At 46.5% G+C, this 57463-nt stretch overlaps 1 protein-coding gene and 1 pseudogene across 1 annotated transcript; both read right to left on the reverse strand.

The window, feature by feature from the left end:
* Nucleotides 1-1189: 1189 nt before the first annotated feature.
* On the reverse strand, nt 1190-40290 carry LOC126086791 (major vault protein). The gene is made up of 15 exons (XM_049903471.1): nt 40202-40290; nt 21311-21447; nt 20881-21076; nt 14528-14651; nt 14284-14415; nt 13141-13235; nt 12601-12837; nt 10727-11008; nt 9376-9623; nt 9031-9228; nt 7346-7732; nt 6425-6541; nt 6130-6256; nt 2193-2381; nt 1190-1444 (listed from the first exon to the last, which is right to left on the reverse strand). The coding sequence occupies exons 2-15, from the start codon at nt 21433-21435 to the stop codon at nt 1226-1228; spliced, it is 2676 nt and encodes an 891-aa protein (XP_049759428.1). The 5' UTR covers nt 21436-21447; nt 40202-40290; the 3' UTR covers nt 1190-1225.
* On the reverse strand, nt 14663-19105 carry LOC126086792 (40S ribosomal protein S2-like; annotated as a pseudogene).
* Nucleotides 40291-57463: the final 17173 nt, after the last annotated feature.

Here is a 57463-nt window from a genome sequence, read left to right on the forward strand (position 1 = left end):
TTTTTAGAGTGTATACATAATAATTGAATAATTTTTTGATTAAAGCTTTCCAAGAAAATGGACAGAAAAAAAAAGTGAAAAGGAGCTACATCAGACAAATATAAAATTATTCCTCTAAAAGACTAATTATGTTCCCATTGCAAAGAAAAGGAAGAATGTCTAAACAAATAAAAACAGGTTCTAACATATACAAACATGAAAAAAAGAGTGAGAGTGACATTAAAGCTGATTTAATAAACAACTCGGGCCCTTGACAATTTAATCAGGACCCAGGTTTGATTACCAGCCAGTGCACCTCATCACTCAACAATCAGTGGGGGCTTGTGTGTTGCCATGATGCTGAACAGGTACAGCAGAACTTCGAGACTAAGATGGACCAGGAAGAAAGGCCTGGTGATCTACTTCTGATAATAAAAGCCAGTGAAAACCCTATGAAAGACAACAATCCAATCTGCAAGCAATCATAGGGACGGCACAGGATGGCATTTGGCTCCATTGTGCATAGGGTTGCCATGAGTAGGGGCCAACTCCACAGCAGCTAAAACAGCCAGTTGTAGGGGAGGGTGGAAAGGAGGCACTCCTCCCTCCATGCTTCCAAGGAGCCCAGATCAGAAGTCCAGAGACCTATTCCAGTTCCTAATGCCCCTTGGCAAGTTCCTTCTCCCCAGTCTGAGAGACCCACCTGAAGAGGGACAGGCACGCAGGCCAGGGGCACAGGCCAGGCAGGTACATGGTGTGACCAGCAGGTGGTGCCAAAGGGAGCCCCCAAATGTTGGGGGTGGGAAGTGGGAATGGATGACTGGTAGAGAGAGGGTTAGACTTCCAAGAGGACTTCCTGGCCAGGCTGGGCAGCAGGAAGAATTGGCAGTGAGAAGAGATGTTCCTAGTGCAGGAGTCATTCAAGAGGTGCTTGCTGGCAGGCACTATCCTCTCACCCGTGGCATTATCTTCCCCACATGAGGTCCAGGGAAGTTGACTACCTATCAAAAGGACAGGTCTGGCTTGGTGGATAAGGCCTTGGGGCCATATTTCTATCACTGTGACTTCAGGTTAGTCTTCTCCCTGCCTCAGCTTCCTCTCCACTTTACAAATAGGAGTAGTCCCTTGTAACTCATCTCAAGATTTCAGGGGTACTCCCTCCCACTAAGCTCCCTTTGCTTTAAAGAAACAGAAAAAGGCTTAAATGCCCAGAAATGTCAGTTTTATTACTCAGTGCAGTACAGAGTTAAGGCACAATGTGGGTACCCCCAAGAGCATGAGAGGCAGGAGGGCAGTGGAGAAGCAAGCTTTCTTGGGGGCTGGGCTCACCAGCCATCTTCTTGGCTGGGGGCTGAAACTCAGATCCTACCCCCAGTAAACCCAAGGCTGTGCTGAAAAGATTGATGGGAGTGGAGCCATCGGTGATGAGGGTCGATTTCAGGCCCAGGCTCTGGAGCAGTTTTACCTGGAGGAAGGGAGAAGGAGGGTGAGAAGATGGGGTCACTTCCCTCATCTCCGTGACTGCCTCTCTAGGACAGGCCCACATCCACTCTTGTCTGGCACTGCAGCTGTCTGCCACCCCATCCTCAAAGGATCAGTCAGGAAAAATGAACACCACTAGGGAAGCCTGAGGGACTACCTTTCCAACAGCTCAGCACCTCACCCCTTTGCTTGCTCTGTTGCACCAGAGTCCTTCCCATTCCTTAAATGTACCAAGTTTGTCCTCTTTGTGTCTTTTCACTTCACTTGGACTCTCTGGTGAGAAACTCTTCTCAACTCCATGAAGGGCTCAAGTGCCTCTTCTCAGAGAGGCTTTATTTAAACTAATGTGAAATGACAACCCTCTACCCATCATCTCACCACCCTGCTTGACTTCCTTTGAAGTACTTGTCATAGACTGATGCTGTCCCATCTTTTGCCATCTCTCCATGAGCTCCAGCTCAGTGCTGGGTCTAGTACAGTGCCTGGCACATAAGGGCAATGCAGTATTTTTTTTTTTTTTTTAGGGTGGCCCAGTATTTGAGCATGATGTTGGGCTCAAATGATACAGAAATCACAATACATGATTTGGGGCAGTTCAGTCACTGTCTGACCTCATCTCTCTGGCCCAACATCTTTTTAGATGTTGTGCTTGCCTTCTTGGCTCTGTCTTCTTAGTTCTAGTCTGGTCCCAAGACAAACACCCATCCCCCCATGCCTTCCCCAACTCTCACCTGCATCTCTGGCCCAGCCACAGCAAGGTCCCTGATGGTACTGGGGCCCAAGGCCTCTGTCATCTGCTTGAACTTCTTTACCTCCAACTCACCCAGCTGTTGGGCCCTGTTCACTTCCAGCTCCAGCTGGGCACGGGCATAGACTAGTTCTAGTTCCCGCACTTTCCGTACCCGCTGGAGCTCAGCCTCCTGGAAGCGAAAAAAAAAAAAAAACACAGAATTCATTGAATAATGTGGCCCTTGGAAACCATCCAGCAAGTTGCTCTAGCTGTAAGACTGACAGAACTCAGGTGAAGGGGATGGAGTTGTAAACTGGCAGTCAGGCATAAATCCTGGCTATGCCACCTTTTGGCTAGTGCATGGGGAGCCTCTTAATGTGACCCTCAGGTTCCTCATCTGTAAAATGGAGATAATGCCGACCTTGATGGGACTTCAAGCATCAAATAAGATCGTGTATCTAAAATATATGCAATACCTATTACAAAGCTGGCTAACGTTTGAGCACTTTCATGCAAAAAGGTATAATAATCCTTACCTTCGAGGAAGGTATTAAGTGAATTGATATAGGGCAGAGAACTTTGTAAAGTAGAAAGTACTTGAATAGGACTGTAGATTAGGGTGCTTACTTGGTATCCTACCTGGCTTCAGGGACCTTAGTGAAAATAGTCAAGACAGACTAAGGTGGGGAAAGCTGCTAGTACAAGGTATCAGGGCTGGAGAAGAGCCTAATGTCCAACTCGGTTGCCTATCAGTCATTTCCATGTAAAGATTTTTAGCCAATCTGCCCTTACATAGGAGCCTGAAATTTTTTCTAGGGTCCAAATGCATTCTCCATGGCTCAGAATAGAGAAGTAGACATTTATGGACACTCACAGGCTACTGGGGAGATAGCTAAGAGTTTGAAGAAGTAGACATGCTCTGGATCCTCAAAGGCTACTAGGGGAGGCAGCTAAATGTTTGGAAAACAAGATAATGCCAGAGGAAGGAGCAAGATGGCAATGTAAACAGGGGTACACTCCTGTCTCCCCACAATTAAAACAAAAAGCAGAAATTGATGGAATCCACAGTATCGGAACTCTGGAAACCAGGCAAAGGGTTAGGGAATCTCAGCGAATGCTGCATCAAAAAAGGCGACGTATAAATAGTAGGAGTGTATTGATCATACACCGTCCATACCCAATCCCCTCTTCAGTTTGGCACAGCAATCTTGTGGAAGCTACAGCAACCAGTACACAACAGTTAAAATAACAACAACCATAACAACATAAGAAGAGAAAGCCCTAGGGAAGGGGAAGAAGCTGACTTCCAGAGTTACCACAGTGTGAGTCAGATGTCCTGATTTCAACAAAAAAAATCATAAGATATACGAAGAAATAGAAAAGAATGGCCCATGCAAAAGACCAAAATAAAGTGAAGTAAACCATCCCTGAGGAAGGACAGATAATGGACTTACTAGTAAAAGACTTTAAATTAACAATGCTAAATATGCTGAAAAAGCTAAAGGAAAATATGGACAAAGAACTAAAGAAAATCAGGAAAATGATACACGAAAAAAATGAGAATTTCAGTAAAGAGAAATTTTTAAAAAGAACCCAAACAGAAAGACTGATGTTGAAACAGTAATAGAAATAAAAAATTCACTGGAGGGGCTCAGCAGCACATCTGAGCTGGCAGACAGAAGAATCGGACAATTGAGATTGTCAAGAATGAGGAGCAAAAAGAAAAAAAATGAAGAAAAGAGATCCTGAGGGACTTGTGGGACACCATCAAGATGACTAATATACGCATTATGGGAGACTACGAAGGAGTAAAGAGTAATGAACAGAATGACTATTTGAGGAAATAAAAAACTTCCCCAATTTGACAAAAGACATGAATCTACATATCCAAGGAGCTCAGCAAACTACAAGTAGGATAAACTCAAAGATACACACACTGAGACACATTATTATCAAATTCTCAAAAACCAAAGATAAAAGGAGACTCTTGAGACCAGCAAGAGAGAAGTGAATCATTACATACAAGGGATCCTCAGTAAAATTAAGTGCCCATTTCTCAGAAACCACAGAAGCCGGAAGGCAGTGGGATGACCATATTTAAGGTACTGAAAGGAAGAAAAAAAAAAACAACTGTCAATCAAGAATTCTTTATCCAGCAAAATTACCTTTCGAAAATGAGGGCAAAATTAAGACAATCCCAGATAAACAACAGCTGAAGGGGTTTGTTACATCAAGATGTGGTAAAGGGAGTCCTTGGTGTTGAAAAGAAAGGACGCTAGACAGTAACTCAAAGACAAATGACGATTAAAAAAAAAAAGGAAGACCTCCAGTAAAGGTAATTTAATGGGTAAATATCAAGGTTACTTTTATTGTATTTTTGTATTGTAACTCTACTTGTTTTGTCTTACATGATTTAAAAGAAAAATGCATAAAATAATGATAAATCTATGTCACTGGACACACAATATATAAAGATGAAATTTGTGACAAAAACAACAATTAAAGGGGGAAGAGGAACAATATAGGAACAGAGTTTTGTATGTTTTTGACGTTATCAATTTAAACTAGTTTGCTATAAATATAGCATGTTAAATGTAACTCCCATGGTAACCACAAAGATACCTAAAATATATATATATACAAAAGGAAATGAGAAGAGAAATCAAAAAAGTTCACTACAGAAAATCAAGTAAACACAAAACTAGGCAGTATTGGAGGAAATGAGAGACAAAAAAAGGTGTAAGACACACAGTAAATAAACGGCAAAATAGAAGGCCTTCCTTATAATAATTCTTTTAATGTAAATGGATTAAGCTCTCCAAACAAAAGGCAGAGATTGGCAGAATAGACAAGAAACGTGATCCAACTGTATTCTGTCTATAAGACACCCACTTTAGATCCACTTGTAGTTTGAAGGTGAAAGGATGGAAAAAAATATTCCAATGCAAACAGTAGCCAAAAGACTAAACTTGGCTATATTAATATCAGACAAAACAGATTTTAAGACAATGCCAGAGTTTGTAAGCTGAGTGCCAAAGAACATGGTGCTGACTAGGCAGAAATAATCCAAAGACGGAAAAGATCAAAGGGCTGGAATTCTTGGAGGCTTCTTGGAGGGCCTTCAAGGACTAGGAAGGAAGGCATTCTAGGTTGGGCATGAAGGATGAATACACAGACTGGGAAGAGGTAAATTTTGTTGCTAGGAGGGTCAAGGAAGCTGGAGAGCTAGCTTCATATGTGGAGTGAAGTCAAGTGGTTACAGGCTGGCTAATGTTTCATTGACAACCTTACTACCTCCCAGCTGTGTGTGAACTCGGGCAGTGTTCTCTAGCTCTTTTCAGAGCTTGCTCACACTCATCTTTGAAGTCAGCACCTCAGAAAAATCTCAGACTATCTTCATCAATAACCCACTACATCGTACACCCTTCACTGCATTTATCGTCCTCAAGTTCATCTGCCTCTTCAATCAGACTCGGCTCATTCCAGCAGCACATGGAAGTGGTACAGCACGCTGGTCAAGAGGAAAGACTCTGGAGCCAGACTTCCCAAATTTAGATCCACTTTTTTTACTGGTTGTATGACCATAGGCAAGTCATTTCACCTATGTGTGTGGGTCTTCTCTTCTGCATGACAAAGGACAGTACCTACCTCATAGGGTTGTTGTGAAGATTAAATAATACGTGTTCACAGCATTCTCAAGGTGCTTGGCACATAGAAAGCTCAATCTAAGTATGAGCAGTAAGCTCTTTGAGGGTAGGAGGTAGTCTGTCTGGTTTACCACTCTGCCTTTATAGAACTTTGGTTTCCTCCTCTGTGAACTACATGAGACTATAATGTCTCTTAGAGATTGTTACGCATATTAATGAACAGAGGTGAAGAATACCCACCCAGCTCCTGGCCCTGAGCGGGTACTCGGTAAATCCTCGCCTCTCACTCACCGTCTCAATGGCCAAGGCCTCCGCTTTCAGCTTGGCCTGCAGCACAGAGCCTTCTCCCTCAATCCGTGCCGCCTCTGCGCGAGACTCAGCCTCGGCCTTGGCAGTCCCGGTGCTCTCCACGGCTGTGCTGGAGGAGGAGGCAGCCTGGTCAGTCAGGACCCAGGAGGAAGCCCTGTCCTCCCCAGCCTTGACTTAGGCTGTAGTAGCTTTCGCCTGCCCACTTCTCCCTGACTAGCTCCTTTTCCAAGACCTTCAGCCCCCTACCAACCTTTTCTTCCTCTAGTTCTCAATGTACCTCAGAGCCTCCAGCTCCAAGAGTTCCCTGCGAGCTCTTTCAGCTTCTGACTGGTCCAAGATCTTCTGCCTCTCAAGCCGGCCTCGGGCTTCTTGCTCTAGTCTCTGAGCTTCATGCCTGGACAGGAGAGGGGACAGGTAGGATGCTAGCAGAGGATCAGACCTGGCATGTGAGCTCTAAGGGAAGGACCACCAATCTATCTGGTGTTCAGGGCAGACTCTGCCCATGGAAGGCCCTCAAAGTGCAAACGAGGGGACACTGTGGCCGCTCACTGTGAGCCAGGTGCATTCCAGACCCAGGGGAACACAGCATGATTGAGGCCCTGCTTTCACACAACTAACCTTCCAGTGGGGACAAGAATAAACAAGGATGATGTCAGACAGTAAGGTAGTAGAATGGGTGCTGTGAGAGCATGCCTGGGCAAAGAGTGCTGCTTCCCTTGGGGCAAAAAGAAAAATGCCCTCCAAGGAGGTCATCTTTGGGCTGAGGCTGAAAAAGTAGCCTGCCTTGCACAATCCTGGGGGATAGCATTCTGGGCAGAGGAAGCAGCCAATGCAAAAGACTGTAATGTGGGAACAAGCTTGCATTCAGGGGCAGAAAGACTGAAGCATCTGAGCTAGGGGAGAAGGCTAGAAGGCAGGTGGCCAGAAGGCAGGGCTGGATCTCAGGGGGCACGGAAGGTCACAGAAAGGAGCTTGGGTTTTATCATGAGCAAGGTGGGAAGCCACAAGTACAGGGGTGGCATCTGAATCACACTGAGTCTACTGCCTGTTGGGTAGAAAAAGGATCCTTTGCAGCAGGCGGACCATTAAGGGTACCGTGTGATTCAGGTCCTTGCAGTGGGATGGAGATACGGACCCTGAGAGAAGGTCTGGCCTGCAGTGGGCAATATGGGCAGCTGGGTCCCCAGGCCTCACTCACTTGGCGGCTGCCTCCTGGGAGTTGGTGGTGATCTCGATGGCCAACTGGACACTGCGTTGCAGGGCATCCCGGGTCCTCTGGTCCACGGGCTCCACAGACTGTACATCCACGCTGCTGACCACCAGTCCATTCTGGGGGAAGATGGCCTGATCCCGGGGCTGGGGCAGGGCTGTGCCACCAGGCCCCTTGGCTTCCGGGGTCTCAAAGCCAAAGACAGCAGTGCGGATGATGCGGGCCGAGTTCTTATGGAAGTCATCAAAGGTGACGGAGGCCACGGCACCTCGCACCCGGGATGCGATGGCTTTGCAGGCATCACCCACGAAGTCGGGCACTGAGAAGAGCTTGGCTGTCTCTTGGGGGTCCTTCTGGTCACTCAGTTCAAAGTGCCTGTGAGCAAAGCGGTTCAGAATAGGAGAAGCTGTTTTTCTTCAAGAAGTACCTCAACATTCACCCCTAGGCAGGGTCTCTAACGATAGAGGATGCTAACTGGTACCAGGAACAGTCCTAAGAAACTCACGTGTGTCTCACTTAATTGTCACAGCCATCCTGTGAGGTGGGGATAAGCATAAGCCCCAATTTACAGCTGAGAGAGGTGACATGACCGGCCCAAGGTCGCACAGTATGTATTCAGTCAGAAACTTGAACCCAGGCAGTCTGACTCCAGGGTCTGGGTTCCCAATTATGGGAGCCCTGGTGGCACAGTAGTTGAGGCACTCAGCTGCTAACCAAAAGGTTGGCGGTTTGAACCTACCAGCCACTCCATGGGAGAAAGAGGTGGGAGTCTGCTTCCATAAAGATTTACAGCCTTGGAAACCCTGTGGAGCAGTTCTACTCTGTCCTTATAGGGTCGCTGTGGATCAGAATCAACCCAGTGGCAGTAGGTTTGGTTCTGATTTAGTTCCTAACTACCATGCTATATAACCTGTTGCCATCAAGTTGATTCCAACTCATAGTGACCCTATAGGACAGAGCAGAACTGCCCCATAGGGTTTCCAAGGAGCAGCTGGTGGATTCGAATGGCTGAGCTTTTAATTAGCAGCCAAGCTTTGACTGGATATGTCAGCACCCCATCTGCCTTGGCCAAGAGGTGAGGAACATGTGCTTGGGAGTTGTCCAGCATTACTCCTGTAAGTGATTTATCTCCCTTAATTCTAATAGCTGACATTTGAGCTCTAACTATGTACCAGGCACTGTTCTAATTCTCATTGCACCATTTCAACAACCTGTGAAGTAGGTAATGTTGTCATCCTCATTTTACAGATTGGGAAACTGAGGAAAGCACTAAGTCACTTGGCCACGTCTGCAGTTAGTAAAGGGCAGAGCTGGGCTGCAGCTCTAGGTGCTCTTGCCCACCCCTCCCCAACACTGCCCACTCCCAGTTTATTCCCAATTAATCTTCTTATAACCTTGCAAACAAGTGTTTGGCTGAACACCTGCTGGGAGTTTGGCTTGGACTGCATCTCGCTCTTGCATCTCTAAAGTCCCCCTCCCTGTCAGTCCCCCTGGGCATCACACTGGATGGGCATACACTCCTCTTGGCCATGACATGAAGTAAGGCAATCTGCTCTCATTCTAAGCTCAGCACTGGAGGGGGCATCTCTCTTCCTCAGGGTTCATCTCTCCTCCTCAGGGTTCCCCTGGGACGGCACCCAAACCTCACCAACGTTTCCCCCCGCGCCCGTTACCAGTTGTAAGCAAGCTGAAGTTGCAGCCTGGCGTGGTCTGCGGTCTCGATGGTGATGACATCCGTAAAGAAATCAGGCCCCAGCAACAGGCAGAGAGCACGCCGGGAGTGGGGACGCTTAGGCCGCCCGGCCGAGAGGGACAGCACCGTGAACTGCTCCTCAGGTCCTAGGGACACCAGCTCAGGCCCAAAGACCACGCTGCAGAGGGAGCCTGAGTCAGACAGCTAGAGAGCTCCTGTGGCCCCGCCCACTTCCCCGCCCCTCTCCACCAAGGCCCCACCCCTTTCCCAAGGCCCCGCCCCTCTCTCCGCCTCCCCTGTGGTCCTCCACCGCGGGGACCCTCACCGAGCTTTCTTCTCTCTGTAGTCATACACCTGCACCGCAGCGTTGTGAGGGACGCGGTAGCTGACCACACGGGTTTTGTTCCGGGGGGCTGACGGTTGTTGAAGGACCTTGGCTGTCGCTTTCTCACCCCTGTCAGCCAGGGGGTCTTGCCCCTTGTTGAGCAGCTCCTCCACTCCGGGAGGCAACTCCTTCTCCCACAGGACTTCATCCTGTGTCAGCATGTAGGTGCTTCCAATCACAGCGCGCACCTTGAGAGATGGGGACAGGGCTGATGTTACCAGGGAGGGTAAAGGGAGAAAGACCCACCCAGCGGTCCTGAAGCAGGACTGTTCCAGGGAGGCCGTAGAGCATAGTGGTTAAATACAGTCTCTGCTCAAATCCCAGTTTGCCATCTGCTGTTTTTGCCATCTTCGAAAAGCTATTTCACCTCTGGCCTTCACTTTCCTCATCTGTAAAATGGACAAGATAGTGGCTACCTAACTGGGTTGAGAATGAACAACGTTCTGTATGTCTAATGGAGTCCCTGGGTGGTAAAAATGGTTAATGTGATTGGCAGCTAACAGAAAGTCTGAAGGTTTGAATCTACCCAGAGAAGCCTCAGAAGAAAGGCCTGATGTTCTACCTCTGAAAAAACCAGCCGTTGAAAAGTCTGTGGAGGATAGTTCTACTCTGACACCCATGGGCTCACCGCGAATTGGAATTGACTCAACGGCCACTGGTATATGTCTAGTGCTGGAAACAGCACTTGTCCTATAGAAAGTGCTCAATATTATTTCTCCTGCTATTTCCCTTCAAAGGCCAGCTTTGAGGGCACCACAGGGACAGATGCAATCCTAGGAAGTAGGTAGTGTATACTAATACCCCCGGGATCCTGAGCTATACTTCTGGGTTGGATTCTTAGTGGAAGAAGTTGGAAATGTGGTCCTAATCAACCCATGGCCAGGTTTTAGGGTTTATTTGGGTGAAGTAGTAAGAAGGAAGAACTCCACCAGGATATGGACATGGGGAGGAGGTAGGTTTTTACTGTTTGTAGGCCACACCCTACTTGGACCTTTATGCTGGGGGCCGGATCTACAGTGCGGACAGAGTCCCATACTTAAACCATGCTCATCCTTTCAGTTGGGGTCTCTAAACTTTGAAATTTAAGACAAAAAAAAAAAGAGAGATGGCAAATACTTCAAGGAACACCCTCATGCCTACCAACCTGCTGAGGTACTGCTGTCAGTACAGTTGAAGTCCCTTCCCTCACCTCTACCTTGTACTTGTCCACTTAAGCATCACTCTCTTTGCCCAGAGAAGTCACTGTGGTGGCTGCACAGCAGTGACAGCTGCCCACCCCCCGAGCTGTTACCCTTCCAGTCTTGACATCTTGTACATAGATGCCCTCATTCTCATCCAGAGGGATGGCCTGACGCTCTTCCACAACCTCCACCTTGGCAGATGGCACATACTCCATGGGTCCTCGGATGAGCCAGCGCTCCCCGGCCTGACGAGAGACCTTCTCCTCGTCCTCTCCTTCCTCCAGGGGCTGCAGGGCCCTCAGCAGCAGGCCCTGCTGCTCCGACAGCACATACACGTCCTGGATGCCTCGCTCCAGCTTCTCCCCTGGCTGCAGGAAGAAAGATTTCTCTCCCTGGTGGGAGAGGTGGGGTTGGAACAGCTGCCACCCAGGGTTACAGACACCTCTGATGGCACCTCCCCCAGCTCCATCCGGCCTCCTGCCTCAGGCTTGTGTTGAGGATCAAACAAAAAAACAAACCCATTGCCATCAAGTCGATTCTGACTCATACTGACCCTATAGGACAGAGTAGAACTGCCCCATAGTTTCCAAGGAGCACCTGGTGGATTCGAACTGCCGACCTTTTGGTTAGCAGCCCTAGCTCTTAACCACTGTGCCACCAGGGTTGAGGACAGGAGCCTGAAGTGACTATCTACCCCCAGCCCCACCCCATGTCACAACACAGTGGAGAGTTATCTGGGCTGTGCAGCTCTCTCAGGACATGGAGCCTTACAAGCTCAATGGTTAAGAATTCACCTTTTGTTCCTCTTCAGTTCTCCTATGTTTTGTTTTCTCAGGATGGTATAGTCCAGGGGTTGACAAGCTCTGGCCTTTGGGCCAATTCCAGCCTGCTACCTGTCTTTTATTTTTTTAATATATATATATATACTTTATTGAGATATAATTCACATACCATAAAATCTATCCTTTTAAGTGTACAAATCAGTGATTTTAGTATATACACAGCGTTATGTAACCATCATTACTATTTGATTTTAGAATGTTTTCCATCACTCCTGAAAGAAACCCAGTTCCCACTGGTAATCATTCCTCATTCTTTCTACTCCCAACCCCTGGCAACCACTAATCCACTTTCTGTCTCTATGGATTTGCCTATTCTGGACATTTCGTATAAACTGAATCATACAATATGTCACCTTTTGTGTCTGGCTTCTTCACTTAGCATAATGTTTTCTAGGCTTATCCATGTTGTATAGCAAGTATCAGTACTTCATTCCTTTTAATAGCTGAACAACATTCCATTGTATAATACACATTTTGCTTATCCATTCATCAGCTGATGGACATTTGGGTTGTTTCCACTCCCTCTGCCTCCTACTTTTATAAATAAAGGGTTATAATGACATAGCCACACCCACTCATTTACCTGTTGTCTATGGCTGCCTTTGTGCTACAATGGCAGAGTTGAATAGTTGCAATAGAAACCATAAGGCTCACAAAGCCTAAAATACCTACTACTGGCCCTTGGTCGAAAAAGTTTGCTGGCCCCTGGTGAACCAACATATAGTTCCAAGGGGGAAGAGTTGTGTGTGAGGAGAAGGCGAAAGCCAGAAATTTTTAAAAAATCAGGTATCATTGAACTCAAGGAAGTTACATGCACATACCCAGGGACAACACAGTTACCAGAAGCGAGGGATGTGTGATGGAAGGGAATGAGCTGCGGGGTCTCTGGGCTTGGAGGAAGGCCAGGAAGGCTCTCCCAGGGGAGGTGGTTGGGTGGGACATTATTTCAGGTACACATGATGACATGAGTGAAGGCCCAGAGGGAACCATGGCGAGCTTGGTGTTTCTAGAATGTGTGCCTGGGGTAGAAAGAGGGAAGGGAGAAAGTCAGAGTCTCATGCTATTCCAGGGCATTTATGCTCCCAGGGCAGGCCTCTGGGTCAAGTGGGGAAGACTTCCAGCAGAGAGGAAGAGGAGGGTACCTTGACAACACGCTTTTGGCCAAGCTGGTTCTTGCCATCTGGTCCGACCGGGTCGAGGATAACACAGTAGTTGTGGGGGCCCAGGGTGGTGATGGGCACGACCCCCAGCACCAACTCACAGACATCCGGCACATGGGCCTCTGTGTCCTGCACTGTCACCAGCCATTCCTCCCCAGTGCGGCGGGTCACTCCCCTCAAGTCCCGGAAGTTCTGCCGAGCCCTGAGGTGCAAGGCCGTCTGTAGAGCGAAGACATTGTGGGTGTCTGGGTAAACCTACCTCCAACTTCCTCAGTGGATCTTGGAATGAGCAGCAACTCCACCCAGTGGCCACTAAATGCTCCCAGGTCTGAGTGACAATTTCTACCAACCCAGGAGGCCTTTTTAGCCTTCTCAGGTGACCCAGAATACTCCTCAGGTGATCTAACCTTTTTTTTTTTTTAGTGGCCCTAGAAATATGAATTCTTTTCTACTCTCACATTCTGCCACTCTGAGTGCTCCCTATGTGGAGGCCCCTTAACTCACCACCCTCAGAGCACAAACCTTTTCCGTGAGGATCACAGCATCCACCAAATCCAGAACCTCTTCAAACACTGCTGGTAGGTATGCACCCACTGACCGGACCAGCCATTCTTCTCCTGAGCCAAGGACAGAGAGGTGAGGGTCAAAGGTCACTCAGCCTGTTCCCCAGCTGCCCCTTCCCACAGCCTGGCCAACAGGGGACGAGCAGGGCTTTGTAGGTGACAATGCCACTGCAACTGGGCTCAAGGGCCTGACAGGAGACCTTGTATTGGCTCCTTTCTAACCCAGCCCGGGAGAATAGAAAAGCCCTTCCAAGATGACCAAGTTGCTGGTATGCCAACCCTGCTGTGCTTCTCTAACTGCCAAAATCCACCTTCTTCCTGCCCATCTTGGCCCTACAATGGGCAGCAGATTTAATTTACTGAATAAGCAGAGTGCCTTGGTGCAAGTCCCCAGCCTCGCCCTTTCTGGCCCTATACCCAGGGGAAGTGCCTCAGTTTTATCATATGGAAAATGGGAATAGTAGTATCTCAATTGGACATGTTATCAGGAGGAACCAGTCCCTGGAGAAGGACGTCACGTTTGGTAAGGTAGAGGGTCACCAAAAAAGAAGACCCTCAACAAGATAGATTTTACACAGTAGCTGAAATAATGGGCTTAAACACAGCAATGATTGTGAGGATGGCTCAGGACCAGGCAGTGTTTTGTACAAAGGATTGCTATGAGTCAGAAGCAACTCGATGGCACCTAACAACAACAGTATCTCAAGGCTGTCTGAGGATTAAATAAAGTAATATTTGTAAATCATTTAGAATCATACCTGGCACAGGCTAAGGGCTGGGTTTGTTAATTGTATCTGAATACCTGTTTTGTTGATCTAGAACCAGACAAGAAGGGGCCATTGCCCCTAGATCATGGTGAAGAAGGAAAAAAAACCCATGTCAACATGATTATGATCACAGGGTCAGGGCTGGGATAGAGGCAGCATGAAACAGGAGGTGGGGAAGCAGCAGCAGTCCCCAATGGCTTTCAAGAGATACTGGGGAAGCACTTTCTCCCGGGCTACAAGTAGCTTTCCCCTGACCTTCCCCTACTTCTTCTGCAGCTGAGGCAGTCAGAGGCACTGCCTGCCCACCCACCATCACAGTCCCTCTATAACTCCACCTGTCACCCTCTCCCTGCCATCCCGGTCCCGGCACTCCTTGCGGGCCCTCAGCCGCAGGGCCTGGTTCTGCCTGATGACTGTGGCCTGAATGATCTCCACGACCTCCACCTCCTTCTGGGGGATGTATGTGCCTGGGAAGGGAAGATGAAGTGGAGATTAAAGGTCAGAAGATATCAGGGCTAATGTGGGAGGACAGGAAGCCCCTGACCCCAACTGGGGCTCCACAGAAGGAAGTCAACTTACCAGGTCCTTCGAATAGCCACTCGTCTCCTGCCACCACCTTGTCTCCGCTCTCATCCTCAAAATCCAGCAATGCCTTAAGATGCAGGGCAGTGTTGGGCAGAACCACCTGCAGCGGGGTGATGCCCTAGTGGGAGAAAGAGGTTCATGAGCAGCTCTCTTGGGACTCCAGGGGTCAAACCTGATACCTTGGAGGTCAGAGTCCACGGCATCAACCTTTACATGTCCCAAAATAAGACCCTGGGTGGAATGTGTAAGGTATGGGCGATCCCAAAGCCACCTGGTCTGAAGAACTAAGCGATGGCATCCACAGAGCTAAAGGGTGCCGTTGCTGATGAACCAAAGTTACCAGTGGTTAAGTATGGTTGCCATTGAGTTGATTCCGACTCAAAGCGATCCTACAGGACAGAGTAGAACTGCCCCATAGGGTTTCCAAGGAGCGGCTGGTGGATTCAAACTGCTGACCTTTTGTTTAGCAGCCAAACTCCTAACCACAGCACCACCAGGCTCCTTAGAAATGGTTTAGAGCTAGTAATTGACTAGGAGGGAAACTGGGTAGAGAGCTTGGTGGGAGATGTAGGAGAAACATCATGAAGCTGCCTAAATAAATACTTCACAGTCTAGTGTAAGAAGGCAGTCCTTCGGACCAGCCCAACAGCTATTCTCTTCCCCATTCCTCTCCCTGAAAACTTTGCCTCAGAACAAGCCACCCCCCATGCCTGATGTTTGTCAGCAGGGTTAAAAAGATACAATTCCAGGCTAGGTGCCAAAGTGTCTTGCTACCTCCTGCTTCAGATGGTCAGGTGGGAAAATCTATATGTGCTCCACGTAGTGAGTCACATAGGCTTTAAGATATAAAAATGGCTAGGGGAGAGACTTGGAATCCCTCACCTATTGCACACATGTAGCAGATTTCCATACCACCAACTACTCTACCTAGCCAGGGAGGACTCACTTAAGGAAGACCCTTTGAGTCCCTCACCTATGGTACAAAGTGAGATATGCATAAAAGAGTCATCATCTCTGCCCACACATCCTTTTTTTTTTTTTAAACAGGCTGAATTCACTTTATTTTTCTTGTATAAAAACCACTATGAGGTGGCCACAGCTGGAGCTTGGGTCCTCTGCACGGAGACTCTGGTGTGAGTCTTTACCAGGTGGTCAGTGAATTCCTGGTAGGGAAACTTAGTGAACACAGTCTCTTTCCAGAGGTCAGGGGTGAGAGAGCTGTAGGTCTTGGAGATGGCATCAAAGGTGGCCTTAGCGAAATTGCCCAGGGTGGCAATGCAGCCCTTGGCTGAGATGTAGCAGTCATCGATACTAGCCATCATCAACAGTTTCTTGGGCACAGGGGCTGAGACCATGCCAGTGCCCCTGGGTGCAGGGATGAGGCGCACCAGCACAGAGCCACAGCAGCCAGTCACCTTGCAGGGAACAGTATGGGGCTTGTTGATCTTGTTCCCCCAGTAGCCTCGCTGCACAGGGACAATGGAGAGCTTGGCCAGAATGATGGCCCCACGGATGGCGGTGGCTACTTCCTTGGAACACTTCACACCTAGGCCAACATGGCCATTGTAGTTCCCAATGGCAACAAATGCCTTGAACCTGGTCCGTTGGCCAGCATGTGTCTGCTTATGCACAGGCATGATTTTCAAAACCTCATCCTTGAGGGCCATCCCCAAGAAGAAGTCAATGATCTCAGACTCCTTGATGGGCAGGGAGAAGAGACAGATCTCCTCCAGGGACTTGATCTTCATATCCTTGACCAGGCGGCCCAGCTTGGTGACGGGAAGCCACTCCTTCGGCTTTGCCTCCACGAGCTCCGCGGCCCCGGCCCCAGCCCGCAGGCCACTGCCAAAGCCTCCGCGGAAACCGCCACGCGTTCCCATCCCTGGGCGCCCGGGGCCTCCAGGCCCTCCCTCTGCACCGGCGTCATCCACCATTTGGCATTTTCTCAGAGAAAAAGCCCACACATCCTTTTTGAGTCAAGGGGGGACCGACTCAAAAATCGATCTGCATTTATTCTGGTGTGCTGTCTGCTTCTTTTTTAAGTAATAAAAGCTACCTTCCTGTGCTAACACTCTGGGACTGTCTTGTGTGTTCAGGCTCTGATCAGATGGATGGGATATTCATGGAGGGATCGCTATCAATGGTGTCCTCTTCGTAATGGCCTGGATATTTAGGACCCTGGGACCACCAGAGAGGCAACATGTGAGTACATCATACCAGTGTACATTGTGACTATCTAGGAAGTATAATGATGCAGGAAGGTATTAACTGACATAACAGGTAAATTTTAAGCATTGGCTTTACCTCAAGGTTGTGTAGTGGGCAAAAGATGGCCATTGTACTCCAGTCATCACCTCTCTTTCTGCTAGGTAGAAGAGGATCTGGCAAAAAGTACTCAAGCTTTTTAAAAGTTTAATTTCTAGAAATATTTCTACAAACAGGACTTCATTTGATCTTTGACAATATTCTGAGGGAGGCAAGGAAGCAAGGAAATGGAGGCTCATAGAGGTCAAGGGACATGACCAAGGTCACACAGCTAGCAGGGAAGAGAATCAAGACTTGAACTGAAGTTTTCAGTGAAGGCTGTCTGCCCCTCTTTACCTTGATGCTCTTTACTCTGGCTACATTGGCTCTGAGGTAGAGAAGGAGATGAAGTAACTCTACCCATTGACCATGAACTGAGCCAGGAGAGAGGCAGAGCTACAGGCTCACTGCTCAGGCAAGCCTTCTCTGTACACCTTCTATGTGCATGGCACTCTGTCAGTTATGGTAGGGGCAAGAGATACCCCCTGTCATCCTGGAGTTTAAGTTCCATCAGGGTGATAAGACATAGACCACCTTCTCCAAGAAGAGTACAGGCAGTGTCAAGGGAGAGAAGCTCTGCAGAAGTTAGGATGAAGGAAAAGGTAGGGAAGGTCCTCAGAAGGTGGTGTTTGAACTGGGGCTCAAACACACAGCTGGCTTTTGAGACACATGTGTGGAGGAAGGGGAAGAGAGGTGAGTATTTTGGGAAAAGTGTAGTCCAACATGTTTTTCACCTCCTGCATCTACTCTATCATCACTGCCTGTCTGTTCCATTGCAAATATCCCAGATCTACTTTGGTCTATACCTGCCATCACTGTGGTCTGAGTCATCAACATGTTTTCCTGGTTGATGGACTTATCTTCCTAAGTGGTGTCCTTGCTGCCACCTTAGTCTCCTTCTAGCCCATTCCCCACACTGTTTAAAGCTTCTAGCTTGGGTGACTGGGTGCACAATAGGTGACCAAGTAAGACTGAGAAAATGGGCAAAGGGACCTGAGGGTAAGGGAAAGTGGTAGGTTTTGATGTCCAGTATGAGGTAGCGGTAGAACTGCTTCATAGGGTTTCAAAGGCTGTAAATCTTTATGGAAGCAGACTGTCACATCTTTCTCCCATGGAACAGCTAGTAAGTTTGAACCACCAACCTTTTGGTTAGCAGCCAAGCACTTAACCGTTGCGCCACCAGAGCCTGGTCCTATGCTATCCTCATAATCGTTGATATGTTTGAACTCACTGTTCCAGCCACCATGTCAGTCCACCTTATTGAGGGCCTCCCTCTTTTTTCCTGACCCTTTACTTTACCAAGCATGATATCCTTCTCTAGTAACTGGTTCCTCCTGATAACGTGTCCAAAGTAAGCAAAATGAAGTCTCATCATCCTCACTTCTAAGGAGCATTCTGGGTGTACTTCTTCTGAGGCAGATTTGTTCGTTCTTCTGGAAATCCATGGCAAATTCAGTATTCTTCATCAACACCATAATTTGAATGTGTCGATTCTTCTTCAGTCTTCCTTTATTATCCAGCTTTCACGTGTACATGAGGCAACTGAAAATAGCATGGCTTAGGTCAGGGGCACCTTAGTCATCAAAGTGACATCTTTGATTTTTAAAACTTTAAAGAGGTCTTTTGCAGTACATATGCCCAATGCATTACGTCATTTGATTTCTTGACTGCTGCTTCCATGGACATTGATTGTTGATCCAAGAAGAATGAAATCTTTGACAACTTCAATTTCTTCACCACTTATCATGATGCTGTTTATTGGACCAATTATAAGGATTTTAATTTCTTTAAGTTCAGGTGGAATCCATACTGAAGTCTATATAGTCTTTTACCCTCATCGGTAAGTGCTTAAAGTCCTCCTCACTTTCAGCAAGCAAATTTGTGTCACACAATTAAACACAATATGATTTATATGTACCAACGTGCAGAAATTAATTCCAAATATACTGGCAAACAAAGGTACAGAGCATGATAGCCTTTTGTAAATAGATTATAATGAACTGGTCAAGGAAAAGGCATAGTAGAGGAGAAGTTACAGACAAAAAGGAAACAAAAACGGTAGATGGGGAAAAGGTCTCAAGAGACAAAGTGGGATAGGCCAGATTACTGAGGCCACCTGGATACAGGGGAACCTTCTCCTCCAACAGGTAGAAGGGAGATGAGGGTAGGTAAGGGGATGGGACACAGACCTAGGTATTGCCAGATGACCTCAATTTTTAAATAAATGGGTAACCAAGTTCTTCAAGAGTAGAAGAAAATAGGAAGAAAGTAGAAAATGATAAGTATTTAGAAGCATACAGAAAAAATGAAAAGGTAGCTAGAAAGGAAGAGAACTGGTGGACATGGCTTAGGTTGGAAGGAACCCATTAATCCATTAGCTATTTATAATACTGTCATCGTGGTGGCATCCTTCCACAGGCTATGCTTTTTCTAACAGGAACATTTTTCCTGAGTATGAGAATGGAACGGGTAGGTGGGATGTAACACTGATCCAGGACCAGAGTATCAAGGGTTTAGTAGTAGAGATAGTTTGCGAGAAGTGTGAAACTAATAAAGTCTTGTCAGAATAGCAAAAAAAGACCAGGAAGAGAATCTAGAGATGGAAGAGAAGACAACAGAGAAGTGACAAGGAAGGGAGGGAGTTGATGGGAAGGAAGAGGATGGAGTTTAGATCTCAGAGGTGGGGCAGGTAGGAGAGTAACCAAGTCCAGAGTGGACATGGTACTGAGCAAGGGGTGAAGCAGAACAGAACTTGTGAGGGTCCTCGGAGTTTGGGTCAATAAGGCCAAGCTATTGGCAGGGCCATCTGCAAGGATATTAGTAAGGGTTCTAGGAGGACGTAAGAATAGGTGGGGGTGGAAGGGAGGTCTGAGCTAGGGGCCCACTGAGCCAGTGATGGTGGGAAAGGAAATGATGGTGCTGGCAGAGCTGAATGCCTTGAAGGAGGAGTGTTGACTCAAGGGTAAAAAAAGAATGGGGTCTTAGTGGCATTATGCTCCAAGGAGGGAGAGGCCTTGACCTCCTGGTCTGGAGCTCCCAGTGTTTGAGAGAATGAGCTGCCACCATGGGCAGGGGCCACTGGGGAAACCCAAATCCTTGAGGAAGCAGAAGCTGAAACAAGGCAGGGATAAGGAAAGCTTTTACTCTCAGTCCTGGGGAGCTTTTAAATACTGATGCCTGGAATAGCCCTCATCCCACCCAGAGGTTGACTTAACTGGTCTAGGGTAAGGCCAGGACATGAATTTATGTTTTAACTTTTAATTTGGACAGTTTCAAATTTACAGAAAAGTTGCAAAATAGTACAGAAAATTCCCATACATGCTTCCACCAGATTCTCTAAGGGGTAACATTTTAATCACATTGTTTACACCGCCTCTCCACACACACACTATCCCCCTCAAGCTGTCTGCATCTAAGTGGCCACGAATATTTTAGAAAGCTCCCCTGGTCGTGCTATTATGCACCCAGGATCAGTAACCACCACGAGTTAGTAGAGGAACCCAGAGTGAAAAAGTATAAAATGGTAAGAAGATAAGCGGAAGAGAACAGTTCAGGACATGGGGGTGGGATGTCCCCTTGCTCCTGGCCCAGGGCCTGAGGGCAGCATGGACAAGGCCTGGGTGGGATACAGGCCTCCAATGCGCTCCCTTGGAACCGGTCATCTGAGCCTGGACCTTCACTTGTCCATTATTGCCTTGTCACTGCCCAACAGTATCTGGCACTGTGAATGAAATTCACAAGTCATTTAGTGCCACAACAGGTTGGGAGCTTCAAGCAGCCTCTGAGCCTAAATAGACTGGGTGATCAGATGGGCCAACAGTTCACAAAGGAGGGTCCATCTGTTGTGGATGTATATGGAGGAGGGGGTGATTGGGGGAGGTTGGTGAAGAGGGGATGAGTCAATTCTGCCCCTGCTGAGAGTCAGCAACTATCCCCTCCCAGCCCTTACCACTGCCCCAGGTATTTTTCCCCTTAGTAGTGTGAAGCCCTAGGACAGGGTGGCAGGACAGAGAGAGTAGGCATACGGGAGGCAAGCCAGGTACCTTTTCCAGTATCTCCCCCGGATATAAGGGGAAGGGGTCCTGGGCCAGCCGGATCTCCAGGTCAGCATGGCGAAGCCGTACTTGTCCTGTGACGTCAAACAGCACTGAACCCTCGGCATCCCGGGACACAGGATTGGCCACTGTGCAGTAGTGGCGTGGGGGGACAGTCACCATGGGCACAGGGGCAAACAGTACCCTGTTGGAGTGTAAGAAGAGGGATGAGGACCCAGGCAGGGCCTCCTCTACCTCCTGGAGGAGGCAGTGAATGGGAGAGAAACCTGCCTACCTATTCCCACAGGAATCCTCCTGTCACCTGAGGGAGGGCTACTCCTGCTTAGAAGCAGGAATAAGGGAACTGAGACCATGACAGCCAGCCTAATGGGCCCTCCTCAGCCCCAAGGGCTCCACACACAGCGAACCCCACACTAACCTCTCATTGTCCTGCCGGATGTAGGTCTTTGGCCCGACCTCCACACGGGACACGTTGCTGTTCTGGTCCAGGACATGGATGTAGTGGTATGGGGGGATGCGGATGATGGACTCTTCTGTTGCCATGGTGATCAAGGGCTGGTCAGAGTACAGCACGGAGAATTACAGACAGGGAAAGGACACAGGATGAGCACATGGAATGAGCCAAGGAGGAAGGAGTCTGAGGAGCAACTGTGGATGAAGGAAAGGACCTCCAGCTCCAACCATTCCACACTTCAGCACAGCAAATGCTTGCTGCCTTTCTTCATCGGACACAGCATAACACACCCATCGAGGCCTCATTCTTGCCAAGAACTGCCCGATGTGTTAACCATTGAAGCTCAAAGTTCTTTGTTGACTCCCCTCCCTTCCAGCCACTAACATCACCCTCCTCGAAGCCCCAGGCCCCACAGAATGTCAGGGAGTTGGAAGAGTTGGTCTTTCTATGGATCTTCAGCACAAAGGGAAAACACTCTGAACAGCTCGCTGGCTCTTGGAAGCAGGCAGCCATTATTCCAGGAGATGCTGAGGGCCTCAACTGTATTCAAATGTTACCCATAAATACACCCCAGAGCCAAAGAATATTTGCATGATCTTTACCTGCACCCCTAACCTTCCATGTGCTTTAAACAATTCTGGGGTAACTGTTAAGACTTGGTTCTCCTCTCATAGAGGAAACCCGTGACAGAACTGATACTCCCAGGGAGTTAGCTGGACTGGAAATCCACAAGTCCTTCTAGCCTTTTCCTCACCAGTTTCCTTTCTGGTCTGTAGCCACCCTTGGCAGGAATAGGGGTGGGTAGGAAGATGAAAGGAGGTAAAAGAGTATTGTATTTCACCCACCCCCATCTGATCCGGGTGGTTGACTGAAACCCCATCGCACTGCCAGCACCTTTGGACTTTGGACATGTTGTAGCTCAAAGGGAACCAAGTTTACTGGAGACTTAGAGCCTTGTCCTCTTAGACATTAGCAGACATTTTTGAAGCTAGCACCAGAAAGCAAATGGAAACCCTAGTGGTGTAGTGGTTAAGAGCTACAGCTGCAAACCAAAGGGTCACCAGTTTGAATCCACCAGGCACTTCTTGGAAACCCTATGGGGCAGTTCTACTCTGTCCTATAGGGTCGCTATGAGTTGGAGTTGACTTGATGGCAATGGGTTTACCAGAGAGCAACAGCGCCTCTTTAACTCAACCACTTACCCAGCTTCCAACCTGGGTGAGGAATGGGAAGTGAAAAAGAAAAGGGGGTGGCTTGGCGTAGGAAAAATAGGCAAAGCCGAAAAAACCCAAACCTGTTGCATTGAGTCGATTTCAACTCATAGTGACACCATAGCACTGACTACAGCTGCCCTATAGGATTTCCAAGGAATGCCTGGTGGGTTTGAACTGCCGACCTTTTGGTTAGCAACCATAGCTCTTAACCACTATGCCACCAGGGTTTCCAAAAATAGGCGGGACCTGTGAAACTATAGAATCGAGGCCAGAAGTGGCCCAAGAGAAGAGTTTTACACAGTACAGTGTAGTGGGTTTCTCTTATATAGGGCTTTTCTTGCCTAGATTTGTAGTTCTGCCAAAAATTATTGGTTGGGCCAAAGCCCGCCCCATGATTAGTCTATTTGATGAACTTTGCAGGGATTGGTGAGTCTACTATGCAAACAGAGTGTGTAAAACCACCCATAGGATTAAGTGACCTTTCGGGAATTGGTTGATACTAGGCAAATTAAATGACTATGGCCTACCAAGGGGATTGGTCAGTTCGTGATCTGGTAGGAGGGCCATGACTTGAAATTGACAGGAAGTAGGCTTACATAAGGGCCAAATGCACAGACGTTAAGGGGGACTTCACTACGATCAAAAAGAGACTATAGCAGAGTGCATCCTTTGGACTCAGGGTCTCTGCGCTGAGAACCTCCTAAACACGGGAGAGAGAGAGGTATAACACTGAAGACGGGGCAAGACAGCACGTGATGTCTCAGCAGCATGAACGGTAGCAGGACGAGCGACGGGAATCAGGAGACCAGCAACGATGGACTCACATCTCCACATGGTAAAATTGCCTGGAGCCAAGTGGCAACTGTGCTACATACGTGGGCACAAGCATTCCACTCGCTGCAGTCCCCACCATTTCCTGGTACCTTAGACCTGGGTCACTGACTCACATCTTCCGGCTAGCTCCTGTGTGCATTTAAATTTACCACCACCGCTCCAGTTTAAACTCTAAATCAGCACTGTCCGATAGAACTTTCTGCGATGAATGGAAATGTTCGAAATCTGTGTTCTTTGGACTAGGCACATGTGACTTTGGAGCCCTTGAAATGTGGCTAGTGCTACTGAAGAACTGACTTTTAAGTTTGAATTAACTTAAATATAAAGGGCCAGATGTGGCCGGTTGACCTCACATTGGACATCACAGTTCTAAATGGCTGAGACCCAGATAGGGACAATGAATTATTCAGGATCTTATGTCTGATCCCATCTTTCTAAAAGGTAGTATGGTACAGCGGTTAGGGGAATGGATTCAAAGCCAGACTGCCCGGGCTTACACTTTCTCACTTGTCCTGTTCATACCTTGAAAAGCCCTGGTTGGGCAGTGGTTAAGCACTCGGCTGCTAATCAAAAGGTCAGCAGTTCAAACCCAGCAGCCACTCAGAGGGAGAAAGATGTAGCAGTCTGCTTTCGTAAAGGTTACAGCCTGGCAGACCCTATGGGGCAGTTCTATTCTGTCCTCTAGCGTCACTATGAGTCAGAATGGACTCAACAGCAATGGGTTTGGGTTTTTTTTTAATTACTGTTTTCTTAATATCTTACTTCATTTTGAAAGAGGTTATCGTTTTGATCTGCTTTCCTGGTACACTTTCCACACCAGAGGGATGCTATTCTGCTCCTCATAAATTCATCTTGTACCTTTGTATGGGACTTGACCTTACATACTTTTCCGTTGCTCGTTTTGATGTGTAAAGCAGGGTGGCTTTTTTAGCTTCAGAGCTCCCTCTTCTGTTGCTTTCCAGTAGTGTTCAAAAACACACAGGCTCCCTTTCTAATCTCCTGGCTCCCGCCCCTCCTCCATTTGATCTGGCCCTTCTCTCGTTCCTCTCTATTTCCCTGTCAGGCTCAGTTAGGTCCCACTTCCCTAAGTTGATTCCAGTGTGGAGCCTTGTCCTGGAAGGAGTACTTTCAAGAGTTTCCAGGGACAGGAGCTGCCTGGGTCTAAGGCTTATTTGCTGAGTGATTTGAGACAAGTCCATTGACCTCCCTGCACCTCAGGTTCCTCATCTGTAAAATGGGCATGGATAATGGCATCTACCTCAGAGTTATAAGGATTAAGAAATTTGCTTTATAAAACCCTTAGAGTCTGGCTCAGGTTTTTCATGTTGAGGCAGGGAATAGCCTCTGAGGCTCAGCTTTCCTATCCAGTTAGGGGAAGTGACAACACCAGAGGCTCTCTACCCCCCTGGCATCCCAGCCTTAGGCACTCACTTGTTTACTGACGGGAGGGTGGCAAGTCTGTGACACCCCAGCTGTGGGGCTAGGAGAATAGCAAAGCAGGGGCATTGGACAGCCAAGTAGAGCCTTTTCCAGCCTTTGCCAAGTTCTCTGTGGGGATGGAAGCCTGGCCAGGAAACCAGATGGGGAAGAGGAAGGGCCAGGGCTGTAGGCAGAAGTGCAGACAAGGCTGTGAGGCTCCCCAAGGAAAATGTGAATTCTAGAAGGCCACAGAGGGCTAGGAGCAGGCTTTGGGAATAGCCTCGGTTCGCTCCTTGTTGGACGATCCTACATCGCCCAGGGCTGAGGCCTCGCCACCATCTGCCACCCCAGCTGGGCCCAGTCAGGGGGGCTGAGAGCCTCACCCAGCTCGGTGACTCAGCTGAGAGTCATTCATTTAGCTGGTAGGGCTGGGCTGGACTCCTGCCTTGTTCCAAGGCCAAGTCCTTATTGCAGTACGAGGACCCCTGTCTTCCCTCCCTCACTACCCACCTGACCTACCATGCCTAGAAGAAGGCTGTGCCTTCTTCCTGGACCACCTGCCAACTTCACCCAGAATAGGTTTTGTCTTCTTACCCTTGCCACCCCATCGTTCCATGGAGGTGAGCCCAATAGGGCCTCTCAGGGAATCCAGGCAAACCATGACTCAGCCAGTATATTCCTGACAAGTCTCAGATTTAGACTTTTGTGGTTTACCAGATGACATTGTGTATAGTTAGATCATTTTACCCCCAATATATCAGGACCCTCAAAAGACAATGGTTACAACTGTGGTAGCATTTAGAAGATCCTCCCTAGTCCTCAGGGTTGGCCCCAACTGCCCAAATCCACCCACCTACCCACCTACTCAGACCTTCCTTCAGTCTTTGCTGCTGAGACCCAATCTGGGAATGTGCCCAGCCTTGCCCAAGCACACTTCCTTCAATTGTCATGAAGCTTCTACATGAATCTCACTCTACTAGTGCTAACCACTGCCAACATTCACCCAAAGTCTTACAGAGACCAATGTCTCCCCTGCACACGAAGAAGGGAGGGGTAATGGCTGGGTAAGACAAAAAGAGAAGAGCCTGTAAGAAGCAGAAGCTAACTTTACCCTGTAGTTAACAGACCAGCCTCTTGGCTCAGAAAGTAAATCTATGCTACAGCATAAATACATATATGATGAATGAATGATTACAAGTCACTACAAAGAGATCTTCAGGGTCAACTCCAAGTGGCCAAAACAGTGAATCTTAAATAGCAAATGCCAAAGTGACCACGCCGTCTAAAGCCTTCCTACTCAGTCTGGTCTGCAGTGAGCAGCATTGGCACCATTTGGAAGCTTGTTAGAAATGCTGATGCTTGGGCCTCACCCTGTTGTTGTTGTTAGGTGCCACTGAGTCAGTTCCAACTCTATGTACAACAGAATGAAACACTGCCTGATCCTACTCCATCTTCATAACCATTGCTATGTTTCATCCCATCGCTGCAGTCACTGTCTCAATTCATCTTGTTGAGGGTCTTCCTTTCTTTCACTGACCCTCTACTTTACCAAGCATGATGTCCTTCTCCAGATACTGGTCCCTCCTGATAACCTGTCTAAAATATGTGAGACCAAGTCTTATCATCTTACCTGCTAAGGAGCATTCTGGCTGCACTTTTTCTAAGATAGATTTGTTCATTCTTCTGGCAGTCCATGGTATATTTAGTATTCTTCACCGACACCATAATTCAAATGCATCAATTCTCCTTAAAAACTAATTCTTCTGGCAGTCCATGGTATATTTAGTATTCTTCACCAACACCATAATTCAAATGCATCAATTAGGTCTTCCTTATTCATTGTCCAGTTTTACATGCATATGAGGCAACTGAAAATGCCATGGCTTGGCTCAGGCTCACTTTAGTCCTCAAAGTGACATCTTTGGTTTTCAACACTTTAAAGAGGTCTTTTGCAGCAGATTTGTCCAATGCAATACACCCTTTGATTTCTTGACTGCTGTTTCCAGAGGCATTGATTGTGGATCCAAGTAAAATGAAATCCCTGACAACTTCAGTCTTTTTTCCGATTATCATCGTGTGGCTTATTGGTCCAGTTGTCAAGATTTTTGTTTCCTTTGTGTTGAGGTGTAATCCATACTGAAGGCTGTAGTCTTGGATCTTCATCAGTAAGTGCTTCAAGTCCTCTTGGCTTTCGGCAAGCAAGGTCGTATCATCCACACATCGCAGGTTGTTAATGAGTCTTCCTCCAATCCTGATGGCACATTCTTCTTCATGTAGTCCAACTTCTCTGATTATTTGCTCAGCACGCAAAGTGAATAAGTATGGTGAAAGGATACAACCCTGACACACATCTTTTCTGATTTTAAACCACTCAGTATCTCCTTGTTCTGTTTGAATGACGGCCTTTTGGTCTATGTACAGGTTCCTCATGAGCACAATTAAGTGTTCTGGACTTCCCATTCTTTACAATGTTATCCATAATTTGTTATGATCCACACAGTCGAATGCCTTTGCATAGCCAGTAAAACACAGGTAAACATCTTTCTGGTATTCTCTACTTTCAGCTAAGATCCTTGTTCCATATCCTCTTCTGACTCTACTTGAAATCTGACAGTTCCTGGTCAATATACTGCTGCAACTGCTTTTGAGTTAACTTCAGCAAAATTTTACTTGCGTGTGATATTAATGGTAGTGTTCAGTAATTTCTACATTCTGTTGGATCACCTTTGGAATGGGCACAAATATGGATCTCTTCCAGTCAGTTGGCCAGGTAGCCCTTTTCCAAATCTCTTGGCACGGAAGAGTAAGCACCTCTACTGCTACATCCATTTGTTGAAACTTCTCAATTGGTATTTGAAGGGGAAAACAGGCTTTGTGAGGCCAAACATGGCTGCCCTCATGTTTCCGTTAGTTCATTGCTGTTTCTGTTCACTGCTGTTTTCCAAGCCTGTGTTAGGTGACCTTGCTGCGGCAGTCCTATGTAACTCGCTGGCTTGGAGTCCCCTTTGTGTTTGACCACTGTAAAACCTCTGTCCCCTCCTACTGCTGAGTTAGGTGATCTGCCCTGTCCTCCTGCCACCAAGGACCACTACCTCGGCGTATAAAGCTCCCCAATAATAAAAACTCCTTCCCCACCACACTGGAGTTGCCTGCCTCTTTCTTTGGTCTCTCAACACACTCCAATTTTGAAGGCAAATTTCAAGTCACTGGTCCATATCCAGACAATTGGAGATCCAGCCAGCAAACCAAAGAAATGGCAAGTGGGGTGAAATCCCAGGTTGGCCAGCAACCTCCATGTGGGGAGGTCTGGCCCCTACGCTTATATACAGCCCACTGTGTGAGTACAGGGATGCCCTGAAAATACCAAGTGGCACAGCATGGTTGTGGGAAAACGCACGCCTTCATATGTGTGGAAAGGAAGCTGTAGAGTAGCAGCAGCCATGGGATAGCCACAGCTCTGGGCTGTTTGGCTGGCCACCAAGGCCCAGCTAGCTGCTGAAGCACACGGAAAAGCCCTGCAGGAAGAGCTGCAGTTGGAAAGAGATGCTTGCCAATTCTGTGTGGCAACGAGTTGCATTAGAGAGCAGGATGAGCAATTACAGAGGCTTGTTTGCAGGTATGTAAAGATGGGAGACTCAGTCCCCCAGCCATTGCTCAAAGCCCTCCAACAAAGGGACCAGAGATTGTTGGAGGGGCTAAGCAGGTCTCTGCACTGAGAGCACCCTGTAACACCTAGCACAAAACAAGACTTAAAACAGCAGGAAAAAAGGAAAAAGCCCTTCTAGACAGCCTGTGTTCAGTGGCCTTGAAGAGGCCTTAGAGACCCTCTCTAAAATTCTAATAACTACTCCCGCCAAGATAAGAAAGCAGTAACTTAGTTGAAGCTGCAACAGTAAAAGCCAAAGGAAATCCGAAATCCACTGCCTTTGAGTCGATTCTGACTCATAGTGACTCTGTAGAACAGGGTAGAACTGCGCCATAGATTTTCCAAGGAGTGGCTGGTAGATTCCGATTTATAATGACCCTGTACGACAGAGTAGAACTGCCCCATAGGGTTTCCAAGCAGTGGCTGGTGGATTCAAACTGCTGACCTTTTGGTTAGCAGCGAGGTCTTAACCAGGGCCCAACAACTGTAAGGGGAAAACTAAAAGAAGAGGGCTCACCTCCATGTTACCAAACAACCGGACTGTCGTGGACTGAATTGTGTTCCCCAAAAATACGTGTATCAATTTGGCTAGGCCATGATTCCCAGTATTGTGTGATTGTCCACCATTTTGTCATTTGATGTAATTTTCCTATGTGTTGTAAAGCCTACCTCTATGATGTTAACGAGGGTGGAATAGGCAGCAGTTGTATTAGTGAGGTAGGACTCAATCTACAAGACTGGGTTGTGTCTTGAGACAATCTCTTTTGAGATATAAAAGACAAGCCAGCAGAGAGACAGGGAGACCTCACACCACCAAGAAAGCAGTGCCAGGAGCACGGTGCATCCTTAGGACCCAGGGTTCTTATGCAGAGATGCTCCTAGTCAAGGGAAAGGTTGATGAGAAGGACCTTCCTCCAGAGCTGACAGAGAAAGCCTTCCCCAGGAGCTGACACCCTGAATTTGGACTTCTAGCCTACTTTACTGTGAGGAAATAAATTTCTCATTGTTAAAGCCATCCACCTGTGGTATTTCTGCTATAGCAGCACTAGGTAACTAAGACATGGACTGAAGCCACGCTCGAACTTGGTATAGTGGAGGCATGGCTCCACAAATGAATGAGTGCTCTGCCAACTTTGCCCAGATCTTCTCACTTTCAGAAATAATTAGGACTGTGGATTAAACCTGGATCCCTCTGTCACAGGAAGGAAAGTGCCAAAGGCAAGGATTAGGGCAGTGTTCATGAGAGGTGACTGGGATGTGAAAACGTGAAGTCCGTGGGAGAACGGACCCAGTAGTGAATGGGATGTGGAATTGATAACGGAGGAGGAGTCTGACAGTGCAGAGTGGCCCCCCAGCACAGCTGCTCAGATGAAAGCTACCCAGGAACCCAGTGACCCCAGAAGTTTGGTTACTATGTCTGTGGGATATGAGGGAGACAGTATCTCTTTAAACAGAGCCAAGACTAAGAAACCTGCAAGGCTACAGTCCAAGGGCAAGGGCTCTGTGAAAGTGACAGGAAGGCAGACAGAAAGCAGAGGCAGGTGCACTTAGGGGCTGCCAGAATGGCAGTGCATGAGATATGGAAGCAATTGAATGCAGTATTGGTTAGTCTTTGGAAGGAAATGAAGCAGGAGCAACAGTACTGCCCTCTGGGTCCTATGCCCTGCTCAAGGAAGTGTCCTTTGCAGTTGGGTGAACCCCGCCCATCCCTAGGGACTCTGGTTGATACTGGGACAGCGTGCACCCTTATCTTTGGAAAACCTGAGCAGTTTCAAAGACCACCCCCTCCCTGCAATTGATGGGTACTGGGGAAGTCCATCTACTTACGCCATGAACTTCTGACCCTGCAAGTAGGATGCACTCCCCCTAGACTGCATCAAGTTTATACTTGCCCAATACTGGAATACATTCCAGGAATGGATGTCCTCATAAGACTGACTTTGACCACGTCTCTGGGAGAATTCCAACTGTAAGTGAGGGTGGTAAAAGGGGGCATGCGGCATGAAAACCAGGGGCCCCGCCCCCACCACGAAGGGTGGTAGACATCAAGCAATACAAACTTCCCAGAGGACATAAGGAAATTACTAAAACTACGTTGGAATTGAAAAGAGTTGCTATCTTCCAGGAACCCCACAGTGCTTTTAATAGCCCTGTGTGGCTTGTGAAAAAACCAGATGAGGCCTGGCATATGACCGTGGACTACAGGGAACTGAACAAAGTGACCCCTCCTATACATGCTGCAGTCCTGAGCATAACTCCTCTGTTAGAAACCCTTAGTAGAGACCTGGGCACGTATCACGCTGTGTTAGATCTGGCCAATGCTTTCTTTCGCATCCCTCTAGCCCTATCTGCCCCAAACCAGCTTGCCTTTACCTGGTTGGGGGCAGGGGAACGCGGGTGGCAGCAATGGACATTTCAAGTGTTTGCCATGGTATGGTGGCTAGAGATCTGCCTCTTTTCGCCTTCTCTGCTGCCGCCCATTGGTTTCATTACCTTGATAACATCATGCTGATGAGGCTATTTCTCTGTTACAGGCGTGTCCAGACGCCCTAATCATTCACCTACAGGGGAGAGGGTGGGCCATGAATCCCCACAAGGTGCAGGGGCCAACATCATCAGTAAAATTCCTAGGGATTGTCTGGTCACTAAGACCCGTGTGCTGCCTGAAGCCATACACGGATGGCTCTAGCCGAGGTATGCCACCAGCCTGCACGGAGGTTGCTGTGCAGGTTTCCACTGATACTACTTGGTTTGAAACCAGCTCAGGGAAAAACAGTCAATAGGCTGAATTAACGGCCACGTGGAAGTTCATCACCCATGAACCCTGGCCTTTAACTCTGTGCACAGACCGTTGGGTATGGGCCTGTGGGCTAACTATGTGGATAAGCCAGTGGCATAAAGAACAGTGGACAGTAACAGGTAAAGTCCTGTGGGGAAAAGCCTTGTGGCAGGACATCTGGAATCACCTTCAAACCCCAGATGCTGACCTAACTGTTTTTCACGTAACAGCACATTCACCCCTATAGCAACAGACCCTATAGCACGAGTTAGAATGGTGCATCCTAAGAGGGAAGCTGCCCACTAGATTCACCAGCAAAGCAGACGCCACAGTGCTTGTGTTGGTTAGAAAACAGCCAAAGAGACAGGCACAGCAGTAAAGTATAGTGATCTGGTGGGGCTGTGCAAAATTGCCCTACGGACTCACAACAATACCCAAGGCATCTGCCACACAATTCTGGGCAGACACATAAAGGAACACAGCCAATGACAGACTGGCAGGAAAATTTTATAGTGCCTCTACCCCCAGTGAAGGGGCAAAGTACGCTCTTGTTTGTGTGGGCATTGTCACCTGCTTGATGGGCATTCCCATGTAAACGAGCAAACCAGTCTGCTACAATAAAGGAGTTACAAAAACTGAGTATTGTATACGGGATACTCCAAAGGGTTAACAGTGATCGGGGATACACTTTACAGGTCACCATGTGTGCAAATAGGCAGCTGAGAACAAGACACAATGGCATTACTACCTACCCCACAACCCCCAGGTACAGACATGGTAGAAAAGAAGAACAGTGTCCTAAAACAACAAATATGAACACTTAAACAGGCAAGGCTTCCGTGGCGTGGTGGACCAAGGTGCTGCCTGAGGTTTTTTTTTTTTTTAATTAATTTTTATTGTGCTTTAAGTGAAAGGTTACGAATCAGGTCAGTCTCTCATACAAAAATTTACGTACACCTTGCCATACACTCCTAATTGCTCTCCCACCAATGAGACAGCACAGTTCTTCCCTCCACTCTCTCTCCTCGTGTCCATTCGGGTAGCTTCTAGCCCCCTCTGCCCTCTCATCCCCCCTCCAGACAGGAGATGTCAACAGTCTAATGTGTCCACTTGATCCAAGAAGCTCGTTCTTCACCAGTATCATTTTCCGTCCACTATTCCAGTCCAATCCCTGTCTGAAGATTTGGCTTTGGGAATGGTTCCTGTCTTGGGCTAACAGAAGGTCTGGGGACCATGGCCTCCAGGGTCCCTCCAGTCCCAGTCTGACCATTAAGTCTGGTCTTTTTACAAAAATTTGGGGTCTGCATCCCACTGCTCTCCTGCACCCTCAGAGTTTCTCTGTTGAGTTCCCTGTCAGGGGAGTCATTGGTTGTGGCCAGGCACCATCTAGTTCTTCTGGTCTCAGGCTGATGTAGTCTCTGGTTTATGTGGTCCTTTCTGTCTCTTAGGCTCATAATTACCTTGTGTCTTTGGTGTTCTTCATTCTTCGTTGTTCCAGGTGGGTTGAGACCAACTGATGTATCTTAGATGGCTGCTTGCTAGCGTTTAAGACCCCAGAAGCCACTTTCCAAAGTGGGATGCAGAATGTTTTCTTAATAGGTTTTATTATTCCTGTTGACTTAGATGTCCCCTGAAACCATGGTCCTCAAACCCCCGCCCCCGTGCCTGAGGTTTTGAGGTTGATAAATTCGGTCCCCATCGGGGCTTTAGCCCCATATGCCAGACTAGGACCCCCAAGTGACCCTCCAGCAATGATCCAAATAACGTCAGACTCCAGAAGCATATCCACCAAGGTTGTTGTCAGAACAAAATAGCATGGTCCTCCAGATACCCCAGGATCTGGCACCAGGAAGTGGAACCACCTATTGATACCTGTCATGGGTCACCCCACCACAGTGGATTGGTTACTTCATCCCTCTGGAGGTGGAGGAACTAACTGGCCTAACGTGGGAGCCCACCATCCTATTGCACAGAGGGCCTCTGGAGTCCCACTTCACATGGAAGGGAATGATGGCTATACGAGGGATGGAAGCGGGTCTCCTTTTCTGGCATAACAGTAAAACGGGTTACTTTACTCACAATCCCTAAAGTGACCTCCCTGGGGCAGCACGTGTGGTACACTCAGCCAGGAAAAAATGCCTAAAGCAGCTGCCATTTTCACTACCCGAGGGGAAGCCACTGGTTTGATCCCAATAGAAGGGGAAGATTTACCCCTCTTGGTACCTACTAAACACCTGTCTTTCCGACCATAGGTACAGCCTACTCTTTCTTTCCCTTCAGGGCTGCCAACCTCTTCCTAGAGTGGGCTCAGAGCTTCACCATAGTCCACATCAAAAGCAGCTGCTGGGTCTGTGGACAGCTCCCCTTCTCAAGTGCCAAAGGCATGCCTTGGAGTGTGGAGCCCCTGAGAGAAACTGATCAGCAGTCCTCTAGTTGGCATGGTGTTTTAATGGGTCTTGGTCTTTTCCTGGGTATAGGGATGGTCTGCTGTGTTCGCCTATACTGCTGGTGTGGTCCGTACCTAGAGTGACACCTCCTCTTAGGGCCCTCAGGGATGTTGCAGAAGAGGGGAAATGTGTCAGATTGTAAGAGCCAGCCTCCAGGGGTGGACTGAAGGTGAAAACAGGCTTTGTCAGGCAGACCATGGCTGCCCTCATGTTTCCATTAGTTCACTTCTGTTTATGTTCACTACTGTTTCCCAGGCCCATGTTATGTGACCTTGCTGAGGCAGTCCAATATAACTCACTGGCTTGGACCCACCTTTGTCCTTGACCACTATAAAACCTCTCCCACTCCTACTGTTGGGTGGGGAGATCTACCCTCATCCACCTGCCGCCAAGGACCACGGCCTCAGTGTGTAAAGCTCCCTGATAAGAAAAACTCCTTCACCACTATACTGGTGTTGCCTGCCTCTTTCTTTGGTCTCTCAGCACCCTCTAATTTTGGAGGCAAATTTTAAGTTACTGGTCCATGTCTGGAAACCCCGGTGGCATAGTAGTTAAGAGCTACAGCTGATAACCAAAAGGTTGGCAGTTTGGATCCACCAGGCACTTCTTGAAAACCCTATGGGGCAGTTCTACTCTGTCCTATAGGGTCTCTATGAGTTGGAATCAACTCAACGTCAACGGGTTTGGTTTTTGGTTTGGTTTGGTCCATGCCTGGACAGTATTCTGTCAATTTCTGAAGCCTTGTTTTTCACCAATGCTTTCAGTGCAATTTGGACTTCTTCCTTCAGTACCACCAGTTCTTGATCAAGTGCAACCTCCTGAAATGGTTGAATGTTGACCAATTCTTTGTGGTACGGTGACTTTGTGTATTCCTTCCATCTTCTTTTGATGCTTCCTGCATCATTCAGTATTTTGCCCATAAACCAAAAAAACCAAACCCACTGCTGTCGAGTCGATTCCGACTTATAGCGACCCTATAGGACAGAGTAGAACTGGTCCATAGAGTTTCCCAGAAGCACCTGGTGGATTCGAACTGCCGACCTTTCAGTTAGCAGCCATAGCTCTTAGCCTCTACGCTACCAGGGTTTCCATTTTGCCCATTGAATCCTTCAATATTACAACTCAAGGCTTGAATTTTTTCTTCACTTCTTTTGGCTTGAGAAATGCCAAGTATGTTTTTCTCTTTTGGTTTTTTAACTCCAGGTCTTTGCACATTTCATTATAATACTTTGTCTTCTCAAGCTGCCATTTGAAATCTTCTGTTCAGCTCTTCTACGTGATCATTTGCTTTAGCAACTCTATGTACAAAAGCAAGTTTCAGAGTCTCTTCTGACATGCATTTTGGTTTTTTCTTTCTTTTCTGCCTTTTTAATGACCTTTTTCTTTCTTCATGTATAAAGTCCTTAACGTCATCCCACAACCCATCTGGTCTTTAGCCATTAGTGTTCGATGCATCAAATGTATTCTTGAGATGGCCTCTAAATTCAGGTGAGATTATACAAGGTCTCACTTTGGCTGTAGTGGACTTGTTTTAAATTTCTTCAGCTTCAACTTCAACTTGCATGTGAGCAATTGATGGTCTCTTCTGCAGTCAGCCCCTAGCCTTGTTCTGACTGATGATATTGAGTTTCTCCGTCGTGTCTTTCTACAGATGTAGTCGATATGATTCTTGTGTATTCCATCCAGTGAGGTCCACGAGTATGGTCGCCATTTATATTGTTGAAAAAAAGGTATATGCAATGAATAAATCATTGGTCTTGCAAAATTCTATCACGCGATCTCTGGCATCGTTTCTATTGCCAAGGCCATATTTTCCAACTACCGATCCTTCGTTTCCAACTTTCACATTCCAATCAGCAGTAATTATCAATTCACCTTGATTGCATGTTTGATTAATTTCAGACTGCAGAAGTTGATAAAAGTCTTCAATTTCTTCATCTTTGGCCTTAGTGGTTGGTAGGAAAATAGTCATATTAACTGGTCTTCCTTTTAGGCATATGGATATTATCCTATCACTGACAACGTTCTATTCAGGATAGATCTTGAAATGTTCCTTTTGATGATGAATGTGACATCATTCCTCTTCAATTTGTCATTCCCAGTGTCAGGGATTGAATTGTGTCCTCCAAAAATATGTGTCAGCTTGGTTAGGCCATGATTCCCAATATTGTGTGGTTGTTCTCCATTTTGTGATTATAATTTTATGTTAAAGAGGATTAGAGTGAGATCATAACACCCTTACCCAGGTCACATCCCTGATCCAATGTAAAGGGAGTTTCCCTGGGGTGTGGCCTGCACCACCTTTTATTTTACAGGAGATAAAAGGAAAAGGAAGCCAGCAGAGAGGCAGGACCTCAGACCACCAAGAAAGCAGTGCCAGGAGCACAGCGTGTCCTTTGGACCCAGAGTTCCTGCGTGGAGAAGCTCCCAGACCGAGGGAAGATGGATGACAAGGTCCTTCCTCCAGAGCCACCAGAGAGAGAAAGCCTTTTCCTGGAGCTGATGCCCTGAATTTGGACTTGTAGCTTACTATACTGTGATAGAATAAATTTCTCTTTGTTAAAGCCATCTACTTGTGGCATTTCTGTTATAGCAGCACTAGATGACTGAGACACCGAGCATAGGAGACCATATGACTATCTGATTCAAAATAGCCAATACCAGTCCATTTCAGCTCATAATGCCTAGAGTATCAATCCTTATGCACTCCCTTTCATTTTTGATGACTTCCAATTTTCCAAGATTCATACTTTGTACATTCCATGTTCTGATTATTAATGCATGTTTACTGCTGTTTCTTCTCATTTTGAGTTGTGCCACATCAGCAAATGAGGGTCCCAAAAGCTGGACCTCATCCACGTCATTAAGGTGGGACACTACTCTGAGGAGACAGCTCTTCCCCAGTCATATTTTGAGTGTCTTCTAACCTGAGGGGCTAATTTCCTGGCACCATATCAAACAATGTTCTGCTGCTATTCAAAGGTTTCCACTGGCCAACTTTTTTAGAAGTAGATCACCAGATCCTTTTACCTATTCTATCTTAGTCTGGTAGCTCTGCTGAAACCTGTCCACCATACATGACCCTGATAGTATTTGGTGGCATAGCTTCCAGCATTACAGCAACACACAACCCACCACAGTACAACAAACTGACAGATGAGCTGCAAAATCCTAACCCTAGGGCTTCAAAATCAATCAGCACTGTAACTAGATTCCCAGTGATTTGGGCACTATCAGCAGATCTGAGCCAATGTAGCTACTCTCAACCCTGGCTGCACAGTTAGAGCCACCTGGAGATCTTTTAAAGTCACTCATCTCTGGTGGTTCTGGTTTAATTGTGTGAGGTTGGGACCAAGTGTTATTTTTAAAAGCTTTCCTGCTGACTCCAATATGCAGCCAGGGTTGACAACCAGCGGGGGCAATTTGAATCTAGCAGATTCTGTCATTGCCCGTGTGATCTTGGGCCACTTACTAGCCCCTGAACCTTACTCTCCTCAGCTGTGAAATGACAATAAAAATGACTGCCTCCTGGGGTTGAAGGAATGGAGGATGTCTCTAGTACAGTGAAGAGACTTACTGAGCAGAGGTGAGAGGAAATAAGAATGAGCTACACACAGGGAACTTCATTTATTCCCCTCCAGCTCCTCTCCCACCCCAGGTGCTGGTGAAACACGGGGCCAGCCGCCTTCTTGCCAACACAAGCCCCTTGTCCCCACCCCTGGGCTCTTGGTCCAAGCAGCATGATGTTAGAGGTGAGGCTGATAACCCAGCCCTGCCACCATCACGTCATCAACCTCAGGTTTATTAGACTGGGGCATTATCATCCACTGTCCAATCCCGAGGGAGTGGAAAAGGCATGTGAAGCTCCGGATAAACAGGGGCTCATCTTCGTGGAGCTTCCCTTCACTGGTTTTTAAGTCAAACGTTCTTTGTTTAGAGAATGTGAGTCACATGACTCAGGAAGTACAGAAAAGCTATTTTCACCAGGCAGCCTCTCAGAGGGGAAACCATGGCATCTGCTTTAGAGGACTATTAGTGGAAAGTCTGGAGAAGATGCCTCATGTAAACACTGTTTTTAGCAGCCAAGTTTTAGGAACATTTCTTCGTAAGAAAATCTTATCTGAGCTCCAGCCCAGCTGGACTACCTTGTGGGAGTAGCAGTTGCCTGGTGGGTCTCAGGTCGGGGCAGAAGAGGTGCGGGCAGGTCTGCCAGCCAAGGACTCTGCTCATCCCACTGCCCAGATGCCGACAACTAGTGGCAGCCACTGTAGTCGGAGGACTGCCGGATGACAAAGGACCAGGAACCAGGTTTCAGAATCCTAGATCAGTGTTTTCAAACCCAGCCAATCACAGGACTCTGCTGAGATCGTTAATCCTGTTCATGCTGATTCCCAGGCCTCTTCCCAGGCCCACTGGCCTCTAAAGCTCGTATTTTTGGCAAGTGTTCCCAAACAACAGTTACAACTTATTAAGAAATTAATCTGTGCCAGACATTGTGCTAAATGCCTTCAATCAACTTATTTAATCCTCATACCCATAAACGGACTGCCCTCAAGCTGATTCTGACTCATAGCGACCCTGTAAGACAGAGAACTGCCCCATGGTTTCCAAGGCTGTAAATATTTATGGAAGCAGACTGCCACATCTTCTCCTGCAGAGCAGCTGCTGGGTTCGAACCTGCTGACCTTTCAGGTAGCAGCCAAGCCCTTAACCGCTGTATCACCAGGGCTCCCTTCAATTTTCACCAGAGCTTAGGAAGTAAGGAACTTGCCCAGGACCACAATTATCATGGGGAGGAGCCAGAATTCCATCCTGAGTATTATAACCACAGAGCCACCAAGCCAGGGGGCAATTAAGCTTTTAAGCAGAAACAGCAAGAAGACTTTAACCCTTTCCTGCCTCGTGGTACATACTTCACTTGACCATGAACTTTTCCAGCCTCTGGGGCTTATTGGGAAGCTGCTTTCCCACTGATAGTGTGGGCTGCCTCAAGGCAGGGGCCTTTACGACTATTTGGAGTTGAAGAAACAGGCATGTGCCACAAATTACTGTTTTTACAGGGTATTGTATGAGGTGTCTGAATTTTGGATAGGAAAATTAGAAATTTTGAAAATTTTTATTGCTACCCATATGGACCAAAAGACCCCGGTGGGGACTCTGGGGTGTAATTAGTGGTATTTCATACATACTACTAAACGCTTAGGGTAGGCTTGTGGGAGGGAAAAGAAAAATAAAATTCATACTACCTACCAAAAACTCAGACACACTCAATGATTCAGCATGCTTCTGTTAATGAAAACACATGGTATCAACAAAAAATTCAAAGCAAAAAATAATTGACTCACCAAAGGGTTAAGTCTAAAACAATGGATTAAGGACCTGGGTGCAGCGGGGCACACCCTCAGGTAATATTGCCAACAGTATTTCAAAGGTGAACATTTTCTGCAATCTGGGTGAGTGCCCAGATCCTGCTCCCTCAAATCCAGGAGGAGCAGCATCCAACAAGGAGGTACAAGCACCCAGAATTAGCTTGGGGTCCTCAACTCAACGTGGCTGCTCTACCTGCTCATGGTTATAGAGAGCTGCCTTGCCCAAACAGCCCAGGCCAGGCCAGGCCAGGCCCCCTGTGTGCCAAGGGTGGGAATAGCCAGGAGTTTCCAGGAGAGCCACATGCCACCCCACGTGAAAGCCAGCCTTTTCTTCATAACTCAGGGGGCCACCCAGGCAGGGAGCAGAGAACGCAGAGGGCATCTGCCTCAACCAGCTCCCCTATCAAGTGCTTCACACCCAAGTGCCAGCTCTAAGATCTCCAGAACCTTGGGTTGGTGGGTCCAACTGAGCTTCCTGGTTTTTGTGCAATACTACAGCATACTTCACTTCCCCCTCCCAAGGGGAAAGAAAAGAGCCTTGCTCTCTGAACACTAAGCCCTCTGTCTGGAAATAAAGCCTACCTTAAAAAAAAAAAAAAAAATTTTTTTTTTTTTTTTTTTTTTTTTAAGATCACCCTGCTAATGACTTCTCAGCTGATCTGCCAAGGCCCACAGTTGGCATTGCCCTGATTGGGGCAGCAAGAGAAACCTCACATTCGGCAGAGATGAGGGGTCTCAATGGGGACAAGTCACATTCTAGGAACTCAACAGGGCAGGTGAGGTAGGGCCTAAGACCCCAGGAGGAGAGGGGAGGCAAACAGGGGCCAATCTAGCTCCAAGATGGAGCTCAAACAGACCCCTTCAGATCCCCTTCTTACTTTGCATGTGGGAACCTGAAGTCACAGATTTTGGGGTCTGTTTGTGCTGAAGAGTTAATCTACCTTTGCTTCAAAACCCAGAAAAACCTCCAATGAGGACAGCAAAACCTCCCAAGGCAAAGCCCACTTTCTTCCCCCTCTGGTTCAGTGACGTCTTGCCTGCCCCCGCAGAGGCACGGCCCTATAAAGGGGGCAGCCTAGAGAGGCTCTTGAGGAGCACAGAGTCTCACCACTGGTTTGGGGTTTGGGGGCCAGTAAGAAGTACTCACATCCAGAGGTGCAGCTGACCAACTCCTCACTCAGATCAGATCTGGAAACCCCCCCACTCAGGCAGGCTTCACTTCCTAGCAAAGGCAGGGCGAAGCCTAGGGGTGGGGCTTGGCATTTAAAGGGCCCTTGCAGCATGTTCTTAGTGGTTAAGTGCTTCGGCTGCTGATGAAAAGGTCAGCAGATGGAATCCACCAGGCACTCCTTGGAAACTCTATGGGGCAGTTCTACTCTGTCCTACAGGGCCACTGTGAGTCAGAATCAACTGGATGGCCACAGGTTTAGCTTTTTTTTTGTTGTTTTGCAGCTGGTGCAGAGCCCTGCTTACACAGTGGTTAAGAGCTACGGCTGCTGACCAAAAGGTCAGCAGTTTGATTCCACTGATGCTTCTTGGAAACCCTTTGGGGGAGTTCTACTCTGCCCTACAGTGTCACTATGAGTTGGAATCCGCTGATAGACTCAATGGCAACGGGTTTGGTTTTGTTGTTGTTGTTCGTTTGCAACTGCCGCCCCCCACACACCCGCGCCGCTTCTCTGCAGCAGAAGGCAGCTCATTCAGAGCTCAGGAATTCCTGCCTCTGAGCCAGCTGGCAGCGCTGGAGTGAGACTGGGAAGGCTGGCAGGACCTGGGGGGGGGGGGCGGGGGGGGCGCAGGTGCTGACTGAGTCCACCTCTGACTCATCTGGCCTTCATTTCCCAATCTGGATGGGTACAAATCTACCTCTTCACCGGCGCCCCCTCCTCTCCCACTCCTGCCCCCCCCCCCAGTGTAGTCAACTGTCCAGGCTCAAGCCACAGCCTCTCTTTTTTATTATTATTATTTATTGTACTTTAGATGAAGGTTTACAGAGCAAACAAGTTTCTCATTAAACAATTAATGCACATATTGTTTTGTGACATTGGTTGCCAACCCCTGACATGATCGACAATCTCTGCTTCTCGACCTTGGGTTCCCTGTTACCAGCTTTCCTGTCCCCTCCTGCCTTCTCACCTTGCCCCTGGGCTGGTGTGCCCACTTAGTCTCATTTTGTTTTATGGTCCTCTCTAATCTTTGGCTGAAGTGTGAACCTCAGGAGTGACTTCATTACTGAGCTACAAGGGTGTCCGGGGGCCACACTCTTGGAGTTCTCCCAGTCTCTGTCAGAGCAGCAAGTCTGGTCTTCCTTCTTTTTCAGAGAAGATAATTTTGCATATTTTATTTTAGACTTAGGAAATTCAGCCCCGATTTCCAAATAGATGTTCAACATAAACACATACACAGACCCCTTCCTTCCTGGTGCTTTGTCAGGAGCTTGGCATTTCTCTCCTCTGCCCTTGTTCCCTGCTGTCCAGGGCTGAGGTAGGAGGGCCCGGCCTCAGCAGGGGCGGACTCTGACCCTGGAGGCAGGAGCAGCAGCCATCAGTATTTTCCCCTGCCGGGGAAGAGACTGCTCCCTGAGGATGGGACTGCGGGGCTGGAGGGGCTGGGGTCCTCTGAGTCCAGGCTGAAGAGGTCCCTGCCAGTGCGAAGAACCTGCTCCTCCAGCTTCTTGTGCCGCTTCATGTCTGAGAGGACTTTGTCCAGGCGGGCCTACCGTTTCTGGCTCCGGGCTGAGCTTCCTGGAGTAGGGGAAGGTGAGACATGTGGAAGGGATTGTGGCAGTGGGCACCACACCTGCCTGCATCTTACTCATCACTTGGGGAACTTGTTAAAAATACAGATTTCACCTCATGGGTCTGCTTCCAGGATTCCCTTCCGCCCAACATTCCCTTTGCCTTCTAGGAGAAAATGACAGAGAAAGCTGGGTTCTGACTGGGAAGGGGATGTGGCAATACTAAACTGCACAGTCATTGTGAATACCAGCAATGAGTCTCACAGACAAGAATCCTGTGTCAGAAAGTATCTTCATGTCCGCAGGGCCTGATCTGAAGGAGAACCTCCAGAAACCTAAAGGTTGTCAGACAACTGAAGCAAAATTGACCAAAGGATTTAATCTAGCTGCCTGGCTTGTCATTCACACACTGGGATCTAAGTATAAGAGCCACTATCACACAGCAGCAGAGTGCCCTGTACTGTAGCTACAGAAACATACTTTAGCTGGCAAAAGAATAGTCAATGTCTTCTGCTGGGTTCTGTGTCATAAAATCTGCAAAACGAGGTTATCCTAAAGGATGCAACACACATAGCACTTACAGCTGTAAGGAAATTTCTAGAGATTCATGGGGAGACAGACCATTGAAAAAGTCGTATTTGTCATCTCTGAACTTGAAGAGGCTACCTACCAAAAGCTGCTACCTCTGTATTTCCCAAGGTCTTTGAAGGAGAAGAGTCACTCGTTGCCATACCTTCCTGCGGATATTGGAAAAGCAGAAGGGGAGCCTCTGGTACCTGAACGGCAGATTGTTGTTAGGTGCTATTGAGACGGTTCTGACCCATAGTAACCCCATGTCCAATAGAATGAAACACTGCCTGGTCCTGCTCCATCCTCGTAATTGTTGTTATGCTTGTTACAGCCATGTGTCAGTCCGTCTCACTGAGGGTCTTCCTCTTTTCTGATGACCCTCTACTTTACCAAGCGTGATGTCCTTCTCCAGGACTGAGCCCTCCTGATAACACGTCTAAAGTATGTGAGACGAAGTCTCTCAATCCTTCCTTCTAAGGAACATTCTGGTTGTATTTTAAGACAGATTTATTCATTCTTCTGGGTGTACGTGGTATATTTAATGTTCTTCGCCAACACCACAATTCAAAGGCATCAGTTCTTCTTTGGTCTTATTCATTGTTCAGCTTTTGCATGCATATGCGGTGACTGAAAATACCATGGCTTGGGTCAGATGTACCTTAGTCTTCAAGGTGACATCTTTGCTTTTCAACACTTTAAAGAGGTCTTTCGCAGCAGATTTGTCCAATGCAATACATCCTTTGATTTCTTTCTTTTTTTAAGAAATTGAATTTTTTTGTGTGTTTACCGTAAGGGAAAGTTCACAATTCAAGTCAGTTTCTCATACAAAAACTTATGCACACATTGTCATATGGCCCTAGTTGCTCTCCCTACAATGTGCCAGCATACTCTTTCTCTCTGCCCTATATTTCCTGTGTCCATTCAACCAGCTCCTGTCCCCCTCTGCCTTCTCATCTTGCTTCCAGTCAGGAGCTGCCCGCATAGTCTCACGTGTCTACTTGAGCTAAGAAGCGTGTTCCTCACCAGTGTCATTTTATGTCTTATAGTCCAGTCTAATCTTTGTCCATTAAGTCCATTAAGCCTATTAAGCCTGGTCTTTTTACTAGAATTTGAGACCTGCATCCCACTTTTCTCCTGCTCCATCAGGGAGTCTCTGTTGTGTTCCCTGTCAGAGCAGTCATTGGTGGTAGCTGGGCACCATCTAGTTCTTCCGGTTTCCAGCTGATGGAGTCTCTGGTTTATGTGGCCCTTTCTTTCTCTTGGGCTTATATTTTCCTTGTGTCTTTGATGTCCTTCATTCTCCTTCGGTCCACGTGGGTTGAGACCAGTTGATGCATTCTAGATGGCCACTTGCTAGCTTTTAAGACCCCAGACACCACCCACCAAAGTGGGATGCAGAACGTTTTCTTAATACACTTTGTTATGCCAATTGACCTAGATGTTCCCTGAAACCATGGTCCCCAGGCCCCCACCCCTGCTACTCCGCCCCTTGAAGTGTTTGGTTGTCGTCCTTTGGTTTCTTGGCTGCTGCTTTCATGGAGCAGTGGATCCAAGTAAAATGAAATCCTTCACAACTTGTCATGATGTTGCTTATTGGTCTAGTTGTGACGATTTTTGTTTTCCTTATGTTGAGGTGCAATCCATACTGAAGGCTGTAATCTTTGATCTTCGTCAGTGCTTCAGTCCTCTTTGCTTCAGGCAAGCAAGGTCGTGTTATCTGCATATCACAGGTTGTTAATGTCTTCCTCCAATCCTGATGCCCCGCTCTTCTTCATATAGTCCGGCTTCTCAGATTATTTGCTCAGCATACAGATTGAATAAGTATTGTGAAAGGATACGACCCTGACATACACCTTTTCTGATTTTAAAACATTCAATATTCCCTTGTCTGTTCGATTGACTACCTCTTTGTCTATGTACAGATTCTGCATGAGTGCAATTAAGTGTTCTGGAATTCCCATTCTTCCCAATGTTATCCATGATTTGTCGTGACATTAGCCATTAAAAAAAAAAAAAGCCATTAGGGAGATGTAAATCAAAAGCACAATGAGATATCATCTAAATGAATAATTTCCTTTATAAGGATCAGCACAAAGCTGGTTCTATGAAGCGGAAGTTAAAGATGTCCCAAATGTCCAGCTTTTTCAAACTGCTGTACTACTCCATTATCTCTAACATCAACTACTTCCCCCTCCCCTCATTACTCTCCCTCCCATCTTTGGGTTTGGTAAATTTACTGCAGTGTGTCACAGAACTCACAAACTACTTACAGTTAAGTGGTTTGTTAGGGAAGTAACAGGATACAGTTCAGGATCAGGGTCAGAAATGACTCAGGATACCGTTCTTTGATCAGGACAGCTTCTTCTCGCCCTCTCCTACTAGGCTCTGCTGGGGGCCTTCTTGGGCAAGTGTTACAACTCTTAGTTCCATGGGTAGTGGGTCGGCAACCCCAACTGCAGCCTTCTCACAAAGTTCTCCTGGTTCCTGCCATCTCCCACTGCCCTCTCTCACTGTCTTTCATGTTACAGCTTCTCTTTCTCTCTCTGTCTCACTTTAAGCCTGGCAGGATGGCAAAACTGACCAATCCCCTTGTTAGGGTATCATACACCTTACTTGTATGGTCACATCCCACAAGCCCCATTCTATGGGGGCATGCGTGTTGCTGTGATCCTGGAAGCTATGCCACCGATATTCAAACACCAGCAGGGTCACCCGTGGGGGACAGGTTTCAGCTGAGCTTCCAAACTAAGACAGACTAGGAGAAGGACCTAGTGGTCTACTTCTGAAAAGAGTTAGCCAGTGAAAACCTTATGAATAACAGTGGAACATTGTCTAATATAGTGCCGGAAGATGAGCCCCTCAGGTTGGAAGGCACTCAAAATATGACTGGGGAAAAGCTGCCTCCTCAAAGTAAAGTCAACCTTAATGATGTGGAGTCTAGCTTTCGGGACCTTCATTTGCTAATGTGGCACAACTCAACATGAGAAGAAACAGCTGCAAACATCCATTAATAATTGGAATGTGGAATGTAGAAAGTATGAATCTAAGATAACTGGAAATCATCAAAAACTAAATGGAATGCATAAAGATTGATACCCTAGGCATTAGAGAGCTGAAATGGACTGGTACTGGCCATTTTGAATTGGAGAGTTGTATGGTCTACTATGCTGGGAATGACAACTTGAAGAGGAATGGTGTTACCTTTATTACCACAAGGAACATTTCAAGATCTATCCTGAAGTACACATTTTATCCTGAAGTACAACGGCATTGTCAGTGATAGGATAATATCCATACGCCTGCAAGGAAGACCAGTTAATATGATCATTATTCAAATTAATGCACCAAACACTAAGGCCAAAGGTGAAGAAATTAAAGATTTTTACCATCTTCTGCAGTCGAAATTGGTCAAACATGCAATCGGGATGTGTTGATAATTACTGACGAGTGGAACGCTAAAGTTTGAAAAAAAAGAAGGAGGATCGGTAGTTGGAAAATATGACCTTGGTGATAGAAACAATGCCAGAGATCACATGACAGAATTTTGCAAGACCAGTGACTTCTTTCTTGCAAAAACCTTCTTTCAACAGCATCAATGGCAACTATACACGTGGACCCCGCCAGATGGAGTACACAGGAATCAAATCGACTACATCTGTGGAAAGAGACAATTGAAACGCTCAATACTGGCAGTCAGAACAAGACCAGGGCTGACTGTGGAACAGACCATCACTTGCTCATATGCAAGTTCAAGTTGAAACTGAAGAAAATTAGAACAAGTCCAAGAGAGCCAAAGTAAGACCTTGAGTATGTCCCACCTGAATTTAGAGACCATCTCAAGAATAGATTTGACACGTTGAACACTTATGACCAAAGACCAGAAGAGTTGTGGAATGACATCAAGGACATCATACATGAAGAAAGTAAGAGATCATTAAAATATAGGAAAAAGAATGAAGAACACCAAGGTTACATGATAACTATGAGCCCAAGAGACAGAAAGGGCCACAGGAACCAGAGACTTACATCACCCTGAGACCAGAAGAACTAGATAGTGCCCAGCCACAACCGATGACTGCCCTGACAGGGAGCACAACAGAGAACCCCTGAGGGAGCAGGAAAACAGTGGGATGCAGACCCCAAGTTCTCATAAAAAGACCAGACTTAATGGTCTGACTGAGACTAGAAGAATCCCGGCGGTCATGGTCCCCAAACCTTCTGTTGGCCCAGGACAGGAACCATTCCCGAAGACAACTCATCAGACATAGAAGGGACTGGACAATGGGTTGGAGAGAGATGCCGATGAAGAGTGAGCTACTTGTATCAGGTGGACACTTGAGACTGTGTTGGCATATCCTGTCTGGAGGGGAGATGGGAGGGTAGAGAGGGTTAGAAACTCGCAAAATGGTCACGAAAGGAGAGACTGGAAGGAGGGAGCGGGCTGACTCATTGGGGGAGAGTAAATGGGAGTATGTAGTAAGGTGTATATAAATTTACATGTGACAGACTGACTTGATTTGTAAACTTTCACTTAAAGCACAATAAAAATTATTTTTGAAAAAATACAGGAAAGAAAGAAAAAAACAAATGGATGTTAGAAGAGACTCTGAAACTTGTTCTTGAACATCAAGGAGCTAAAGCAAAGGAAGAAATGATGAAGTAAAAGAGCTGAACAGAAGGTTTCAAAGGGCTGCTCGAGAAGACAAATGACATGTGCAAAGACCTGAACATAGAAAACCAAAAGGCTTGGCATTTCTCAAACTGAAAGAACTGAAGAAAAAATTCAAGCCTTGAGTTGCAATGCTGAAGGATTCTACGGGGAAAATATTAAACAATACAGAAAGCATCAAAAGAAGATGGAAGGAATACACAGAGTCACGATGCCAAAAAGAATTGATCAACGTTCAACCATTTCAGGAAGTAGCATATGATTAGGATGGTACTAAAGGAAGAAGTCCAAGCTGCACCGAAGGGAAAGGCAAAAAACAAGGCTCCAGGAATTGATGGGATACCACCTGAGATGTTTCAACAAATGGATGCAGCTCTGGAAGTACTCACTTGTCTATGCCGAGAAATTTGGAAGACAGCTACCTGGCCAACCAACTGGAGGAGATCCATATTTATGCCTATTCCCAAGAAAGATGATCCAACCAATTGCAGAAATTATCAAACAACACACAAGGAAAATTTTGCTGAAGACCATTCAAAAGTGGCTGCAGCAGTACATCAGCAGAAAACTGCCAGAAATTCAAGCAGGATTCAGAAGAGGACCTGGAACGAGGGATATTATTACTGATGTCAGATGGATCCTGGCTAAAAGGATACCAGAAAGATGTTTACCTGTGTTTTGTTGATTATGCAAAGGCATTTGACTATGTGGATCATAACAAATTATGGATAGCATTATGAAGAATGGGAATTCCAGAACACTTAATTGTGTTCATGAGGAACCTGTACCTAGATCGAGAGGCAGTCGTTGGAACAGAACAAGGGTATACTGCATGGTTTAAAGTCAGGAAAAGTGTGCATCAGGGTTGTATCTTTTCACCATACCTATTCAGTCTGTTGCTGAGCAAGTAATCTGAGAAACTGGACTATATGAAGAAGAACGGGGCATCAGGATAGGAGGGAGACTCATTAACAACCTGCATTATGCAGATGACACAACCTTGCTTGCAGAAAGTGAAGAGGACTTGAAGCACTTACTGATGAAGATCAAAGACCACAGCCTTCAGTATGGATTACACCTCAACATAAAGAAAACAAAAATCCTTACTACTGAACCAATAAGCAACATCATCATAAACAGAGAAAAGATTGAAGTTGTCAAGGATTTCATTTTACTTGGATCTACAATCAACACCCATGGAAGCACCAGTCAAAAATCAAAAGACGCTTTGCATTGGGCAAATCTGCTGCAAAAGACCTCTTTAAAGTGTTGAAAAGCAAAGATGTCACCTTGAAGACTAAGGTGCGCCTGACCCAAGCCATGGTATTTTCAATCGCCTCCTATGCATGTGAAAGCTGGACGATGAATAAGGAAGACCTAAGAAGAATTGATGCCTTTGAATTGTGGTGTTGGTGAAGAACATTTGGACTGCCAAAAGAACAAACAAATCTGTCTTGGAGGAAGTACAACCAGAATGCTCTTTAGAAGCAAGGATGATGAGCCTATGTCTCACATACTTTGGACATGTTGTCAGGAGGGATCAGTCCCTGGAAAAGGACATTATGTCTGGTAAGGTAGAGGGTCAGCGAAAAAGAGGAAGACCCTCAACAAGATGGATTGACACAGTTGCTGCAACAATGGGCTCAAGCATAACAAGGAGAATGAGAATGGTGCAGGACCAGGCAGTTTTGGTTCTGTTGTGTATAGGGTCACTATTAGTCAGAATCCACTCAACACCACCTAAGAACACAAACAACAACCCCCGCAAGGGTGCCATGCACCTTATTTACATTACTAGCAAGCTATCCATTTCCCTTGGTGGCCCACAAGCACCTCATTTGCATTGTCTTACCAAATCATTTGGTGGAAGTTACAAAGACTATGGCTAGAAGGGCTATATTAAGTAATTCAATGCACCGCAGGCCACCTCCTGCCTCTTCTAGCCATTGGCCGTTTCACACTTGAAGGATTAACTACCACCTCCCAATCATTTTCCTAGTCCAAAATGGTCACTAACACTTAGTCCTGCATTTGGAGGGCAAAGAGTCCTAAGGGTGAGGCTACTTAGGCACCAGCCATTCAGGTCTGCTGCATATATCCATCTGGTCAGGTTCTCCAAAAGTCATCTCAGCTTCACCCTCTCTGGCCTCTGATAATAGTTTTTTTTTTTTAAAGAAAAACCTTATTATTTATTTTTGCAGTCTTTTTTTTTAATTGTACTTTAGATGAAGGTTTACAGAGCAAATTATTTCTCATTAGACAATTGATCCACATATTGTTTTGCAACATTGGTTGCCAATGCCATGACATGTCAACACTCTCCCCTTCTTGACCTTGGGTTCCCCATTACCAGCTTTCCTGTCCCCTCCTGCCTTCTCGTCCTTGCCCCTGGGCTGATGTGCCCATTTAGTCTCATTTTGCTTTGTGTGCCTGTCTAATCTTTGGCTGAAGGCTGAACCCCAGGAATGACTTTATTACTGAGTTTAAAGGGTGTCTGGGGGCCATACTCTTGGGTGCCTCTGATAACATTTATCTGAGAGGCTATTCCCTTGCTCTGAATCTCTTGAGGTATCAGCATAATGTTAGATTTCTCCTGCTGCCATAACCTATTTATTCATTCCTTTACCTTCAGCTATTATTTCTCCTTCCTTCTACTTGTCATTTATTTTCACCTAAACTTTTCCACCTTTGAAAGGGACATCAGGTTCAACTGCTGTGCCAGTCCAAATTTCTGGTAGCAAGTCCACTCCTATTCATGTTGGGTAGGGTTACATAGGTACAACACTAGTGGATTATCTTGACCACTAGGCAATACGGCAGCATTCACTGTCAACCCCAATTTTGCCACATGCGGGGGGAAGTACAATCCATCTCATCAGGCCTTTGGGAATTTTGGCATACAGGTTCAGGGATATAGTTAACAGCCTCTTGTTTAGAGGTCACCCCTATTTTCGGTACCCACAGCTGTATCCCTGATCCTGGGATCACAGCATCCGACAGGAAAAAAGCAATTTTAGGTGATGTGGGGAAAACCGTACAGTGGCACCAGCATCCTCCCCCAACCACTCTTCCCCAGATCCTCCAGAGAAGCATAGGTGTCATGGATTGAATTGTGTCTCCCCCAAAAATGTGTGTCAACTTGGTTAGGCCATGATTCCCAGTATTCTGTGGTTGTCCTCCGTTTTGTGATTGTAATTTTATGTTAAAGAGGATTAGGGTGGGATTGTGACACCATCTTTACCCAGGTCACCTCCTGGATCCAAAGAAAAGGGATTTTCCTGGGGGCATGGGCTGCACCACCTTTCATCTCTCAAGAGATAAAAGGAAAGGGAAGCAGAGAGTTGGGGACCTCATACCACCAAGAAAGCAGCACCGGAAACAGAGCGCGTCCTTTGGACTCGGGGTCCCTGCGCCTGAGAAGCTCCTCTACCAGGGGAAGTTTGAGGACAAAGAATCTTCCTCCAGAACCAACAGAGAGAGAAAGCCTTCCCCTGGAGCCAATGCCCTGAATTTGGGCTTTTAGCCTACTTTACAGTGAGGAAATAAATTTCTCTTTGTTAACACCATCCACTTGTGGTATTTCTGTTATGGCAGCACTAGATGATTAAGACAGTAGGAATCCGTCCAATGGTGATCTTCCCTTTGCCCCCTTCATGTTGAGTGTGAGCACACACTCATGAAGACATATAAGCCAGCCCTTCATGCCTTTATCTCCCCCTGTTTTAGATAACAAATGTTTCAATTGCGCATTCCAATTCTCTATCAAACCACTATTCTGATGGTATGCAACATGGTATGTCCATTTAATACGATGTTTCTTGGCCCACTGCTGCACCCTTTGGGCTACAAAGTGTGTTCCTTGGTCTGATGAAATGTAACTCAGTAGCCCAAATTGGTACAGTATCTATTGTTCCAATCCCTTAACGGTGTTTTTGGCATTTACGTCTGTCATGAGATATGCAAGGCCCAGTCCTGAGTGAATATCTATTGCTACGAGGACCCATTTGTAGTCACTTGGTACCAACAGTGTCATTGGTCCAATATAATCAACTTGCCAGCTATGCGTAGGGCCTTCCTCCTGAGGAATCTGCCCCATAGCCATCTGCAACCTCTGTCTTTTTTGCTGAGCAGTCCTTGCTAGCATTTTGTGCCCCAAAGGTTGCAAAAGGGTTGTGTCGAGATTCAGCCAATCTCTGCATACTGCAGCACCCTCATTTCTGTTCATTTTGTGAACCAACTGTCCACCTCAAGTGTACCAACAAGTCCACTTGCTGATTCCAATAGCCTTCCAATGCAGGAACAGGGTTCTTCTGATGGGCATCAATATATCCTACTCTTACGCGCCCTCTAAATTCCCAGAGTGCTTTCCATAGGTCCATGCCCCACACGGGTGTCCACTTAATAGTCCAATTTTCTATCACCCGTTTGCTTGACCATATAGCCAGACCATTGGCCACTGCCTATGAATGAGTAAAAATCCAAACATATGGGCTCTCACCATTGCCCAATTCTTACATCATAACAGTTCAGTCCATTGGGCTAACCTGTTCTTCCGTCTTCAGAGTCTTTCCATCTGCTGGTCTTAATGCAACAGCTTTCCATATCAAATGTTGTCCATGTATCCTGGAATGCCATCCATGAACCAAGCAGCCTTCTGCTGGTGAGCAGAAAGTTGTTCATAGGGTACTGTCCATGTAGCAGTGAGCTCTGGCAGCTTCTCAGGTGGTTCCAGAGTAGGACATATGGGAAAAGAGGCTACCTGCTTGTGGATACAGTGAGTGCCTCCTTGCATTCTCCCGAAAGCTTGTTCTTGTAGGAACCATTTTCATTTTATTATGGAACTATTCTGGGTACCACCTTCCTTATTAGAGCGTTTCTCTGACATCACCCAAGACATTATGGGTATTTCAGGTCTCATGATGATTTTACGTCCTTCTGCCATTGAGGCAGTCTCAGTCAACACCCGATAGCAGGTGAGTAACAGCCTTTCAGGTGGCATGTATTGTGCTTTTGGAAACTTTCTAATTCAGAATCCCAGTGGTCACCGAGGGCAGCATTCTCAGGTTTTGCCATAAGCTCCAGTATGCATAAGCACGTGTGGCAGACACTTCCAAAATCATGTCTGAATGTGGATCAAAAGGGCCTAAAGGCAGAGAGAGTGAGACCACTTTCTGTAATTCAGACATCGCCTGCTGTTGTTCTGTCCCCCATTCAAACATGGTTTTCTGCTGAGTGGTTTTATAGATGGGAGCCAGCAATATTCCCAGATGTGGAATATGCATTCTACAAAATCCAAATAGACCAACCAAATGTTGGGCCTCCTGCTTAGTCTTGGTGGTAGGTAGCAACAGTAACTTATTTTTGGTTGCTTATGGAATGTCACAGGTGGCTCCTGCCCAAGTTATTCCCCAAAATTTCACCGTTTGGGCAAGGCCCTGGATTTTTGCTGCATTTATTAACCAGACTCTGTTGGTCATATGGGCCACCACTGTATTCAAATCAGCCCTAGCTTGTTCTTCAGTGTTTGATGTTAACATAATATCATCAATGTAATGTATCATTACGCTTGAGATCTGTACCAAATCCAAGTCTCTTCTAATCAAACTATGACAGTAAGCTGGTGATTGCAAGTAACCCTGTGATAATACAATGAAAGTAAATGGGATCCTTTCCATGTGAAAACAAACTGCAGCTATTCCAAGATTGGGATTGAGAAAAAGGCATTTGCAAGATCAACGACTGCATACCAGTCTCCTTTAGCCTGCTGTATTTTCTGTGCCATCGATGCCATATCAGGAACAGCTAAAGCCACAGTGGCACTACTTTATTTAGGCCTTGATAGTCTACAGTCAGCATCCATGAGCTATCTGCCTTTTTCATAGGCCATACAGGAGGATTTGTTGGCAGCAACACTCCAGCCTTTAGCATATCTTTAATCAAAGCAGTAATCTCCTTCTGTGCACCAGATATCCTACCCAGAACCCAGTGCCATGGCAGATATCCTATATTGTCTCAAATTATCAACTTGAGTGGGTTCACGCAATTCTAACGGTTCCTGTTTAGCCTGTGCAATCAAATCCTGGCCTAAGGGCAGACTTATATGCCTCCGGTTTTACAATATCAGGTAGAGGGAGCATTCCCCAATTAGACATAATATCCACATCAATAATACATTCAGGTAAGGGAGATGCAGCTACTTCATATAAGATCTGTTTAAATCTTCCAATTCTCATCCAAACTTTCACCTTAGTCTCGTTAACCATTGGATCCCCATATCTCCCTTATCTAACCTTAGGCCCCTTCAAGATTTTATTGACAGGTTTTGGGATTACCGTATATTGGGTTCCTGTGTCCGGGAGCCCCAAGAAATTCTCTTCTCCACCCCTGGCCATTTTACCCACACATGTGCATAGGACCTTAGGTCCCCTGCTGGGGGATAGACCAGAAGACCCTAGCCCCCTCATCAATCCTTGTCTTGATCAACTAACTGAGCCTCTGCTTCAAATGGTCCCAGGTAGGACTTCCCATCATTAAATTCCTCCTGACTTGGGTGAATAGAAAGAACTTATTTAGGCCTGTTTAACATTGGGGGACCAGGAGGAGTTTCCATTGGTCAACCCAACCTCCTGCAGTGCTGCATTAGAATATTTGTCTCAACTCTATCAGTGTCCACTATATTCACTCCATTTCTTAGTGTTTTAGGTGGGACTCTCTAGAGAAGCAAAACCAGTAAGCATATAAATATGTATATAGAGAGATTCTTATCAGGGAAATGGCTCACACTGTTGTAGAGGCTGGAAAGTCCCAAATCCCTGGGTCAGGCTGAAGGCTTCTTCTGATTCACATAGCTGCAGGGGCTAGCAAACCCAAGATTGGCAGGTCAGACAGCAGGGCTCCTGCTCACGGGCTGCAAAGACCAATGAATCCCAAGATCAGCAAGCAAGATGACGGGTAAGGTCCTAAGAACTGGAGATTAGAAAAACAGGAGTGAGCTGCAGGATCCATAGTGAGCAAAACCCATGAGCATCGCCAGAGGGTTCACTTATATTGATGCAGGTCACACCCCCAAGGAAACTCCCTTTCAACTGATTGGCTACTCACAGCAGATCCCATCATGGAGGTGATTGCATTATATCAAATCTCATCATGGAGGTGACCACATCATTATATGACTGCCAAACCACTGAGAATCATGGCCCAGACAAGTTGACACACAACCCGAACGATCACACTTAGTAGCCACCCAAAAATCTCTGTCTTGCTGGGGTAAGTTCTTTTGCCATCATTGCCTCTTCCCATTCTCCTATGAATTACCCTTGTGTTTCTTGTATCTTTTAGACCCATGCAGAGAATCTGCTAACAGATCCAACAAAGCTTCTCAGGTTGTTGCTTTGTTTCACAGCAGCAAGGTTACATGGGGTGCCCATGTAGAAGGGTCCCCCTTGATTACCATACCTGTCATGACCTGTGTAAGGGGCATACTCATTGGATGAATATCCTGATTACCGCAAAGCCATTCCCGCATGGCTTGCATAAGCAGTACATCAGCTGCTTCCTCTGTAGTGTTCCGTTGGGAATTTAGAGTGGGAGAGGGGCAGCTTCCCTTCTCATTGTAAACAAATCTCACTGACAATTTATCCATTCCACCAGGCTGGCTGTCCCTTCTGGGTTAACCTGCTGTGTAGCTGAATCTTGTATCATCATTCATGACTGTTCCATAGTGAGTTGTAGGTCTCACATAAACCCCAATGTACTCTTCCATTCTGCAACATTCAAGACTACAGACAGTGCCCCTAAATTGCTCACTTTCACAATCCATTTTAGTAACAGTTCCTCAGGAAGCTAACGATACCGATCTATAAATTGAACCAACTCCTTTACGCCATACCTCCTGGTTTCAATAGTTTCTTGGTTTTACCCCTTCCCCTCGCAGACTACCTTCTTAGTGACCAGTGGTCATAGGGGAACTTCCTGTTGTTCCTATATGATTTTTCCTTTCCAGGTAGGCCCTAAGACTAGGGATCTGGGCTTAGTTCAGTGCTAAAATCCACACTTGCATTGTTTTTCCCATCCTTGCAGTTATTACCGATAACAGCAACTAAGAAATTGTAAGTCTCACCCTTTCCTTATCACTCTGTATTTCCATATTCATCCAACTAGCCAATTCCTCAGGAGTTAGATTCACCACCCCTAAATCCCATGAATAGCTTTTGCTTTGGGTAACTGATTGCAACATAACAGCTGCTTTAATCGCTGGGTGTTTTTTTTTTTGAATCCCATCCAGAAACCAAATGTTTCTCATTCTCTCATTTATCCCCTTTTTGCCAAAGCCACGTTTTCCAGCGAGTCTGGGGCATTGCAGTGAATCCCACTTCTGACACCAACTGAATGAATAATTTCTAAGGATCAGCACAAAGCGGTTCCTATGAGGTGGAAGTTAAAGGTGTCCCAAATGTCCAACTTTTCCAAATTGCTGTACCACTACATCATCTCTAACATCAACCACTCCCCTCTCCCCTCTTTACTCTCCCCCCCATCTTTATTCACTGCAATGTCTCACAGAATGCACAAACTGTGCTTACAGTTAAGTGGTTTAGTAGGGAGGTGTTATGGATTAAATTGTGTCCCCCCAAAAATGTCAGTCAACTTGACTGGGCCATGATTCCCAGTATTGTGTGATTGTTCACTATTTTGTTATCTGATGTGATTTTCATATGTGTTGTAAATTCTCTCTCTATGATGTTAATTAGGTGGAATTAATGGCAATTACATTAATGAGGCAGGACTCAATCTACAAGATTAGGTTTTATCTTAAATGAATCTCTTTTGAGATATAAAAGAGAGAAGTGAGCTGAGAAATGAGGTGACCTCAAACCACCAAGAAAGTGGTGCCAGAAAAGCGTGTCCTTTGGACCCTGGATCCCTGCACTGAGAATCTCCTCAACTAGGAGAAGACTGATGAAAATGACTTTCTTCCAGAGCCAACAGAGAGAGAAAGTCTTCCTCTGGAATTGACACCCTGAATTTGGACTTCTAGCCTTCTAGACTGTGAGAGAATAAACTTGTTTGTTGAGGCCATCCACTTGTGGTACTTATATAACAGGGTACAATTCAGGATCAGGATCAGAACAAACTTAGGATACAGTTTTTTGATCAGGACAGCTTCTTCTTGCCCTCTGCCACCAGGTGCTGCTGGAGGCCTCCAGCTGCTGGGCCCTGCTGGGGTCCTTCTGCTGATGGGTGCTACTGGGGGCCTTCTTGGGCAGGCATTACAACTCTCAGCTACGTGGGTCAACAAGCCCCACTGAAGCTGTCTTGCCCTGGTCTCCTGATTACTGCCATCTTGCACTGCTGTCTCTCACTGTCTTCTATGTTACAGCTCCTGTCTCTCTCTCACTCCACATCTCCCTTTAAGACTAGTGGGAAAGCAAAATTGATCAATCCCCTTCTTAGGGTTTCATATACCCTATTTGCCATGCACCTCATTTACAATATCAGGAAGCTATCCTATCCCCCTAGTGGGCCACAAGCACCTATGGCTGGAAGAGCCATATTAAGTAATTTACTGCACTCCATCATCTTGCCCCTATTAAAATAGCAATGATTAGAAAAAACAAAAACAAGGCTTGGCGAAATTGTAGAGAAACTGGAACCCTCATCCATTGCTGGAGGGAATGTAAGATGCTACAGCCACTCTGAAAAACAGTTTGGTGGTTCCTCAAAAAATTGAACATAGAACTACCAAAATACTAGACAGCCTGTAGGAACAGTACAGAAGGCTAGAAAATAATCCCAGTCCTAGGTATATACTCAGAAGATGTGAAGGCAGAAACGCAAGCAGAAACCTATACACCAATGTTGACTGCAGCACGTTTTACAATACCAAAGATGTAGAAACAATAGAAATGCCCATCAACAAATGAACAGATAAACAAAATGTGGTATATACACACTATGGAATACTAGTCAGCCATAAAGAAAAATGAAGTCCTGATGTGTGCCACAATGTGGATGAACCTTGAAAACATCATGCTAGATGAACTAAGTCAGTCGCAAAAGGACAAATACTGTATGATCTCACTTACATAAAATAAGCAAGTATATATAGAAAGGAAAGATTGTTAGTGGTTACTAGGTATGGGAGGGAGGGGAAAAGGCAGAGTTTATGCTTAGGGGGCACTGAGTTTATGTTAATGGTGGTGGAATGATTTGGAAAAGGATAGTAAGAATAGTTCCACTACTTAAAGAACGTAATCAATGTTACTGAAGTGTACGTGTAGAAATTGTTGAGATGGCATACGTTTTGTTAAGTATATTTTTACCATAATAAAGCTTAAATAAAGCCAGCACCGAAACAACCCAAATGTCCATCAACAGATGAATGGATAAATGTGATATATCCATACGATGGAACATTATTTAGCTACAAAAAG

The sequence above is a fragment of the Elephas maximus genome, chromosome 12, assembly GCF_024166365.1.
Source record: "Elephas maximus indicus isolate mEleMax1 chromosome 12, mEleMax1 primary haplotype, whole genome shotgun sequence".
Classification (NCBI taxonomy): Eukaryota; Metazoa; Chordata; class Mammalia; order Proboscidea; family Elephantidae; genus Elephas; species Elephas maximus.

What these genes read in the sequence shown, in the direction of transcription:
- LOC126086791 (XM_049903471.1), bottom strand. Translation starts at nt 21,435, where the DNA reads ATGGCAACAGAAGAGTCCATCATCCGCATCCCCCCATACCACTACATC. An exon ending in ATCCGGCAGGACAATGAGAG is followed by an intron (nt 21,077 to 21,310) that starts GTTAGTGTGGGG and finishes ACACTCCAACAG; the next exon opens with GGTACTGTTTGCCCCTGTGC. An exon ending in GTGGCTATTCGAAGGACCTG is followed by an intron (nt 14,416 to 14,527) that starts GTAAGTTGACTT and finishes TTCCCTTCCCAG; the next exon opens with GCACATACATCCCCCAGAAG.